The sequence below is a fragment of the Pinus tabuliformis genome, chromosome 7 (genome assembly GCF_031772625.1).
Source record: "Pinus tabuliformis cultivar Carrire ecotype Pingquan chromosome 7, CPIR1, whole genome shotgun sequence".
Classification (NCBI taxonomy): Eukaryota; Viridiplantae; Streptophyta; class Pinopsida; order Pinales; family Pinaceae; genus Pinus; species Pinus tabuliformis.
Genome location: NC_142293.1, coordinates 370,839,151 through 370,911,239, shown reverse-complemented (window position 1 = coordinate 370,911,239; position 72,089 = coordinate 370,839,151). Strand labels below are relative to the sequence as shown.

The 72,089-nt window shown below is 37.3% G+C and overlaps 2 protein-coding genes and 1 pseudogene across 2 annotated transcripts; 2 read left to right on the top strand and 1 right to left on the bottom strand.

Annotated features, from left to right (window-relative positions):
• Positions 1-12,615: 12,615 nt before the first annotated feature.
• On the top strand, positions 12,616-15,386 carry LOC149247515 (putative arabinosyltransferase ARAD1). The gene is made up of 2 exons (XM_089455891.1): positions 12,616-13,952; positions 14,157-15,386. The coding sequence occupies exons 1-2, from the start codon at positions 13,017-13,019 to the stop codon at positions 14,709-14,711; spliced, it is 1,491 nt and encodes a 496-aa protein (XP_089312017.1). The 5' UTR covers positions 12,616-13,016; the 3' UTR covers positions 14,712-15,386.
• A 9,049-nt stretch (positions 15,387-24,435) lies between these two features.
• On the bottom strand, positions 24,436-41,085 carry LOC149247514 (putative arabinosyltransferase ARAD1; annotated as a pseudogene).
• An 878-nt stretch (positions 41,086-41,963) lies between these two features.
• On the top strand, positions 41,964-45,711 carry LOC149247513 (protein NRT1/ PTR FAMILY 5.6-like). The gene is made up of 4 exons (XM_089455890.1): positions 41,964-42,201; positions 42,557-42,774; positions 42,882-43,438; positions 44,472-45,711. The coding sequence occupies exons 1-4, from the start codon at positions 42,021-42,023 to the stop codon at positions 45,337-45,339; spliced, it is 1,824 nt and encodes a 607-aa protein (XP_089312016.1). The 5' UTR covers positions 41,964-42,020; the 3' UTR covers positions 45,340-45,711.
• Positions 45,712-72,089: the final 26,378 nt, after the last annotated feature.

The following is a 72,089-nucleotide window of genomic DNA, read 5'->3' as shown; positions in this document are numbered from 1 at the left end:
ATGGTGGTAGTTGACAGACTTACCAAGTATGCACACTTTTGTGCATTATTACATCGATTTAAAGCCAGTATAGTTTCTACTGCATTTATGGAAACAATTCAAAAGCTACATGGAAACCCAAATATTATTGTAAGTGACAGAGATCCCATTTTCACTGGAAATTTTTAGATAGAATTATTTTCTTGTCTTGGTACTCAGTTAGATCATAGCTCATCTTATCATCCTTAATTTGATGGGCAAACTGAGATAGTAAACAAATCTTTGGAAGGATATATTCGTTGCTTTGTATCTCATAAACAGACACAATGGGTCAAATGGTTTCCTCTAGCTGAATGGTGGTATAACACTTCCTTCCATACAGCAACAAAAATGACCCCATTTATGGCACTTTATGGGTATCAGCCACCATCCATCACATCATATTTAAGAGAAAATTCTAAGGTTCAGGTAGTGGAACATCACATCGAACATCAACAACAAGTCCTCCAACTCTTAAAGGATGACCTCGTGTTGGCACAGAATAGAATGAAACAACAGGCAGATCAACATTGCAGCGAAAGAACTTTTGATGTAGGTGATTGGGTATTCCTACGGCTACAACCATATAAGAAAATTTCCCTCAAGCAAGCTAAGAAGGATAATAAATTATCACCAAAGTATTATGGTCCATACAAGGTGTTGCAAAATATCGGTACTATGGCATACAAATTGGAGCTTCCTGCAGCTTCTTGATTCCACGCAGTTTTCCATGTTTCATGTTTAAAGAAGGTTATAGGCGATAAGCTCCCAGTTCAAACCATATTGCCAGAACTTGATGAGGAAGGAAAAATTATATTGGAACCAGAAGCAGTCACAGAAACAAGAACTCGACACCTACAAAATCGATCAATTTCAGAGTATCATATCAAGTGGAAGAACTTATCTGTTGAAGATTCCACATGGGAGGATGAGAATTTTATACATAAGCATCCAGAACTACTCAAGTGTTGAGGACAACACTTTTGCTATGATTGGAAATCCTGTATTTTACATATCTATACGATCAAATCCTTAGGTTTACAAAATAGTGTATAAAAAAGTGTTTCAAATCATTGCTATTTGACTTGAACACGTTCTAATAAGGTCAATGTATTTTTGAATTTTCTGTTGAAACAATAAGGGAAAACCCTATAATACTAGTGATTACCCCATTGCTATTGTAGTTGTACCCCTTATTAATATTGTTGTGCCCCTATTGTCCCCATATTGTTATTACTGTGCCCCATAGAATCCCTCTATTGTTATTTTTGTGGCTTTATATTATCATTGTTAGGTCAGCTGGGTTATATGGTGACTCCTTAGACTCCTATATATAGAAAGGAGGTTTTTCCATTTGAATCATCCAAGAATTGTTCATTTATGTAATGTAAAGGAGGTTGCCCCCTCGAAGAGGATGAATTTTAAGGCGTTTATCTATCTTTTCTATCTTTTCTTGAGCTGGTTTCATAACAGATGTGTTACTCAAATGAAGGCAAAATTGTCATCATTGACTAGCTTTCATTTCCCAGTTCAAGCATAGCTCCAAGTCAATCATCATCCCTAAATGGTCCTTTTACATCAGCTGTATCTCTTGAATCTTCGTTCCAACGACCTGATTTCCATGAGTAGTCTCATGAATGTAACGAAGCTTAGGGGGCATGGACCCTTGTTTATTCTACGGACGAACCCAACTGAAAAAAATAAGTTTTCTTGTAGGTTATGTGATTGGTCTAACACACCATTCACCTTTGTCTATTTTGTGGACAAAGCCAAGGAACTATTTTGTCTTCTGGACAAAACTGTCCTACCTAACCTCAGTAGTTTCCATATGGTTAGAGGAGACTCTCCTTTTCATCATGCTGGGGGCATGCAAACTTTTCATTTCCTTTTTCAATTTCATTTTCATTTTTAGTTTTGTCATTTCTAGCTTGTGTAAAAATGAAACTAAAATCGAGCATAGTTCCCCCATGGTTCAAGGTCGTTAAAAAAAGAACCCACCTTCGGCTAATTAACCTTTGTGATTGCCATGTTATCAGCCTTTTGAGCATTGGTTGTGTACCTCTCATCACCTCCATTATTTTGGCCGATCATATGCTTCTAGTTGGTTGTTTACCCTTTTTTGAGGAACAATTGCGACAAGTGGTCTTATTAGCCAGCCTTTTCACAGAAATCACCATGTTTTGAGAAGTTCCAAGCTTACCCGGAACCAGTTGCTACCCTAGACACCACTTGTTCCTCAAAATTGAGTCTCCTTTAAACCCTTTTCAGACTCGTTAAATATGAAAAGATTGTCGAGCAATTGACCTTTCCAGCTCGTTAAAGTGATCGAAAGTGTCATCCCTTTTGTATATTTTAATCTTTTTCATACCTGAGGGATTATCTCATGAAAAAGTTCGAGCACTTGTCTTTTTCAGCTCTTCAAAGTGATAGGAAAAGTCATCCCTTTTGTATTATTTTAATCTTTTTCGGACCTAAGGGATTATTTTATGAAAAAGAACTTCTGGAGTTTCCTTTTCATCCCTTTTCAAACTCTCTAAACATGAAAAGGACTGAGTTATCCTTGTCGTTAAACTCGTTAAAACAATAGCGAAAAACTTGTCCATTCTAGATGAGACCGAGTTTCATTGTTGCTAGAATCATTAAAACATAGCGATAGGTTTACCTGAAGGGAAAATTATAGAACAAGCATATGTTATCCTCCTCAAGATTGACAAAAATAAAGAGGTACTGGTTAGAAATGACTAGGGAAAAAGGGAAGAAAACTTGAAAACACTATGGTAGCAGGTCGATCTTGAACATGACACTTTTACTCCATCACCATTATTGAGTCAAGTTGGGTTATTCCGTTCACTGGTCATCTCACCATTGGTCTTTCACACCATCCATCTTCTGGGGTTAACACTACCAATCCATCTTAGTGTCGCTGACATGTTCAAGAAAAGTCATTCAGTTGAGAAGCCACAATCTAGTTAATGCCTCATCCACTACAATACCTTCAACCTTCATTTTTCATGACCGCCATTCCTGAACCTTGTGTTGTCAGATCCTTTTCACCTCCAGAAAATCATTTGCTTCGTTTCCTATCGTAGATGTGGGATGCATCAAGGCCCTCCTATGATGAGTCACTTCTTGTCGACATCAGTTCATTATCCAAGAAGTTGACTTAGAAACAACCCTTTCAGTGCTTTGAAGCTTGCATGCCTCAATGGCAAGTTTCTCACTTCTGGCGAGAGGTTGACATCAATGGCCTTTCAGTGAAAGATTTTGCGTGGTGTTCAACATCGGATCATATATTCACACCACATGAATTGTACTGTAGTACCTTGAGGGTCATTAAAATTATCGGTGATTCCTCTCGTGTCTATTAACAGCTTACATTATTGGCTGGTAATCAGGCGATGTCTCTCCATGTTCAACTTTAGAACATCTCTTCACACGGATTGACTTGCACATCGGGTGAAGATTGAATGAGTTTGAAGACCTCGGATCTAGTTTCATCCATCTGGGCTGCGATATATTCAGGGATATAAAAACATCAAATGTATAAAGACACTGCAAAGATGGTCATCCACACCAAGAATGATGACTCTACATCTGAAGAATCACCAGTCTGCATCTGCAAACGACTATCTAATCTATGTACATGAAATGAATTTATAAAGCTGAGCATGGGAACGCCTGCTTCAGCTAGATCATGAAAATTATACTATGATGATGTACTGTATTGTATCTTATATAGGTCACCTTCCAGTTCGAAACCTCATATCCTCATGATAAAGCATTTCACCTGACATCAAGATTTACGACTTCATGCTTTAGGGGGCAAATATTATAGACATATTTGGGAACTTCAACCCTAAAATTATATGTCAATAAACTAGGGCTTATCAACCCCTGAAAGAGTTGGTTCATACCCTAAAAGAGCTTAGTCATCTAATTACATCATTCCCCAAAAGTTCCACCTAAGAAACCATCTAAAATTGGCCTAAACTTTACCATACTAAGTGATACACTGCTGAAGTGCGATGCATACTGATTAAGCCTTCTATAGGTTGTGATGGGCGAGTATGGACAAATGTCTGAGACAGTTTGCTAAGTGGATGCTCATGGACTCTTCTAGAAACTTCTCCTATGACACTTGCCTCTCTAAATTCACCCAGGGATGAGTAAGAGATTCAAGAAATCTCCAAGTAGAACCAATTGTAACAAGTGGAATGACACTAATCAAAGCCCAGAGATGACTCACACCCTTGCACACATCTATAAATGGATCACTCATGTAAGAGATCCAAAGGCTAGAATGTTGTGAATTGCAAGGAAGTGTTGATAGTTTGTAATTGAGAAAAGAGCATTGTATTGTTGGTGTGATCTTTCTATTTCATGAGGTGAAGAGGGCTTGATGCTGGGACGATGATGCTGGATCAGACAACTGGGTTGTAATTCTCCCTTCTATTTAATAAAGTTCTTCAAGTTTTTTTCCATATGATTGTGCAATTGTGAATGTTATCATTTGTGAATGCTATTATATGTTCATTATATATTTGATTCCATAATGCATACGTTGTAATAGATCGAGATGCTTTGACAGTTCTTTGTTACTGTGTTTCTATAGGTACTCTCCAAGGGGGATAAGTATGGGGAGGAGTTGCAAGCTCTGTCAAGGGAGAGAGAGATCAAGCAAAGGATTAGGCGAGAGTTCTAGGTTGGTCCCATTATCTTTCTCTTATCTATTAAACACATAGAAGAAATCATTGAATTACTTCAAAATGTTGTTTCTAGGGTAGCTGCCAATCCTAGAGCGCTAGTCGCTCGAAAAGACACTAGTTTTCCCAGAAACAACATAGGATCTTGCAAGAGAATTTGAGATGAAAGACCCAAGGTCAATGCATTACTTTCTTGATATGTTATTATGGAAAGGAGATGTGAAAATTTTTGTCTCTCATGGCAAGTATGCCAACGAGATACCGTAGAAGTTCCACATGGAGAGAAGCAAACCTATGGAGACTCCTATAGAAAGTAATTAGAGGAAGGAATATGCTACTTCAGGTGAAGTAGTGGAGGATTCTATTTATAGACAAATTGTGGGTTCACTTATGTATTTGGTGAAAACATGATCGGACATGTGTTTTGGAGTTAACCATCCTACTCAAGTTATGGTTAAGCCAACAAAAATCATTTGGAAGGAAGCTAAACATGTATTGGGATACCTCAAACGTACCACTCAATTTGGTCTTTAGTAGAAAGGGAAAGAGGGAGTGAAGCTTCAATGATTCACAAATGCAGATTGGGAAGGGAGTCCATCCGAAAGGAAGAGCACATCAGGGGGAATCTTTAGTATTGGGTCAGTAAAATATTCTTAGTATAGTAGGAAGTAGAGATCATTTGCACTCAGTTCAGCAGAAGAAAAGTACATGGTTGCTAGTCAAGGATCTTGTGAGGTTATCTGGATGAGAAAAATCTTTGTTGGGTTATTTGGTCAACAGATGGATCCTACTATGATTTACTATCGCAATCAGAGTTGTATCAAACTCTCTAAGAATCCTTTATTTCATGATCAGTCCAATCATATTGACATTTGGTATCACCATCTACGAGCTTGTGTGTAGAGAAGAATCAAGTTACTGGAGTACATTCTTAAAAGGAGCAGGATGCAGATATTTTGACAAAGGCATTCTCAAGATGAAAATTCGAGTTTCACAGAGGCAGGATCGGGGTAGCAGATAATCCCTTTATTTTTGAGAGGGAATGTTGAAGATGGAACAAGAAAATCCTAATTTAATTTGTCCTTGAATTAAATTGGGAATTAAATTGTAATTCCACATCTCATGACAACTTGTAATATTTCACTAAGTTAATTTGACTTAGTTAGCTCAGTTAATTTGAGTTGAGGGTCTAACTACAGTCATGTAGAGTGTCTTCTACAATTAGGAGCAGTAGTTGAGTTTATTTTGAGTTGTAATTATTTAATTCAATCCAACTAATTTAAAGTTAGTTAAATTAGTTCCAAATGATGGAGGAATTAGTGGGAGATCCATTAATGAGGTGTAACTTACTATAGTGGGGTGTAAGTTACTGTAGTGGGGTCTAACCTGCAACAGTCACATGTAACTTACTATAGTGCAGTGTAACTTACTAGAGTGGGGTGTAACCTATGATAATGGGGTTTAACCTATGGTAGTGGTGTGTAACTTGCAATAGTGGGATGTAACATGTAGTGATCAATCAATAAACTAAAGATTCATTCATAATTAACTCGCGCATGTCAGACCAGAGAAAGATGAAGTTGACATTGGAGCTTAGGCACAATGTACTATCAATTGTAAAATCATATAAATTAAATCTATGGTGCATGCAATCATAGGAAGGCCTATGATGATTGCACAATTCATAATTGTGGAATTTCCCAATTAAATATGCGCTAATTCCCAAGGGAATTGTTAGCACTCCAGGAAGCTCTCCTAGGTTGTAGCTCGGAGATTCTTGGAAACATATAAATCTTCAATATCATTCTCTGAACTATTGGAGTGGATTGGGGTTTGGATCAAGTCAGATGATTGTTTCAACTCTATTTTCACTCAAAACATGCATGAACACCGTCAGATTGACAAGGCTTTCAACCACTAATGCTCAATAGTTTATAGATTCAATGAATAGATGGAGAATCCTGACTGTACCAGCAGATACATACATAAACACATATGAATGGCTAGCTATAGAAAGTAAATGAAGCTTACAAATCTAATTTATCAATGCAAAGATAAGATGACAGTTATCTGGAATTCAACAGAGAAGAAAACTTGAATAACCCATTCAAGTGCAAGCTTAAAACAGAGGGAAAGATGGTGATTGAACATATAACAACAAAAGAAGCTTGTATTACTGGAATGAAGATGAGACACTAAGAGGAGCAGAGTCTCCACAGTCTCCAAAAGTTGAACCCCTATTACTTCGAACTTTCAACCATTTATAGGCATTTTACAATGCTCTCGAACCCTATGAGGCTCGAGATGTCTTAATCTATCCCCTTTGTCCTTTTTAACTACTTGATGCCATAACTTGTCATACATGAACTCATAGATCTCTTTTTCTAATAACATAGTAACCAAATTTTGGTAAATTCGACGTGCTGTCAGGTGGCTCGCTCGTGCCAGTGATGCTCCATGATCACTTCTGTTGATTCGGTTGCATCGTGCTGTGGCTTTTTCCCTTCCATCCATCTGTCTCCCAACCTCTGTCTGCTTGAATCCCTCTTCTAGCATTAAATAATCATTGCATAATGCCTTAAGGGGAGGTGGCCACCTATTCTGCCACAAATCAGTGCATTGGGCCTTTGAAATCCCTGAAACAGGCGCTTTCTGTTAACACAGAGAAATGCATTCAAACTGTGAAAATCTGCCACAAACACTATTCTTCCGGACTTCAAAAGTCCTTAAACATGGTCTATTCTCCTATCGAGTCTGTCCTCAATCACTGTCGCCAGTCGCTTCGACCTTGTTCCAAGGCTTCCCTTTGTATTTTGGAAATATGTTTAAAACATTGAAAATAACGTAAAAATGGCTTCCTCCGGACTTGAAAAAATATACATTTTCATTCCCAGACATCTTCGGGTCTGGTTAATCGCATCATATTTCATATATATATATATATATATATATATATATATATATATATATATATATATATATATATAAATTATATATATCTGTATGTATGTATGTATGTATGTATGTATGTATGTATGTATGTATGTATGTATATATGTATGTATGTATATCCTGCTCCTCTGTGAAGCTCCGATGCGATATCACGATGCAATTAATTGCAATCGCATATCGCGATAACCCCGGGCCGTTTGGTGAGCGCTCTGTTGTGTTGGCCAATTGTAATTTTGTCAATCAAATATAGACCGTTGATCGGCTAGATTTGATGGCTGCTGTGCATTCATTGTTCAAGCCTTTGCTGCTCTGTTTTTTACTGTTTTCTCTATGTTTTCATTTCCTGATAGTTTTTTCCCACCGTTTGGAGGGTTTTTCTTAGGCGACAGTTTTGAATGTTTAGAAATTTTTTAAGACTTAGAGTGTTTTTTAGGATCCGTTTGGATCAACACCTCAAGGCTAACAAGACCATCGGAGCTAAAATAGGGGACATTTCTACTAAAAATAGTAGCACTGCACCTCAAGGGCTAACATGAACAACAAGAGTAAATAGGGACTTGGGTAAGCAATAATTTGGTTAAGTATTGGCTTGATCTTGTCTGGGAAGCAGTGAGATAGATAGAGATAGTGCAGAGGTTTCTTAGGCTTGAGAAAAGCATTGTAATCTTCTCATAGTTTCTGATTAATGCAATAAACATATAGCAGGGGTTTTTAGGTGTGTATTTCCCTAGAAAATCATTGTGTTATGTGTGATTTAATTCTTTCTCCTATATGCTTCATGATTTCATCGATTGTTTAGTGTTTCTGTTGATGAGTAGAGTAGATTCAAGTCAATTGTTTTAGCAAATTATAATCTGCAATTTGAATCTACAAAAAATTTCTACACTAGGTGTGAAAGTTATGGGTTATTAATGAATGGTTTGATTTGAAATATGTGTGCACCAAGGAGAATGAAGAAGGTTCAGATTTGATAGACCCGAAAGCATTGTAGTGACTAATAAACATGCTTGCTCGATCCTTTATGATTATGACTAACAATGATAAATTTGTGATGGTAATGATATGAACATGTGATATTAAGGGTTACGAAATATGTTTTGTGGTTGCAGCTAAGGAATGATTTAATAATTGCATATATGTATGCAAGTTTTATTTAGAAAGGTTGCGTACATACACAGATCTACTTCAGGGGAGTCACGTATATATTCTAAAAAATGTCAGAATTTGTATGCAGGTGTGAAAAATTAAAAGCGCGTACATATGCAGGTGTTCTTTATAAAAGTCACGTACAACTTCTATGGTTTTGAAGTATGAACTGATAATGATGGTTGATCAGTTCAAATTTGTTTGCTTCTATATGTCAATGATGTCTCTCACATAATGATATGTGTTTGACAATACTGTTTGGGTTGAACTGATTGTGGAATGAAATGCTAACTTAGTGATGATGTTGTTGTATATTGATATGTATTTGGTTCTATGATTTTTTATGTGTTTAGTATGTGATGTCGTGATTATTTCAATGTGACAATGATTCAGATTTATGTATAAGTGTTTTTGAGATCCATATGCAGGTATGATTAAGAATAGTAGCATATACATCTAATGTATTCTTGATCAGGGTTTGCAGTGGCATCAATTGGTATTTTTGAGGGGTATTAGTGTTTGGATTGGTATATTGTTGAGTTTCTATGCATTGTCATAATCTGTTATGATCTAGTTGCATTAGTTACATTATTTGACTTGATGATTCAATCGGTTCAATATTTGAGTAATTGATTTCAGATAGTTGAAAGTGGAACTAGTTTGAAACATTCTAGAAAGTGATCCATAAAGAGCTAGGGATATCAGTCTTTAGAAACGGGGTTGTAGCTTCATTCCAGCAAGAGATGGGAAGCGAGAGAAGGTGGTAGCTTTCTATAAGTAGGAGCATGCGTACTAATTAAATTTTGCACCAACACAAGATTGTAAGAAGATTATTTTATTTTTAAAATAAGACAAAGACAACAACGACCGCAGTTTTGTCTCACATTAGGTTTCCACCTAAAAAATCTTAGTGTTCATGTGCGTTGATGTGTTTCTTATGTATTAATGATCTATCTGCTCTCTACTCCTCATATTTTTTTGTTAATACACATTTTAATGAAGTGATGATGCATTGGTTAAAGCTTAACAAATCATGAATTTTATGTAATGTTAGTTGACTAGATATACATAATTTTCTTTCATCACAGCCACGTATGTACATGGGTTCACTCAATACCAGTCATGTATAGAATTGGAATAAGAAAAGTAAACTTGAAGAAAGTTTTAAAAATATTGATTCAACCCCCCACACCCCCCCCCCCCCCACCAAAGTATTTTTCCTAACAAAACAGTCACTGGACTTTATCTTAGGAATTCTGAAACTCGGTCTAAACAAATAGTGCCTTCATTAGAAAAGACGGACACCATCCATTCCCTCCCACACAATAGTGACGTTGTTTATAATGTACCATCCTTGAGTGAAAATAATATATTTGGCTAAAGATCTTGGAGTGATATATGTCACCCATGGAAGTCTATGAGTGGAATATGTACCTCATCCCACAATACTATCAAACACCAAGGGAGGACAAGAATTGTAGCCCTTCCACCCTATGTCCTAGCTTTACCTTCATTGTGATCAAAATAAAAACCTTGTTTCTAAGACAAATTATACAAAGGGCGGTGTGAAGCATGAAATCCATCATGAATCCTTTCGAATGTACAATATTTACCCCACTTAATAAAACCAATAGTTGGTAGAGTGTTCTTTCTCAGTATCATTGTGACCTTGGGCATTCTAAGAGGTCACTTTCACTGGAAACCTACACGGTCATACATTTTCACTCGTGCCAAAGGAATTACAAACTAAAATACTCTTATCAAAGTAGATCACCAACGAGGCTTAGTTTGGTCATATATAATGATTATTAATATCATTAGCTTTTGTCATTGTCCTATGAATGTAGGAAAGGATGTGGTGAGTGAACATGCCTACCCGTCACATTTATTTTCTCATATGAGTTTCCTTCAATTCCATGGGAGCAACATCCCCACTATAGCCAACCATGTATGATGCATTAGTAGGGTTATGTTTATTTGTTGCACGTAGGTCTAAAATTTGGTTATGTTGGTCCCTTTTCCGTTATGCAAAGCTTCAATGCCAACACCTTAATCTATTTTGGGAGTCTATGAAGCTTGACAGGTAGGGCTAGTTTGAGTATTTATGGTTGCTTTAGCAATAATATGTGTCATAAGTAAACACACTCGAGTGTGACGCTCTAGCCTTGCAAACAAAAACAAGAATTAAGAAAATTAATGTAGTAGAGTAGCTTCTAACAGACATAGCTAGCAATATGAATGTGTATGAATTCCTTGAAGCCCATTGACAAGTGACTCACACATAGATATGAAATTGAGTAATAGGGATGAAAATAGTTTTGGTTCTTCATAGATGAATTCCCTTAATGGGGGATAATCCATCAAATGCCTTTTTAAAATATTGTGGAAAACTCATGGAAGTTATCCAAACTAGGCATAGTAACTAGACATCTTAGATAGCCAAAAGGTTAGGAACCATTAGATTGTGACTACTATGGTATTCTAGCATACATGGGGACTACACAAAAAGCTCAAGTATGGTATTCCATCATATTCCAGCATGATTACTATGGTATTACATCATATTCAATATTAGGTTCAAGAATAAAGTTTTCATTACCTTATGGTATAGCTCTTAGATAAGCTTCTAAAGAGTGTTGGGTAGCAATAATTCTAGAGAGCCTTAGGGGATATTAGTAATTGTGGGTAGAAACACATTATTGGGAAAAAGTACAAATAAGTTAGGAGAGTCCATTAAAACACAACAAAGGCCATTTATTTGAGAAATAAACTAAACTATAACCAATATTATAAAGATAATATAACTAGTTTCCAAATTTTAGAGTATATCTATCTTAGAGTATTGGAGTAGTCTACCTAGGCAGTAGAATGGCCCGTTTTCCGGCACCGGCCGGAAAATCATCCGGCTCCGGCCACTGGGAATGTCTCCGCCCTCTGCCACCCTCCCGGAGCTCCGCCACCCTCCTTCTCCGCTTCTCCGCCACCCTCCCTAGGCAATTCTAACATTCCTGCCACAGCCTAACAAAAAAATCAGATTCAGATCGCAGGGAATGGGGCCTGACATCCCCTGACAGGCTACTCCGATCGGGACGAGCTATTGCAGCCGCAGTGTATTGTTCCGGGGAGCTCCTTGTTTCGACTGAGTTCAGACAGTCTCAGAATCCTCTGGTTCTTTGTGTTGAAATCCTCTGGTTCTTTGTGTTGAAATGGAAGGAAAAGAAGAAAACGTTAAGCTCGGGGCGAACAAGTATTCCGAGAGGCAGCCGCTGGGGACTGTGGCACAGACGAGGGAAAAGGATTACAAGGAGTCGGATCCCGCGCCACTGTTCGAACCCGGGGAGTTGGCGTCATGGTCCTTCTGGAGGGCGGGTATTGCAGAGTTCATGGGCCAAAAATAAAACTCCAAAATCAGGGATCTGCGATTCCAAAATAATTATTTTCAACTTCTTGATCTCTGTGAAAAATACCAGTAATAAAGAATGACGGAAGAGAAAGGCAAATGAGTTCGGTGGAATGAGGACCAGGGTCCCATAGGGGACGATATCCAGCTATCTGATTGAGGAATTCTACGATGGGCTGTTGAAGATTTAACCCTGTTTCTCAGCTGCTGTAAGACAAATTCTCCTCCTTCACCGTTAATTATTGGGCCAGTCTGCTTATGAATTAAATATAAATAAGCATGCTTAGTGATTTCTGCAAGGGATTTTCAGAAGTCAACCCAAATGGAAAAGAGGAGTTATTACTGATGTTTTATGGAGGCCCATCTTGCCTCCATAAACCTGGGGATTAGGTTTTTTAATATTTTGTCAATACCCATCTTTGTTTTCTGTGATAGGTTTATGATAAATTGCCCATTTCTCTATTACCTTATCTCAGGGAAATTGGTTTCATTGCATGAAAGTTGAGCTCTATATGATTTGTTTTTGAGAAGCATACAGATCTGAATGTGATGCAAATTGTATTTTTCTTACTGGGCCTGCGATGAACCATCCCAATTCTTGTGCAAGTTAGTAAGAAAATTTATATATTTTCTGACCTGTGTGTCATTCCATGTAAACATTGCTGAAGCCCAAGGGAACTGCTGTTTTTTAGGTGTTTCTGTCCACACCCATCTTGCTTTTTCCTGCAACTGGAGTTCAAGGGGAATCCTATTGATTCATATTGAGTCGATATAGTTTAACCACGACTGAGCAAAATATGCATTCCAAATGTTGTCAACCTAAGAAATTGACACTGTGCCTGCTTTTTCTGATCTCGGCATTGGCTCTGCTCAGTTCTCTGGCTTTTCTTCAAATTTCAAGTCAGCCTCTTGGCAAAGATCAGTATTCTCCATTCTCAGATCCTAAGGTAAAAGTTATCTTAGAGGATGAGAAGCTGTTGTATGAAATTTCAGATGAATTTCAGCCATCTTTAATCTCCTCTTCTGGAATCCGGACAGATGAATTTACAGATAAGAACGGAACTCCCACCGGTTCAGAGCCAAATAACAAACAGGGCAACCCGAAAGACGCGGTGTTGAAGGTTTTTATGTATAATATGCCACCTGAATTCCATTTTGGTATGTTAGATTGGAAGCCAGAAAAGAGTGTATGGCCGACAAATCTCACTGAAATCCCTCGATATCCGGGCGGACTCAATTTGCAGCACAGTCCAGAATACTGGCTTACCTTGGATCTACTGTCTTCGAACATACCAGGCAGAAACTCTCCTTGCAGTGCCCGGAGAGTTGAAAATTCCAAAGAGGCTGATGTTTTCTTTGTGCCCTTTTTTTCTTCATTGAGTTATAACAGGCATTCAAAAGTTGAGACCCGTGGGCATAAGAGTAAAAATGAACTTTTGCAGGAGAAATTGGTGCATTTTTTGATGGGTCAGGAGGCCTGGAGGAGATCAGGGGGGAAGAATCATGTAATAGTTATGCATCATCCAAATAGCATGGTAATAGCAAGGGAGCAGCTTCGGTCGGCAATGTTCATTGTAGCTGACTTTGGACGATATTCACCATTGGTAGGCAACGTAGAGAAGGATGTTGTGGCTCCTTACAAGCATGTTGTTCCTTCCCTTGCAAAGGATTCTTCATCATTTGAAAGCCGAAGCATTCTCCTTTTCTTTCAAGGTGCTATTTACAGGAAGCATGTGAGTTCTTGAATCCAAATGCAATTATTTCCACCATTATTTTGGCCTCTTTAAAGTGTGCTTGCATGCAGCCTGTTGTTGGTAGGAATCCCTTCTTGAGGCACCACAAGCCCATGAATTTGATTCCATATTTATTTTGTTTCAAAAGCGAACACGTTGAATTTACCTTCAATGTCCATTGCTGACTTGGTTTATAATTATCAGGGTGGATATATTAGACAAAAGCTCTATGCTCTTCTGAAGGATGAAAAGGAAGTACATTTTACTTCTGGGAATACACAGAGGGATGGAATAAGAAAAGCAACTGAAGGCATGCGGTCTTCAAAGTTTTGCCTAAACATTGCAGGCGATACACCCTCTTCAAATCGGCTCTTTGATGCTATTGCTAGCCATTGCGTTCCTGTTATCATTAGCGATGAGATTGAGCTTCCTTATGAGGATGTCCTTGATTATACAGAATTTTGCATTTTTGTACAATCTGCTGATGTTGTCAAAAAAGGGTTTTTGATAAGATTGCTTAATAGTGTTAAAATGGAAGAATGGACCCGCATGTGGCAAAAGTTGAAGGAAGTCAGCCACCATTTTGAGTATCAGTATCCATCTCAGCCTGATGATGCTGTGCACATGATTTGGAAAGCAGTTGCGAGAAAGCTACCTTCTGTCAGGCTCTCCCTTCATAAAGGAAAGCGCTACTCCAGATCTTGGCTTGCAAAGCACAGAGATTCCTTTTTCAGTCTACAAAAATTGGCTAGAGGCTAGCCTAGATTCGGGCATGATTTCTGCAATTCAGATTCACATTTGAAATTACCAAACAGAAGGTAGTGTAGTCACAACTCACATCGTTTCCATGGTACTTAGACATGCATGGCTTAATCTCTTTGACGAGCATATGACTACTGATAGAATCAACGAGTAACCATCAAAGTAACTATAACTGATTTAATGAGAGCCATGTGCAGTTTCATAGTCTGAATTAGTCCGATGTTCAAGATGGAAATTGCATTGTTTCCAAAAGTCCGATGTTCAAGATGGAAATTGCATTGTTTCCAAACATGAAATGGATTGAAAATGTTATTTTTTCTTGTATTTGTAGTTCCTGGATTTCATGTGCATTGCCAACAGAAGAAATGCACAAAAAATATCAGTATCAGAGAAAATAAATCGGCCTAGTTGATTATAGGTGTACTCTTCTACATTTGCAAATGAAGTCAGGACTTGATCGCTGTATATTGAAAAAATGCAGCCAGGTCATTCTCATGTATCTTATTGATTATAGGTGTACTCTTCTACATTTGCAAATGTAGTCAGGACTTGATCGCTGTATATTGAAAAAATGCAGCCAGGTCATTCTCATGTATCTTATTTTTGAGATGAACATTATCACTTATAACTCAAAATTCATTCATATTCATGTTAAAAAGGTGAGTTTCACAATGGAGGGAAAATAGAATGAATTTCTGAAACAAATAAGCTTTTAAGCTACAAACCTGATTTTTAAAAATTTGGATATATATATATCTATATATATATATACATACATATATAATATATATATATATATATATATATATTATATAATATATATATATATATATATATATATATATATATTATATATATATTATATATATATATAATATATATATAAATTTGAAATGAGAATATTCCACTTAATGGATTCCTTAAACAAGAAAATATATATATATATATGAAGGGAATATCAATACTCAAAAAACTCAAAACTCATTTATAAATGAGGCTATATATCTAAAATCAACTTTTAAGTTGGAGGTTGCAATGTTATATCTATCTAACCTAGAAATAAAACATAAATTAAAATAATAAAGTGTAATAATTACCATTCTCATCTTCATCTTTAAGATAATAAAGTGTAATAATTACCATTCTCATCTTCATCTTCCTCATGAAAATAAGAACACGATACATCTTCAATGGTGGAATGTGGAGTAAATAACTATTTCCAATTGCATTGCTAGATTCCTCAAGATTTAGTGCAGCAAGAGAGACGCCTAAGTCAGGATTTAAGATCCACATCGCAACCTTTTAAAGGTTGATTCTTATATTCTTGACCCCTATGAGATACAAGGAAAATGTTGGGATTCACATAAACAAGATCTCTAGCCTTCTACAAACACTACAAGTTGAGTTTCATTGAATTATAAAATTATAGAAGTTTCAATTCCTTTCCATTGATGGAGAGCTTACTATTTGTGAGAGAATACAAGTGACAAAGGGTGAACCATTCGCTCCATGGCAAATTTACCATTGGTTACTCTCATCCAAAGTTGATTCGTCTAAATAATCATCCAAATTAACAATAAAATTAGCAAATTCTTAATTCACCTCCTTATGTAGATGTGCTAGAAATATTCTCATAACCCCCCATTTCACTCCATTCACCACCTCCCTATTCTTATGTGTTGTCTTCATCTTACCATTTTTTTGAATAATGAATTCTTTGTCATAAAATCTTAGGTTCAAGGCAAATGCTAAAGTGCATTATGAAGTGTTGAACTATTCCAACTCTCAAGAATGATTTTCTTCATTGAATCAACAAAATAAGCATGAAGAAATAAAAGCTAAGGAGACTCTTGTAAAATTATTTCCATAGTTTTTTCAATTAAAATATTCATTCTATTGTAAACCTCTCCCAAGAAGTGTTTGCATGTGGTTGCATTTCAAAGAAGCTCAAACACTGGTGATGTGAATTTGAGTAAGAAATCTATTTTGCTCCACCACTCCTCATCAAGAGACAATTTGTGCACCATAGTTCCCTTCTCTAAATCCATCTATCTCCAATCAGCCTAAAGTTGACTCACCGCCATGGAAGCTAATGGTTTCTTAACATCAATAAGGTAATGCAACATGATGAAGTTTAAGGTGTATATTGTCTCAACAACTTTTAACAACTGCAATCTAAAGTATTCTTGAAATATTGCTTGACATTGTTGGTGGTTGGCAATAAATTTGACTATATCCCTAGCTTTCCCTATGAATTCCTTAATCCATGAAACTTTATTGTCAATCTCTTCTTGAACCATATTTAAATTATGGATAACGCGGTGAGTCCAAAAAATGTAATCATACTAGCTCTCCAAAATCAAACCTGTAGCTTTGCAAACCACTATTTTATCCATGATAACTTGCACCACTTTAGTAGGCCCTATTTTCTTAATAGCTTTGATTAAAATATCTATGATAAATTATCATTGATCTTGAAAGTCCTTGGGCTTCAAAATAATTGTTCCTTTTGGTGAATTGATAATGATATTGATCAATGGCCTATGCCTAGAATCTATCCATCCAAGACAATGGTAACCTCAAAGCTACTCCATGAAGCATGAATACGTTCTAAAATGCCCTCAATTGTATCCTCCTTTTTTAGTAGATGGGTTTGGAGTTTTTCATGATGAAGCCCTTTGAACCCTTGAGGAGTTGCATTAATTGCCCTCTCTATATCTCTCCAATAAGAAGATTAAACCAAATACCACAAGTATAGATGGCCACTGCCACTCTTGTTTCAACTGCTTCTCTTGTGAACATTCACCATTTTAGCTATTTTTCTCTATTGAATTGCAGAGAAAGAACCTTTGAAATTTTTTATACTTGTGATCTAGAATGAATCATTATATAATTTTTCATCTATGTTGGTCCTTTTTGGGTGGAAAAATTGGAGTAATTGACTTGCAGGGCCCATTTAGTGGTAGGTCCTTGTTTGGGAATTTGAGGTTCTATACCTTCCAGAGTTGTTTTGAGGCATCAAATGACACTTGTTGGGGTCAAAACTTTAGGGGTGTAGCTCGCAACTCTTGATATGATTATACACACTGTGACTTTTCCAATGGTGTGAAAATCACCTCAATCGGAGCTTGTATGTGGAACTTATGCCTCCCACAAGTTGACCTACCTTGTTGACCACCATGGTATCGAGTGGATGCCATGTCAACCCCCATTACTCATAGATCTAGAGTAATTCATGTGTGGACTTTCAAAAATATTGTCATGTCCCCAATAAATAATTTTGCTAAGTAGACCTCCCTTTTTGCAATTTTGGCGTTAAGAAAATATTTTGGCATGTAAAACTTAGGAAAAGTGGGTTGAGGGAGTCATCACTTAGTTTTTGGAGAAAATTAGGCCACAAACATTAGAGAAAAGGAAAAATTAATTTGGTAGTGGGATGTGGGGCTACCCAAAGAGGCGAATTCGAACCCCTTTGGAAAATTGAGCTATGGAGAAGGAGGGAGAGAAAGGAGGTCGAAATGATGGAGCCCACAAGGAGAGAAGGGAGCAAAAACTATTAAAAAAAAAGAGGGCCTCATTTTGGGATCTTTTGATAATTTGACATTTGAACTTGAGTTATCTTGACTTGTTCAGCCAAGACAACCAGCACTACTTAACACCAGGGATTTCCGGGTGGAAATTCCACCTCTACCTTCGGTGAATTTCGAGTGTCACCCTAGGCGAGAATTTGAGAGTTAGTTTCGGGAATTTGAGGAGCCATTTCACAAGATTTCCTTCAACTGGTGTGTGTTTCTCTAAGGGCGTAGAAGGAAACTCGTGGGAATGAGAAAGACCAGCGAATAGTAGAATATGGGCTGGAGAATTTGCAGAGATTTATTCATAGGGAGGACAAGCTTCTCCTTGGTGATTTGCAGGGTGAAATTTGAGGTAATTCTTGGGGCCGAATTTATACATTTCCAGCAGCGCGCATGAACTCCCAGCCGAAGATTTCGCAAGGTTTGGATAAGTAGAGTTGTGGAGAGATAAGGGTCAAAGTTAGGGAGTATTTCTCAGAGGAGATTCACAAGAGTTTGGGAGGTTTTCCAGGAGGACTTGGCTCACATTCAATAATATATTTTCAGCCAGTGTGTTTGGCTTGATAGAGAGGGAAATTCACATTTCTTTGGGTCACCAGGTGAAGTTGGAATCAACCCGAAGGAATTTTGGGTTTTTGTGGGTTTATTAAGAGGAGGCTCCAACCAATTTTATAGAATTTTCCAGGCAATATTTGAGCTAGAATCATACATTTTTATAGTAGGACGTATTGCTAGTTCACTGGGCAATTTACATCACATCGTGGGTTCGATTTTTGCTTGGAGTTGAGCCAAACATTTTCTAGGTATTTTCTGGGTTTTAGGAGAGGAGTTTGTGGTTGTAATTTCAGATCGATCCGGGCATTATTGAGGGGGAAAAATTTAGTTTCCTTCTAGCAGCAATTAACAGAAATTTTAGGCAATGTGTATATTTTGTGGGGAGCCATTTCCAACATTTGGGTCATCAAATTTTCACATTGGTTTTGTGGAGCTTGCATAGCAAGCCGAGGTTCTATCATTTCAACTCATTTTATGTACATGTTCCTAGTTTATTAATAAAATGGCTCAGAATATTTGGCTGCTATCTCTTGTGTTTTAATTTGTGATTGTGTCCTTCACTTATTTTGTTGTTCCTTGTAAATTGCTTTGGTATTTGTTGATTATTTCCAATCAAGAACATTATTGTGGTATCAAAGCATGATCTTGGCCGGTTGTGGGGAAGCTAGTGATGCAGGAGCATGTGACTCAGAGGGAAAAAGTCTTCAAACATATTCCAAAAAAATCTACAGGCAAGGGAGTGGGGTCCTTTAGCCAGCAATTTCCATGCTTTCCTAGTTTAGGATAAAAATAGAATTAAGAATAAATCATGTAACATCATCGCTTATGGATAACTGTAACAAAGCTTTACGCTTTAAATCACTCTATGTAAAAAATAAAGGATAATGGTCGAGAAAGGCTTTATCTATTGATTATAAATAAAATGACGGGAGGCTCATCGTGGGAGGGGTGCCCGGAAGTATTATCCTTTGAAGAAACCTCTCTCTGTGTATTTATATTGGTAGTTCTATGTTAATTGATAATTATATGTGTGTATCAGTTCAAGTGCTTCTTCTGAGTTTGAATATGGATGAATTGGCCTTATTTTCCCATGAATGTTTAGGCTGGAGCCTTTAAGATTACTTTTCCTTCATATCGGCGAGCGCAGACTCTTAAATCGTTGCATAGAGTTATGCAGCAACCTCTATTTTACACAGAGAATTCGCAGAAAAACCTTAGTCTGAATGTAGCTCTGGACTAGAATATCGATTCTGGTTCATATCGTATCAGGCCCGAACCTTTATCGCATCGCCTAATCGCAAGTGGAGTGGAAAGGGTTGTGGAACTGCCGAGGTCCGAAACCCCGATAAGCTTGGACTCGAAATATTGTAGAGCGGTTTGGATAAATTTTCGGGTCCGCAAGGACTGTCGCATCGCACAATTGAAGTGGGAGGAGTCTATGGTATAGTCTTTCGAAATTGCCGATAGTGATTGCCGATAGCCACGTGTTATTGCATCGGAGAAGGAGCATTCGAAGTGGTCGATAGTGTATATTGCGTATAACGCAATACTTTGAATATTACCACGCCGATAGTGTAATTCCTTTGGAATTAACACAAAGACCGTGACTGTGGTTAAAAGCGTCGATAGTGTATTTTGTTCCTTTGGAACAAAATTCCCGCCGATAGTGTATTTTGCGTTGAAAATACAGGTCCCTCATTTTTAAAGTGTCGAGAGTGTTTTTGCGTAATTCTTTTGGAATTACAGTCCCAATAGAGTATAAGGCTCTGTGTAGCAACTTCCTATCGATAACAAGGATTGGGGTGATTAGAGGAGAACCCATGAGGCTGTCAATTAACAGTAAATGACTGATACACCAATTCAAGCAGAGGGAGAAATTTGGCCAGATATTGAAGAAATTGTAGCCAGATTTGAGAGATTGTCCATATTGCCTGCACCCAAGCCACCATTAGTGGTATCAGAGCAGCCAGCTGACATTGGATTGAATCTCAGAAGCAGGAGAAGGAAAGTTACTATGGCTTTCAGATTTGGAAGAGGACGAGGACAAGGACGTGGTGGAAGAGGACAGCCTGTTGCAAACGCTGAAGTGATGGAAGCTATGCAACAGATGCAAGCTAGATTGGATGCATTAACAACAGGCAGGAACATAGATGATGGAGATGTTAGTGAACTTGAGATTGAAGTTGCAGAGGAGGAAGCTATAGCAGTTACTCCTGAGATGAGGTTCTTTCAGTCAGTATTGAGATCCACAGCTAGGCCAAAGACTGAGGTATCAATATATGAAGGAGGACTGAATCCAGAAGAATTGATAGACTGGATTAATGGCATGGAGAAATTCTTCGACTATGAAGAAACAGAAGATGAAAAAAAGTAAAGTTTGTTGTCACCAAGCTAAAAGGCCATGCAGCGCTTTGGTGGGATGGTGTGCAGGCAGAAAGGAAGAGACTTGGAAAGCAACCAATCAAGAATTGGAGCAGGATGGTAGCAAAGCTAAGAGTTAAGTTTATGCCAAGTAATTATCAGCAAACCTTGTTCAGACAGATGCAAAATCTTAGACAGAGGTCTTTGACATTAAAATAATTCACAGAGGAATTCTACTGTAATTCTTTTGGAATTACAGTCCCAATAGAGTATAAGGCTCTGTGTAGCAACTTCCTGTCGATAACAAGGATTGGGGTGATCAGAGGAGAACCCATGAGGTTGTCAATTAACAGTAAATGACTGATACGCCAATTCAAGCATAGGGAGAAATTTGGCCAGATATTGAAGAAATTGTAGCCAGATTTGAGGTGATTTTCACACCATTGGAAAAGTCACAGTGTGTATAATCATATCAAGAGTTGCGAGCTACACCCCTAAAGTTTTGACCCCAACAAGTGTCATTTGATGCCTCAAAACAACTCTGGAAGGTATAGAACCTCAAATTCCCAAACAAGGACCTACCACTAAATGGGCCCTGCAAGTCAATTACTCCAATTTTTCCACCCAAAAAGGACCAACATAGATGAAAAATTATATAATGATTCATTCTAGATCACAAGTATAAAAAATTTCAAAGGTTCTTTTCTGCAATTCAATAGAGAAAAATAGCTAAAATGGTGAATGTTCACAAGAGAAGCAGTTGAAACAAGAGTGGCAATGGCCATCTATACTTGTGGTATTTGGTTTAATCTTCTTATTGGAGAGATATAGAGAGGGCAATTAATGCAACTCCTCAAGGGTTCAAAGGGCTTCATCATGAAAAACTCCAAACCCATCTACTAAAAAAGGAGGATACAATTGAGGGCATTTTAGAACGTATTCATGCTTCATGGAGTAGCTTTGAGGTTACCATTGTCTTGGATGGATAGATTCTAGGCATAGGCCATTGATCAATATCATTATCAATTCACCAAAAGGAACAATGATTTTGAAGCCCAAGGACTTTCAAGATAAATGATAATTTATCATAGATATTTTAATCAAAGCTATTAAGAAAATAGGGCCTACTAAAGTGGTGCAAGTTATCATGGATAAAATAGTGGTTTGCAAAGCTACAGGTTTGATTTTGGAGAGCCAGTATGATTACATTTTTTGGACTCACCGCGTTATCCATAATTTAAATATGGTTCAAGAAGAGATTGACAATAAAGTTTCATGGATTAAGGAATTCATAGGGAAAGCTAGGGATATAGTCAAATTTATTGCCAACCACCAACAATGTCAAGCAATATTTCAAGAATACTTTAGATTGCAGTTGTTAAAAGTTTTTGAGACAATATACACCTTAAACTTCATCATGTTGCATTACCTTATTGATGTTAAGAAACCATTAGCTTCCATGGCGGTGAGTCAACTTTAGGCTGATTGGAGATAGATGGATTTAGAGAAGGGAACTATGGTGCACAAATTGTCTCTTGATGAGGAGTGGTGGAGCAAAATAGATTTCTTACTCAAATTCACATCACCAGTGTTTGAGCTTCTTTGAAATGCAACCACATGCAAACACTTCTTGGGAGAGGTTTACAATAGAATGAATATTTTAATTGAAAAAACTATGGAAATAATTTTACAAGAGTCTCCTTAGCTTTTATTTCTTCATGCTTATTTTGTTGATTCAATGAAGAAAATCATTCTTGAGAGTTGGAATAGTTCAACACTTCATAACGCGCTTTAGAATTTGCCTTGAACCTAAGATTTTATGACAAAGACTTCATTATTCAAAAACAATGGTAAGATGAAGACAACACATAAGAATAGGGAGGTGGTGAATGGAGTGAAACGGGGGGTTATGAGAATATTTCTAGCACATCTACATAAGGAGGTGAATTAAGAATTTGCTAATTTTATTGTTAATTTGGATGATTATTTAGACGAATCAACTTTGGATGAGAGTAACCAATGGTAAATTTTCCATGGAGCGAATGGTTCACCCTTTGTCACTTGTATTCTCTCACAAATAGTAAGCTCTCCGTCAATGGAAAGGAATTGAAACTTCTATAATTTTATAATTCAGTGAAACTCAACTTGTAGTGTTTGTAGAAGGCTAGAGATCTTGTTTATGTGAATCCCAACATTTTCCTTGTATCTCATAGGGGTCAAGAATATAAGAATCAACCTTTAAAAGGTTGTGATGTGGATCTTAAACCCTGACTTAGGCATCTCTCTTGCTGCACTAAATCTTGAGGAATCTAGCAATGCAACTGGAAATAGTTATTTACTCCACATTCCACCATTGAAGATGTATCGTGTTCTTATTTTCATGAGGAAGATGAAGATGAGAATGGTAATTATTATACTTTATTATCTTAAAGATGAAGATGAGAATGGTAATTATTACACTTTATTATTTTAATTTATGTTTTATTTCTAGGTTAGATAGATATAACATTGCAACCTCCAACTTAAAAGTTGATTTTAGATATATAGCCTCATTTATAAATGAGTTTTGAGTTTTTTGAGTATTGATATTCCCTTCATATATATATATATATATATATATATATATATATATATATATATATATATATTTATATATATTATATATATGTTTATATATATATATATATATATGTATATATATATATGTATATGTATATATATATATATATATATGTATATATATTATATATATTATATATGTATATATATATATATATATATATATATATATATATATATATATATATATATATATATATATTATATATATATTATATATATATATATATATATATATATATATATATTCTTGTTTAAGGAATCCATTAAGTGGAATATTCTCATTTCAAATATATATATATATATATATATATATAGATATATATATCTATAGATTTATATATATATATATATCCAAATTTTTAAAAATCAGGTTTGTAGCTTAAAAGCTTATTTGTTTCAGAAATTCATTCTATTTTCCCTCCATTGTGAAACTCACCTTTTTAACATGAATATGAATGAATTTTGAGTTATAAGTGATAATGTTCATCTCAAAAATAAGATACATGAGAATGACCTGGCTGCATTTTTTCAATATACAGCGATCAAGTCCTGACTACATTTGCAAATGTAGAAGAGTACACCTATAATGCAAATGTAGAAGAGTACACCTATAATCAATAAGATACATGAGAATGACCTGGCTGCATTTTTTCAATATACAGCGATCAAGTCCTGACTTCATTTGCAAATGTAGAAGAGTACACCTATAATCAACTAGGCCGATTTATTTTCTCTGATACTGATATTTTTTGTGCATTTCTTCTGTTGGCAATGCACATGAAATCCAGGAACTACAAATACAAGAAAAAATAACATTTTCAATCCATTTCATGTTTGGAAACAATGCAATTTCCATCTTGAACATCGGACTAATTCAGACTATGAAACTGCACATGGCTCTCATTAAATCAGTTATAGTTACTTTGATGGTTACTCATTGATTCTATCAGTAATCATATGCTCGTCAAAGAGATTAAGCCATGCATGTCTAAGTACCATGGAAACGATGTGAGTTGTGACTACACTACCTTCTGTTTGGTAATTTCAAATGTGAATCTGAATTGCAGAAATCATGCCCGAATCTAGGCTAGCCTCTAGCCAATTTTTGTAGACTGAAAAAGGAATCTCTGTGCTTTGCAAGCCAAGATCTGGAGTAGCGCTTTCCTTTATGAAGGGAGAGCCTGACAGAAGGTAGCTTTCTCGCAACTGCTTTCCAAATCATGTGCACAGCATCATCAGGCTGAGCTGGATACTGATACTCAAAATGGTGGCTGACTTCCTTCAACTTTTGCCACATGCGGGTCCATTCTTCCATTTTAACACTATTAAGCAATCTTATCAAAAACCCTTTTTTGACAACATCAGCAGATTGTACAAAAATGCAAAATTCTGTATAATCAAGGACATCCTCATAAGGAAGCTCAATCTCATCGCTAATGATAACAGGAACGCAATGGCTAGCAATAGCATCAAAGAGCCGATTTGAAGAGGGTGTATCGCCTGCAATGTTTAGGCAAAACTTTGAAGACCGCATGCCTTCAGTTGCTTTTCTTATTCCATCCCTCTGTGTATTCCCAGAAGTAAAATGTACTTCCTTTTCATCCTTCAGAAGAGCATAGAGCTTTTGTCTAATATATCCACCCTGATAATTATAAACCAAGTCAGCAATGGACATTGAAGGTAAATTCAACTTGTTCGCTTTTGAAACAAAATAAATATGGAATCAAATTCATGGGCTTGTGGTGCCTCAAGAAGGGATTCCTACCAACAACAGGCTGCATGCAAGCACACTTTAAAGATGCCAAAATAATGGTGGAAATAATTGCATTTGGATTCAAGAACTCACATGCTTCCTGTAAATAACACCTTGAAAGAAAAGGAGAATGCTTCGGTTTTCAAATGATGAAGAATCCTTTGCAAGAGAAGGAACAACATGCTTGTAAGGAGCCACAACATCCTTCTCTATGTTGCCTACCAAAGGTGAATATCGTCCAAAGTCAGCTACAATGAACATTGCCGACCGAAGCTGCTCCCTTGCTATTACCATGCTATTTGGATGATGCATAACTATTACATGATTCTTCCCCCCTGATCTCCTCCAGGCCTCCTGACCCATCAAAAAATGCACCAATTTCTCCTGCAAAAGTTCATTTTTACTCTTATGCCCACGGGTCTCAACTTTTGAATGCCTGTTATAACTCAATGAAGAAAAAAAGGCACAAAGAAAACATCAGCCTCTTTGGAATTTTCAACTCTCCGGGCACTGCAAGGAGAGTTTCTACCTGTATGTTCGAAGACAGTAGATCCAAGGTAAGCCAGTATTCTGGACTGTGCTGCAAATTGAGTCTGCCGGATATCGAGGGATTTCAGTGAGATTTATCGGCCATACAATCTTTTCTGGCTTCCAATCTAACATACCAAAATGGAATTCAGGTGGCATATTATACATAAAAACCTTCAACACGCGTCTTTGGGTTGCCCTGTTTGTTATTTGGCTCTGAACCGGTGGGAGTTCCGTTCTTATCTATAAATTCATCTGTCCGGATTCCAGAAGATGAGATTAAAGATGGCTGAAATTCATCTGAATTTCATACAACAGCTTGCATCCTCTAAGATAATTTTACCTTAGGATCTGAGAATGGTGAATACTGATCTTGGCCAAGAGGTTGACTTGAAATTTGAAAGAATAGCCAGAGAACTGAGCAGAGCCAATGCCGAGATCAGAAAAAGCAGGCACAGTGTCAATTTCTTAGTTGACAAACATTTGGAATGCATATTTTGCTCAGTCGTGGTTAAACTATATCGACTCAATATGAATCAATAGGATTCCCCTTGAATTCTAGTTGCAGGAAAAAGGAAGATGGGTGTGGATAGAAACACCTAAAAAACAGCAGTTCCCTTTCATGAGCCCTAATTTTTGGTAACAATTTGGGCTCATTTGGCCTACTTACCTCGCTCAACCCTTCATCTTTTATCACTTATGCATCATTTCTTAGTATATTCGTGTTATTTGTAGGAAGAAGGGAAGGCATTATATCTATGTGGCTAATACATGATGATTTCAGGTTTTTTTGACATTAAATGGAGCAAAGACCACGCAGATGGAGACAAGGAGACAGCAAAGGTGGCATTGCGGGTTTATAGGGAGGTTGTCCACAGTCTTGAATGACCTTCCTCGTGATCTCCACCCTAACTCCGAGCTCCAACAGCTATCCCCACCGAGCTAGAAGGCAGCCAACAGATTCTACAGGAACAGTAGTTTACTTTTAGTTGGACAGCCAAGCTCCACTAATTGAGGAAGCCAGCTTGATCCTCATCATGTATAAATATTGAGGCCGTAGCCTTTGATAGGAGCTTTTTGAACTTTTGAACTACTGTTGCAATTTCTGAGTACGAGCTACAGCTCGGTTTTTGCTTTTTGTAAGCCAGTTTTGGCATGATGTTAGACTCATGATTATGATCTTTTAATAAAGGCAGGCAGATTTGGATTCAATCCTGAGTTCTTAAGAGGAGCTATAGCTCTCAGGTTAGGGCCCAACCTGAGAGCAATAGACCTCCTTTTCTTTGTATTGTTACTTGTCTTTCCTTTCAGCACTTCATTTCTTTGTTTTGACATGCATTTGGAAAACACAGTCTGCTGATTTAATTCTTTAATGTGATTGAGTAGGATTAGTTTATGGTTAAAGTGCTTTCAGCAGTTAGATTAGAGTAGGAGGATTAGAATTCATTAGAGCTCCAAGAAAAGGTTGATAGTGCACTCACTGCCATCTCTGTTTAGAGATTGGGGGTGTAGACCGTACCAACCACCAAAAACGCAGTCTTATACGTTCATGCAAGCTGCAACACAATCATTTCAGTCATAAAACCGTCCATGCATTCTGATCTTGAGCAATACTTCTTCGTTCCAACACCATGCACGATTCTCTCCAAATTTACATTGTTGTTCGTTGGTTTAAATAACACAGTTAGATAGGTTGATGAATTCTTGGTTTTGTGCAAGACATAGGTGATTTGTTTCTTTTACACTGCATAGCATCACTTTATTGTGTTCTTCTTCTTCTCAACCGCGCCTAAAGTCACCTACTCATCCTTTGTTCAGCTCGTTTGCCTTCCAACCCTTCTACTTCTCACGTAGCTCCATCTTTTTTGCTTCCACACTTCTATCCACCAACCAACTTTACCCACTCTTTCTCCATCTATCTCTCTGTCCTGAGCCATCACAAGCTCCTTTTCATCCTACCTATCCACCCATACAGCTCCTCACTCCTCCATCACCCAAACTCCAACTGTAGAACATCCTGTAGAAGTTAGCAGACTTCCTGTAGAAATCCCGAGCTTCCTGTAGGATCCCCTGCAAACATCCTATAGATGCCTGGCAAAAACCCCAGTTTGCCAAGCACCTGAAGTTGTGGACTTCTTTGGAATGATGTTAGGGCATCCTATGGAAAACCTCTCCTAGCCCCTCCTGACCTTTTCCAAGCCTTCCTTCCCTTCGAACCACCCCTGCACAGTCAAATACCCAGTCAGAACGCAATCATAATACTCCAACCTACTTAAGCAAAAATATAAAAACATGTTCTCTTCAATGGACAAGTAGTTTAATTCATGCATCTCATATCACTAGAAGTAATGGCATCTGGTTAGAAGTTGCCATTCCCATCGTTGCATTGTAAGGATTAAGCTAGTCAGATTAGGGTTTTCTAGATTTCACATGTTTGGTTGGGCTTTCAATTCATTCTTGCAAAGTAGGTTAATTTCCTTTGAGATAGTCTTCGTTCATCATTTAGAAAGCTTCTTTTGAGAAAATATAGAAGTTGGCTTGAGCCCTAGCGGGACTTGTGCCAGCTGACCAAGTGACAGCTGCGACAAGAGCTAGTACTTGTGCATACAGCACCGTCGCTTCAAGTTTGTTACGAACTACCGGGTTGATAAAATTAGAGAAGGAAGCTCCAGGAGTGTAGCATTATTGCTACAATACTGGAGCCCACCATCTTTTGGCGCCATTGCCAGGGAAGCGTCAGAGTATTAGTAATTGTTGCTTTTCTTCTAATTTTCTTACTCTTGCCTTCTGCCAAGTAGTTTATTTCATTTCCATTCTGCAAAAGTAGCATAGACATTTCCTGCTTTCATAGATTAGCATTTCAATCTGGCAATTTCAATTTTGCAAGCATAGATTAGTATTTCAATTCTGCAAGCGATAGACTAGCATTTCCATTCCTGCAATTTCATTTGAGCAAAGTAGATTTGTTCTTTCCTGCTTTCAATTCAATTCTGCATCTTTATTTCAACAAGATAGTTAGTTGTAGATCAATCTGTTTCAGTTTTGCAGGTACCAAAGAAAAAAAACACAAAAGCAATCAAAAAGTCTTTCCATTTCATGCCTCGTAGGAATCGAGATAAAACAGGCAAATTCTTACCCAACACCCCCACCACATCACTGAGTCACCCTTCTCTCTTCTTCGGTGACAGTGATCCAGAAGAACCTATAGGTGAACCTCCTGAGATATACGAAGATCCTATAGCAAAAGAAGAATTAGGGACCATCCCATCTGAAGCTATGGCTGACAATAGAGGAGAAGATGAGAGAATAGAAGGTGCCTTCCCATCCGAGAGACCAATGGAGAGATGAAAATGAAGAACATTAGCCCCTCCGCTCTGCCTCACTTCCATGGACTGACTACTGAAGATCCTGATACCTTCCTGTTTGAGTTTGTTGTCCTTTGTAGGACCTATGACTATACTGAATATGAGTAGAAGCTGAAACTCTTCCCTTCCACTCTTAAGGATGCAGCATTACGCTGGTTCATGGGCTTACCTGGGAATAGTATCACCACTTGGGCTCAGATGCAGCAAGCTTTCAATACCAAGTACCGGGATTACTGTAGGTCCAAGGAAACCAAGGGAGAAATCTTTCGGATGACTATGGGAAATGATGAGTCCTTAGAGGATTATGAGGAGAGGTTCCAACTTAGCTATAAGCGGGCTAGGTGCACACTTGACCCTGAATCCCTCAAGTTGGTTCTGCTCCGAGGAGTCCCTGAAGACCTCTTAGATACCCTTCACATGTTAGCTGGGGGGGATATTTACCAACTGCCTTATGAGGACATCAAGACTGTGTTTAGAAACCACTCCAGGGCAGCTCGGAAACGAGGTAGAGGAAACCTCCTCTCAGTTGGTGTCCCTTTCTCCAAACATGAGTTTGCAAATCAATTAGAAGATCTTAAGAGTGAGGTGAGACAGACCATTGCCATGCAACTGGACACATTCAGGATCCAGCAGAAGAAGGAAGAAGCTGAGAGAGCCTTGGCTATCTTCTGCCCTAGATGTACAAGGAGACACCCTAAGAACGAATGTCCATTGCATTCGGTTGAAGTGTGTTTCGTTTGTGAGGAGGACCATCCCACAAACCAATGTCCAACCTTACCTGGATTTAAAGCCATGTACCAAGGGACAGAAGCTCCCACTAAACCTCTCTATTTCATCAACCAAAGGAGGCCACAAGGACCTAGACCTTACCAGCAGGGGATGCAAGGGGCACCTCAAGCTTATTACAGCCCCAACCAATCGACTCCTATGCCTTCCTGGGTCCCCTGCTCATCCTTCCTGGTCCACGCCTCCTCCATGGTCTTATCCACCTCAGTACCCTACTCAACCCACTACTCATTCATATCACTCACATGCCCAGCCACAGCCTCAGTGGAATGCACCTCAGTCGGGGTGGAGGCCCCAGTACAACACTCCTCCCGCCATTTTGCCTCCACCACCAGTTCAACCTTAGCCATTACCTCCTGCTCCTCCAAGGCAACCTCAAATACCTGCTCAACCGAACCCGAACCCCAACAAATGACAGGCCCAGCAGGTATACACTAGGGAAACATCATGCCCTACCTATGCTGTGGAGATCCAGGAGATCAATCTTCGATCTGGAAAGACTCTTCCGGATCGCCAACCTCCTCCCCCAGAGGATGAGGAAGATAAACAGGAGAGTGAACCAAAGGCTATTCCACCCTTTCCTGAGAGACTAACAGCCACCACACAACCCACCCTAGAGGAGGATGAGCTTATGGGTGAGCTCAAGCAGTTGTGTGTGAAAATACCACTTCTCCAAGCCATCAAGGATGTGCCAATATACAACAAACTGGTTAAGGAAAAGTGTTTCAAACACCCAGGTAGGCGAAAGAGAGATGCTTCAACCATCAATGTCTTAGGACAACTGTCTGACCTTATGTTAGGACAAGTCATCTGCCCAAAGTATCTAGATCCTGGGAGTCCTGTAGTAGATGTCCACATCAATGGCACCATCATACCTCACACCTTGATTGATCTGGGGGCTGCCATTAATGTGATGACCAGGGATACCATGCTCAAACTCAATCTTCAGGGTTCCTTGAGGAAGACCTCGACAGTACTGCAACTAGCAGATCGCTCCACTGTGACTCCCGAAGGGATTGTGGAGGATGTCTTGGTCTCTGTCAACTCTTGGGAATACCCTGCAGATTTCTTGGTTCTGCAACCCAAGGCCAAGCTTACTGGATATCCTCTTATTTTGGGAAGGCCTTGGTTAGCCACTGCAGATGCTTACATAAGTTGTCGTGCAGGAAACATGACCATCAAAAATGGTCCTATGTCCAAGCAGCTAGTCCTATACCCTCCTGCCCAACCCTCCTTAGAGCATGACTTACCACTTTGGTTGGAGGAAGGAGAAGAGGATGAGGTGTACTCAGCACCTCTGTGCACCCTAGATACCACTAGAAGAGACCCCCCAACCGAGGATGACTTGATTGAGACCTTGATCCAGAATCCACCTTCCAGTGCACTATCCTTAGAGAAATTGGTGGAGGATGCCAAAGCCATCACCTTAGTGGACCTTTGTGCCACCAACCCTGTCACTCCCAGAGTCAAGAATGTGGAGTTCGGCCCTGAGAGAACGTTAAAGATCAGCTCCTCCCTATCTCCTTCCCAGGAAAAGGAGCTGTGTAGCCTGTTGGCCAGTCACCTAGATGCTTTTGCTTGGAGCTATAAGGAGATGAAAGGAGTCCATCCTTCAGTCTGTACCCATCACATATACATCAAAGAGGATTGTAAGCCGGTTAGGCAACCTCAAAGGAGAATGAATCCAGCCCTTAAGGACATTGTCAAGGAAGAATTGCAAAAACTGTTGGATGCCGGATTCATTTACCCCATCTCAGATAGTGAATGGGTGTCCCCTCTGGTGTTGGTTCCCAAGAAAAATGGGAAATGGAGAATCTGTGTGGACTACCGAGAACTGAACAAAGCTACCAAGAAAGACCATTTCCCTCTACCCTTCATAGATCAAGTGTTGGATGGACTGGCAGGAAAGAAGTTCTTCTCTTTCCTGGACGGGTTTAGCGGGTACAACCAAATTCAAATCAGCCCGGAAGACCAAGATAAGACCACCTTCACTTGTCCTTGGGGTACCTTTGCCTACCGAGTTCTTCCCTTTGGGCTATGCAATGCTCCTGCTACCTTCCAGAGAGCTGTCTTAAGCATCTTCTCGGAGATGGTCCATGATGCAGTGGAAATCTATATGGATGACTTCACTCCTTATGGGGCCAACTTCCAGGAAGCATTGTCCAATCTGGGAAAAGTCCTAACCAAATGCATTGAGATGAACTTGTCCCTTAGTCCTGAAAAATGAGAATTCCTGATGACTGAAGGGACCGTGCTAGGCCATACCATTTCTTGCCAAGGGTTACAGGTGGATCCTAACAAAATTGCTCTCATCAAGAAGGTTCCACCTCCTCAAAAGGTAAGGGATGTTCGGAGTTTCTTAGGATTAGCAGGGTATTACAGGAGATTCATTAAAGACTTCAGCAAGCTAGCCTCGCCATTGTTTGGCCTGTTGGCAAAAGATGTGGAGTTTAAATGGACTGACGATTGTCAGAGGGCTTTGAATGAATTGAAGGACAAGTTGGTGTCAGCCCCAATCTTGAGAGGTCCAAACTGGGCCCTACCTTTCCACATCCACACTGATGCCTCGAACAAAGCCATAGGTGCAGCTTTAGGACAAGTTGAAAAAAAACTTCCATATGCCATTTACTTTGTTAGCAAAAACTTGTCCAAAGCTGAACTAAATTACACTGTAACTGAGAAAGAGTTTTTGGCTGTGGTCCATGCACTGAACAAGTTCCGACATTATATCACTGGCTATCAAACATTTGTATATACAGACCATGCTGCAATTAGATATTTAATGAATAAACCAGATGTGAATGCTCGTACTATTAGATGGTTACTTTTGTTGCAGCAATTTGATTTGACCATTGTTGACAAACCAGGTAGAGAAAATGTTGTTGCTGATTTTTTATCTAGATTGGATTTGTCTACAGATGAGGATGGAACAGTGGATGACCAGATGCCCGATGAACATCTGTTTGCTATCTCAGTACTCTCTCCATGGTTTGCTGATATAGCAAACTACCTTGTTTCAGCACAGTTCCCTCCGCACCTATCTTCAAGAGAGAAGAGCAGAATCATCAGAAAAAGTGCCTCATTTACTTGGATCGGGGGCAATCTATTCAAGCTTGGCCCTGATCAGATCTTAAGGCGTTGTGTAAGGGAGGAGGAAGTCTTTGATATCCTCCTCACCTATCATGATGGGCCTTGTGGAGGACATTTTGCAGCAAAGAGGACTGCCTTCAAAATCCTGCAGGCAGGCTACTATTGGCCCACACTTCATCAAGATGTCAGAAGATATATCAGCCAATGTGACCAATGCCAAAGAATGGGGAAACCGACTCAAAGGGATGAGATGCCTCTCCAACCTCAAGTGACTCTTGAGCCATTTGAGAAGTGGGGTATGGACTTTGTGGGTCCAATCAACCCTCCTTTGAGGCAAAGGTCTTACATCATTGTGTGCACTGACTACCTGACAAAGTGGGCAGAGACCAAAGCAATCAAAGCAGCAACAGAAGAAAAGGTGGCCGAGTTCTTAAGATAAAACATCTTCTACAAGTTTGGCTACCCAAGAGAGCTGGTCACCGATCAAGGGAGCCAGTTCACATCCAACTTGATTGAAGACCTACTAGCTCATCACAAGATCAAACATAGGACTTCCACCCCCTATCACCCTCAAGCAAATGGGCAGGTGGAAGTCACCAATAGAGCATTAGAAGGGATCTTGACTAAGGCGGTGAGCAGCAGCAGAAAGGACTAGGCAGATCGCCTGGTTGAAGCCACATGGGCTTACAACACCACCTGGAAGACCACCATCGGCTTCACACCTTATGAGCTGGTCTATGGGAAGAAAGCTTTGCTGTCCATTGAATTTGAATACAACACTTTGAGGATGGCAGCTCAGCTAGACCTAGATCTCAGCCATGCACAACAAGAAAGGTTATTGCAGCTGAATGGACTGGATGAGCACCGAATGCAGGCCCTCCTTCACTTGGAAGTGGTTCAACTTCAGAGAAAGGTGTGGCATGACCAACACCTCCATGACAAGCAATTCCAGCCGGGAGATTGGGCCTTGTTGTATGACTCCAGATACAAAGATTTCAAGGGGAAGCTGAGAACCAGATGGCTAGGACCATATGCAGTGGAAGAATGTCATGACAATGGATCTGTTCTTATTCGGACCATTGATGAGGAAGCCATCCCCATGCTTGTCAATGGGCATCGATTGAAGATCTACAGGAAACCTCTCTCAAGACAAGAGTTCGTCAAAACTATGGAGAAATCTGTATTGGTCATAGAGAAGGGTTCTGCCTCTGCTTTGGGCATACCCTGAAAGATTTTTAAAAAAAAAAAAAATAATAATAATAAAGATCCTTGGGTGAAAACCTTTCTGAGGCGCCCAAGGCAGGTGGTAGGGGTGAAAACCTCATTGAGGCGCCCCTATTGTCTTTCAAAAAAAAAAAGAAGAAAAAAGATTTGAAAAAGATCCTTGAGTGAAAACCTCTCTAAGGCGCTCAGGGCAGATGGCAAGGGTGAAAACCTCATTGAGGCGCCCCTGTTATCTTTCAAAAAAAAAAAGAGAAAAAGGAAAAAAAAAAAAAAAAAAAAACAAGGACAGCAAGTTCATAATGTAAAATTGCATGCAGGTTGCAGGTGTTCTATGGAGGAGAGGAGGCCTCTCAACTCAGAGCCAAGGATCCTTATCATGCTGCCAGGAGACCTCACCAGCACCTCCTCCAAGAATACTCCTTTTCTCCAAGGTATGTGCACAATTTCATCATGGCTTGAGCCTTCTACAAGAAGATGCAGATTTTCTACAGGAAGATGCAGACTTTCTACAAGAAACACAAACTTTCTACAGGAAGCTCTGTATTTCTACAGGAAACTTCCTGTAGAAGCTCGGGACGGCCCAAAATTCATTTTATGAGGAGATCTAACGACTAAGGATCAGTTTGGACGCATGCAAGCTACTGTTATCACCCTTGCACACTGTTGTCACCTCGTTCTACCATCCTTGTCGACATGCAATGAAGTTACCTGCACCAGCAAAGCAGATCGTTGAGTTATCAAAGAGAAAGCAATTTTTAAGATAAAAAAATGCTGAGATGTCATACCATATCCATCCCAGCCATCCATGAGCTCTGGGAGCGTGATCGTGAGGCCAAATCCTTCGTCGTGCAGCATGCACCCGAGGAGGAAAAACTGTTACAAGACATCCTGCGGGAGTCCTGTAACAGTTAAGCCCGCTAGAGTGTACACCATTCACAGCGCTGGCCATATGCAATGAAAACGCGGGCGCATGCAGCCAAAGCATCAAATCCATCGTCGGCAGCCTGTAAACATGAACCTCCGGGCCTGTGCAAATTCATCAGCGGCAAACGAATCCACTCATTATCGTCCGAAAGCCAAAAAATCGTGTTGCAGCTGCACAGGTAAGTGTCTCGACCCTTTCTTCCGTCAGATTGCATGAATTTTACTTTGAAATTGTTTGCAAAGTGTGAGGTGAATGGGTTGAGCGGCTGTATGGCCATTTGACTGGCCACGTCGACCAGTTAATGGTCCAGTCGGATGTTCGGGTGGCGGCCATGACAAAAGGAATGGGCAGCACACACATGAGAGAAATCCCGTAGGGAAAAACGAGTTTAACAGAAGAGACGGCGGCAGATCTGCGGGGGGATGATGCGGCAGTAAGGGAACTCGCAGGCAAATGATGGGATGACGTCGTCCAACGGTCTGGCAGGGATAGCTTACCCCCGCACCACGGATTCCGCCGATTCAAATCTAATCGGCTAGATTGCCACCCCATGCATTTATCATTCATTGTTTGAAACTCGAGTGATCATCCGGATCCCTCTGCAATTCGATACTCCGAGCCTTTGGCCATCAGAACGCCTGTGAAGCAACACCAAGAGCACAGACCAACTGCAGTCTTTCCCAGAAATCGCGCGTTGCTCCTACAGGAACGCTGTTTCTACATGAAGGCGGGTTCCTCACGTCAAAAGGTGGCGGATTAAAAAGGTAAACCTGAACTCTCCATGCAATTGGCTTTTGAAGGCGGCAGAATCGTCGTCTACAGTCTGGTCGTAGAAAATTGTTGCAATTGTTGTCTGCTGTGCATAAACTGTTATTCTACAGGATGTCAGTGTAATTAAGCTGTGTTAAGGTCCTCGGAGATAAGCTTCGTGGATTTTGTGCATGACAGAAGCGTAATTCTACGCTCTGTCTCAGTAGACCAAACTTCTTCCGCGTTCGCCACCTCTAGTTAAAGCAACAGTTTTTATCATGCCGGGTGGGTTCATTAGAAGGGAACCCACTGATTCAACAAAGTTAAGGGAAAATCTTGAGGTGGTGGAGCTCTTCACATGGGTGCAATGGATATCCTTCTGTGACAAATTGCAGGGTTATGACGATGAAGTGGCAGAAGAGTTTTTGCAGGCTCTGAGGCCGAAATCCAAAACATTGGCCACCGTGAACTTCAGGGGCCTAAGCCTCAAGCTCACCCCGCAATATATCAATCGAATTACTGAACTTTCAATGGGTTTGCCATGGGATAAGGAAGAAAGGAAGTTGAGCCAACAGGCCAAGAAAGAATTCTTTCCCCTAGAGGAGGAATTCTCGGAGGACAAAAATGGGGTGCGTAGAACCAGTTTGCTGCCACCATGGAATGAAGTTAGCCTGCAGATCATGAAGTATATAACTTGCGAAGGCTGTTTTAGCATTGTGTACGGGTATCACTTTCGGTTGCTCACTGAATTGAGGCACCAGATTGATCTTCCTGTAGAAAATAAACTGAGCATCCCGTATTTCCTGCTACAGTCTCTAATTGAGTGTGCCACAAAGTTAAAAGAAGGCATACCAGACCAGGTAGCCCACCATGGATTGATCAAACTTCTCGTGGAGGATGCACTTCATTCATACAAGGTTCCTCTCTCATGGGAAGCATTCAGAAATTTGACAAGAGATGGAGACATAAGGATGTTGACCGAAGAAAGTGGTTCCTCCAGCAGTGAGGAGAAGGAATCAATGGCCGTGGGAAAGAAAGAAACAGGCCAGAAGACCCCGACCACAGTGCAAAAGAAAGAGCAAAAGAAGAAGCATGAGAAAAAGGATGACAAAGAAAAAGATGACAAACCCATCTTGACAGCAAGAGAGAAAAGGTTGCAAGGCTGAATGAACAAGGCTGAGAAGGTCCACATCAGCAAAAGTGCCTTGACAGTGACCGCAAGCAAGTCAAAAAGCAAAACTCATGCAGCAAAGCAAACCAAGGCGGTGACACCTGTGTCTACAGGAAAACCGAAACTGGCTTCTACAGGAAGCCCGAAAATTATTGAAAAAGGGTCTTCTACAGGAAGCCCGAAATTGACTAAAACAGGGTCTTCTACAGGAAGCCCTGAAAAAGTGAAGCCCAAGGAGAAGAAGGCTGACATTCTAGCAAGGGAGGCAGCAGCTGTGCTGGCCGCCCTCAGCACACCACCTAAGCCAAAGGAGAAGAGAAAGAGGGAGACCCCTCTATACTTTAAAGCTCGAAGAAGTGTCAGAATAAAGACGGGCACGCCACAGCCTCCATCCAGCAACCAAATCACTACAGGGGATGCCCCTACTTCACCCAGTGAGAGGTCCCCCTCGAAAATATCGGTCACCTACGAGAGAGGGAGCCCAAAAACAACTACTTGGAAAGGAAGGTTAGACCAATTGGCTTCAAAAGCCCGGCTCAAGGTCAAGGAAACAGAGAAGAGGGGAGGAGCGGCACCCTCATCACCACCAAGGGCAGAACAGGCAGAGCCACCAAGAGTAGGAAAGAAAGAGCGTATTCCGGAGCCTAGTTCTCTGCCAAGGACAAGGAGCTGGAGCAGAGTTGCTCAAGGATGAGCAAATATTTTAGCTGGGGGGTGATGATGAGCCCCAATTTTTGGTAACAATTTGGGCTCATTTGGCCTACTTACCTCGCTCAACCCTTCATCTTTTATCACTTATGCATCATTTCTTAGTATATTCGTGTTATTTGTAGGAAAAAGGGCAGGCATTATATCTATGTGGCTAATACATGATGATTTCAGGTTTTTTTGACATTAAATGGAGCAAAGACCACGCAGATGGAGACAAGGAGACAACAAAGGTGGCATTGCGGGTTTATAGGGAGGTTGTCCACAGTCTTGAATGACCTTCCTCATGATCTCCACCCTAACTCCGAGCTCCAACAGCTATCCCCACCGAGCTAGAAGGCAGCCAACGGATTCTACAGGAACAGCAGTTTACTTTTAGTTGGACAGCCAAGCTCCACTAATTGAGGAAGCCAGCTTGATCCTCATCATGTATAAATATTGAGGCCGTAGCCTTTGATAGGAGCTTTTTGAACTTTTGAACTACTGTTGCAATTTCTGAGTACGAGCTACAGCTCGTTTTTTGCTTTTTGTAAGCCAGTTTTGGCATGATGTTAGACTCATGATTATGATCTTTTAATAAAGGCAAGCAGATTTGGATTCAATCCTGAGTTCTTAAGAGGAGCTATAGCTCTCAGGTTAGGGCCCAACCTGAGAGCAATAGACCTCCTTTTCTTTGTATTGTTACTTGTCTTTCCTTTCAGCACTTCATTTCTCTGTTTTGACATGCATTTGGAAAACATAGTCTGCTGATTTAATTTCTTTAATGTGATTGAGTAGGATTAGTTTATGGTTAAAGTGCTGTCAGCAGTTTAGATTAGAGTAGGAGGATTAGAATTCATTAGAGCTCCAAGAAAAGGTTGATAGTGCACTCACTGCCATCTCTATTTAGAGATTGGGGGTGTAGACCGTACCAACCACCAAAAAACGCAGTCTTATACGTTCATGCAAGCTGCAACACAATCATTTCAGTCATAAAACCATCCATGCATTCTGATCTTGAGCAATACTTCTTCGTTCCAACACCATGCACGATTCCTCTCCACAATTTACATTGATGTTCGTTGGTTAAATAAAGCAGTTAGAATAGGTTGATGAATTTTGGTTTTGTGCAAGACATAGGTGATTTGTTTCTTTTACACTGCATAGCATCACTTTATTGTGTTCTTCTTCTTCTCAACCGCGCCTAAAGTCACCTACTCATCCTCTGTTCAGCTCGTTTGCCTTCCAACCCTTCTACTTCTCACGTAGCTCCATCTTTTTTGCTTCCACACTTCTATCCACCAACCAACTTTACCCACTCTTTCTCCATCTTATCTCTCTGTCCCTGAGCCATCACAAGCTCCCTTTTCATCCCACCTATCCACCCATACAGCTCCTCGACTCCTCCATCACCCAAAACTCCAACAATAGAACATCCTGTAGAAGTTAGCAGACTTCTTGTAGAAATCCCGAGCTTCCTGTAGGATCCCCTGCAGACATCCTGTAGAAGCCTGCAAACCCGGTTGCCAAGCACCTGAACGTTGTGGACTTCTGTGGAATGATGTTAGGGATCCCCTGGAACCTCTCCTAGCCCTCCTGACCTTTTCCAAGCCTTCCTTCCCTTCGAACCACCCCTGCACAGTCAAAACCCAGTCAGAAATGCAATCATAATAACTCCAACCACTTAAGCAAAAATATAAAAACATGTTCTCTTCAATGGAAGTAGTTTAAATTCATGCATCTCATATCACTAGAAGTAATGGCATCATGGTTAGAAGTTGCATTCCCATCGTTGCATTGTAAGGATTAAGCTAGTCAGATTAGGGTTTACTAGGGTTTCCATGTTTGGTTGGCTTTCAGTTCATTCTTGCAAAGTAGGTTAATTTCCTTTGAGATAGTCTTCGTTCATTATTTAGAAAGCTTCTTCTGAGAACATATAGAAGTTGGCTTGAGCCCTAGCGGACTTGTGCCAGCTGACCAAGTGACAGCTGCGACAAGAGCTACTACTTGTGCATACAGCACCGTCGCTTCCAAGTTTGTTACGAACTACCGGGTTGATAAAATTAGAGAAGGAAGCTCCAGGAGTTGTAGCATTATTGCTACAATACTGGAGCCCACCACCCTTGGGCTTCAGCAATGTTTACATGGAATGACACACAGGTCAGAAAATATATAAATTTTCTTACTAACTTGCACAAGAATTGGGATGGTTCATCGCAGGCCCAGTAAGAAAAATACAATTTGCATCACATTCAGATCTGTATGCTTCTCAAAAACAAATCATATAGAGCTCAACTTTCATGCAATGAAACCAATTTCCCTGAGATAAGGTAATAGAGAAATGGGCAATTTATCATAAACCTATCACAGAAAACAAAGATGGGTATTGACAAAATATTAAAAAACCTAATCCCCAGGTTTATGGAGGCAAGATGGGCCTCCATAAAACATCAGTAATAACTCCTCTTTTCCATTTGGGTTGACTTCTGAAAATCCCTTGCAGAAATCACTAAGCATGCTTATTCATAAGCAGACTGGCCCAATAATTAACGGTGAAGGAGGAGAATTTGTCTTACAGCAGCTGAGAAACAGGGTTAAATCTTCAACAGCCCATCGTAGAATTCCTCAATCAGATAGCTGGATATCGTCCCCTATGGGACCCTGGTCCTCATTCCACTGAATTCATTTGCCTTTCTCTTCCGTCATTCTTTATTACTGGTATTTTTAACAGAGATCAAGAAGTTGAAAATAATTATTTTGGAATCGCAAATCCCTGATTTTGGAGTTTTATTTTTAGCCCATGAACTCTGCAATACCCGCCCTCCAGAAGGACCATGACGCCAACTCTCCGGGTTCAAACAGTGGCGCGGGATCCGGCTCCTTGTAATCCTTTTCCCTCGTCTGTGCCGCAGTCCCCAACGGCTGCCTCTCGGAATACTTGTTCGCCCCGAGCTTAACGTTTTCTTCTTTTCCTTCCATTTCAACACAAAGAACCAGAGGATTCTGAGACTGTCTGAACTCAGTCGAAACAAGCAGCTCCCCGGAACAATACACCGCGGGCTCGTCCCGATCGGAGTAGCCTGTCAGGGGATGTCAGGCCCCAATCCGATTTTTTGTCAGGCCGTGGCAGGAATGTCAGAATTGCCTGGGAGGGTGGCGGAGAAGCGGAGAAGGAGGGTGGCGGAGCTCGGGAGGGTGGCGGAGCTCGGGAGACATTCCCGGTGGCCGGAGCCGGACGATTTTCCGGCCGGTGCCGGAAAACGGGCCATTCTACCGCCTAGGTAGACTACTCCCAACAAATATCCATCCTCTTTCTCCCAAAAAAATCTCCGAAGTCTTTCTTTAAATTTCGTTAAATCTAATTAATGTCATATTTATTTTCTAATATATAAACTAAATAATAAAATTTTATGACTTCTTATATTAACATCTTCATGAATATACAAGTTTCTATATAAATCTCCACCATGTCAAATGATGTGACTGGCCTTGAGGTAGTCTCCACAATGTGAAATGATGTGAATGACATTGAGGTGAGAAGAATGTAAGGTGATACTGAAAAGCAAATTTAGGAATATTTAGACTAGTATTATTGGTTTAGCTGTGCCGTACCGCTCGTACCATATCTGCTCGATTTCCTGAACCTTACATTATTAAAATTTGTTCAATATTAAAATGTGTTGGTCTGCGTTGTCAACTTTTAGATCTGAGGTTTCTTGCATATATCATATCGGCTGTACATGACTATTAGGTTGGACTTAGTCATGTGCTTGGAGTAACATAAATATGATAATTCGCAGTCTATACACTCACACTATTCCGGTTATTAGGATGTAACAATAAAGCAGAAGGTCCAGAGAACGACTTTCATTAAAATACCACGACAGAGAGATAAGCTGGTGTGGGGATTGGATATGGTTATGGCAATCCAGCACTGTAAGAAATGGGTGGAATTCTGGAGGAAATCAGAGCAGCCAGATAACAGAAGCGACCACGAACAACAAGAGTTCGTCAGTAATGGATCCGTGGATTTGAAAGGAAGGCCTGTTCTGAGAGCACAATCTGGTGTATGGAAAGCTTCACTTTTCATCATGGGTGAGTCTTTACCTTATACTGATATCTTCTGTATCCTCATGATCGAGGTTAAAGATTTCAGGTCTATTTGTCAGTAAATAGAGTTAAAGACTATGTGATGTGAATAACTTTAATTAAATTCTTAGAATTCATAGTAATGAATATTTTAAGTCTATAGATAGACTTAGCAAGTGTGATTCATTACTATGAATATTTTAAGTTTATAGATAGAGTCAGCAAGTGTGATTCATTATTAAGTCTATTCTGATGAAAAACTGGTTGGAAACTTCCACTAAAAAAGCTCATTATAATAGATCTAGAAAATTCTAATCAAAATTCCATATCTAATTATATGCATGCCAATGTAATTTTGCAGTAGCTGAATTCTGCGACGGACTGACATTCTTCGCGCTTACATCAAACTTGGTCATCTATTTAACAACCGTCTTGCACGAAGGGGTAGCAAATTCTGTTAAAAATATCAACTACTGGATAGGTGTCATGGCCGCTGTCTCCCTTACAGGGGCCTTTATAGCAGATGGTTACTGTGGGCGGTACTGGATGGTGCTTGTGTCCTTATTCGTTTATCTCTTGGTGAGTCTAAAACCCTCAAGACTCGATATAATCTTGATTATAGTTTTTCTGATCATGCAAATGCATCTATTGGGCGCTTATTTTTATGTTATAAATCAATGTTTCAGGGATTGGTTTTGATGACACTTTCAGCCTCTCTGTCAGCTTTGAAGCCACCTGATCAATGTGATGCAATATGCAGCAAAGCAACCAAGACACAAATTGGTGCTTTCTTCTTGGCTCTGTATTTGGTGTCGTTCGGGGCTGGTGGCCTGAAGCCCTCTCTGGAAGCACTTGGTGCAGACCAATTTGATGAGGAAGATGAGACTGAAATGATTAAGAAGAATTCCTTCTTTAATGTCTGGTATTTCTTTTTCTGCGGTAGCTTTATCTTTGCAGTCACTGTTATCCCTTACGTCCAGCAGAACCTCAGCTGGGGATTAGGGTTCGGTATTCAAACAGTTGCCATGGGTATCGGCATTGTTGTGTTTTTGTTTGGAACGCCATTCTACCGACAGAGGCTTCCGGGAGGCAACCACATGTCTAGTTTCGCTCAGGTTGTAGTTTCCGCTATAAGAAAAAGAAATATTGACATGCCTTCAGATATTAACTTGCTTTACAAGAATCAGGATGTGGAGTCCATAAAATCAGGCCAGAGGCTTCTGTCGCACACAGATAATTTTCAGTAAGTAATTTTTTTAAAATTTTTATCATAGGATTTGTTAATTATGTTTATGCTTTTTGCTGGATCGAGAGTAAACATTTAAAAGTATATATTTTAATATTTTAGAATATTTTAAAAATATATATAAATCAGGATGAGGAGTCCATAAAATCAGGCCAGAGGCTTTTCAGTTAGTAATTTTTTTTAAATTTTTATCATAGGATTTGTTAATTGTGTTGATGCTTTTTGCTGGATGGAGGGTAAAGATTTAAAAGTATATATTTTAATATTTTATATTATTTTTAAAAATATATATAAATTTAAGGTGAATATTTATTTTCATAGTGGTTATGCTTTTTTGAGTAGTATTAACAAGTTTTATATGAAATGTGTTATGGTTTTTTGGTCATATGGTATTTATGTGTCATGGTATTGGCTTTTGTGTTATGGTACTGGTTTTTGGTATTGTAACAAAGCCTATTTACATATTAAGAATCTCCATAATAAAATGAAGATTAACCTCATGATAATAATTCTTGTTACATGGTTTTTAAAATGTGTATATATTTTTGGTTATATATTAATTTTTTTAAATAAAAAAGTATTTTTAATAAATTTGTGATATAATTTATTTTTATGTGTTTATTTTTTTTTTTAATTTTAACAATTTTATGATAAAAAATATTTTAATAATTATTATGGATTGATGTTTATAGGCATTTATGAGTAATTTTAATTTCTATGGCTTTATTGGTCTACTTATTTTTTAATTTATATGACCCCTCTGGTCTACTTGTTTTTTAAGTTGTTTTGAAGTCCATATACATTAAGCCAATAATTGGTTTATTTACTTTCTATCTTGTGTGTTGAATAAGAATAAAGTGATATTCAATAGCTAAAGTCAATCAACAACTTACTGCATAATGCTTAATACTTACCTGTCGCCCTAAATACTTTCCAGACAAACAGTTTTCCTCGAACTCTGTATCTAGATTTGAATCTGATGAGCCAATAATAGTATTCCGATAACTTCTTTTGCTTGAGAATGGATTAGGTTTCTGGACAAAGCTGCCATAGTGTTGCAGGACTCTTCGGTGTGGAAGATTGATGCAGAGGGAAACAGGAAACCAAATCCATGGAAAGTCTGCACGGTAACTCAAGTAGAGGAAGCCAAATTAATATTGAGGGTAATCTCCATCTGGTCATCTTGCCTAGTGTTTGGAATGACAGCAACACAGAGCCAATCGTTGTTCATAAAACAAGCCAGCACCATGGATAGAAGCCTCGGTTCCCATTTCCTAGTCCCGCCAGCTTCTCTTGTGGTCCTTTCCCCTATCAGCGGACTTGTTTTCGTAACTATTTATGACCGGTGCTTGGTACCACTGACCAGAAGAATAACCGGGAATGAACGGGGAATAACTGTTTTTCAAAGGATTGGAACTGGCATGTTCATTTCTGTTGTGTACATGGCAACCGCAGCTCTAGTAGAGAGGAACAGGATCCATGTGGCAAAAACTCATGGCTTGCTTGACAGCCCAGGAACTGTGATCCCTCTCAGTGTTTTCTGGTTAACTCCACAGTTTGTTTTGATGGGAATAGCAAATGTGTTTACTATAGTGGGAATGCAAGAATATTTCTATGATCAAATCCCTGACAGCATGAGAAGCTTGGGAATCGCCGTTTCTGAGAGTGTTCTTGGACTCGCTGGTTTTCTGGGCAGTCTTGTGATCACCATAGTTGAAAGAGCAAGTAAGGGAACATGGTTAGTGAACAATTTAAATAGAGCGAAATTGGATTATTTTTATTGGCTTTTGGCCATATTAAGTGCTACAAATCTATGTTGTTATGTTTGTATTACACGCATGCTTACTTACAAGAAAGTGGTGAAACAAATCATATCTGATACAACTAGCTCATCGTAAGCTACTCGCAGGCGACAAGGGGGATGACAGTAACTATGTTTCATCTCCTTGGTTACAAGGTAGATGGAGCTACAGAACCGAACAGGCCCTCTTCTTTTGGTGGTTTTGCACAAGTTTCTTATGATTTGTGATATTTGAATTAGATTGGCTTATTCTATCACAGTAGACCAGTGGAGGTTGACAGGCATTACTGACGCTTGAATTTCAACCCATTTCAAGGGAAGAACGGAAGCTGGGTGTGCAAAAAAGGCTTTAAGTCCTGCTGGTCTTATCCATTATTGCTCATAGGTTGTATTCCTACCTGTCCTCCTTCCTTGTAAGGAAAGAAAAATAAGAACGTTGTAGTTGATTCTACAGCTGCAATAAAGGATATTCAACTTTATCGGATATCCTGTTTTATTATATTCGTGTGTTCATTCGGTGGTGTCATGAAATTGAATAATGTCTACATTTCCACTCTGCAATGTCATGAAAGAACCCAATACAACAGTTGTGTTTATGATATTCACAATCCTTTGTAACCTGAAATTATTTCCATTGCAGGCTTAGGTATTTAATAGTACAGAGGAGAAAAGGTGTTGACACCTTGACTGAGTTTGATTTATATTTGAATATACTGAATTTACAATCGATATAAATATATTCTTTTAAATAACTGAAAATGACTTTCATATTAAATTTAGATTTTAACTCCCATTTCACATTAAAATCAACACATATTATGATAGGTGTAATTTCAATAATTAATTGGTAGATCTGAAATATGAAATTTGAGCTTCCAGTTTTTAAAGGAAATTTTGATTTTATTTTCATTAAAAAAATATAATTCAATAAATGCCATTGATCTTGAATGCTCATGCTATATCATTATATAAATGTTGATTGGATTTAACTTTATGCTGTTGAAACCATGTCAATTTTATATAATAACAATAGTTTCTAATGCTAATTAAGTTTATATATGTAAATTTTATATAATAATAATTGTTTTTAATGTTAATTAAGTTTATACATTTCAGGTGGTTGAGTGGAAGAGATGTATTTTTTTAATTAAGGTTTAAGTGTTGTAAGTTAATATTTTGATATTTTTGAATAAAGTATTTTTGTTTCTTTTTAAATAAGTTTATTTTCATTTTAGTAAAGTACTACTTCTGGAAAATGAAAGTAAGCACAAAATCATTTGGAAGAATTATACCTCATCATGTCATTAATGGTGATCTCAACATAAGTAGAAAAGATAACAACCATTTCTCTCTCACACACACACATTGAATTACATTTTTAGAATATTATATTCTAAACTCCATATTAAAAATTACATGAATTAAAAATCTCCTTCATATAGTGAATAGTGAAATATATATATATATATATAGATACTTGAATTATGAACAATAATTTTTTGTTGTTGTTATTAATATTTTTTAAATATTATATATGAACTCCATATTAAAAATAGAATAAATTACACATTTCCCTCACAATGAAAAGTGTAAATATAACAATTTTTTTAATTTAAATTATTTTATTTTTCTCTATACAAACTTGATATAAAATTATGTTATTTAATATGAACATTGAAATGTTTTATTTATAGTTAACATTAATGTTTTGTTATTAATATATTTTTGTTTTAAATATTACATATTAACGATGAATTAGAATTAGACACGATATAATACAATGATATTATTTTTAGGTGTCATTTGTCATGTCACTTGTGAGGAATTACATATCTCTCACATATTAAGAAGTATAATAATTTTTTTTAGTTTCAATTTATTAAATTTTTATATAAAGTTGATTTAAAATTGAGATAGTAATTAAAATATTTTATTTATGTCAAACATTAATAAATTTTATTATTACTATATTTAATTTATTATATACTATTATTTTATTATTTTTAAATGTAATGTACAATATCTAACTCATACTAAGTGTTAAAATATCTCTCCCCTTAATTAATATTATATATATATATTTTTTCAAAATTTAATAAACTATTATTCTTCTTCATTATTACATCTGCAGAATTATTATATGTATAAAACAACTTCAATTTATAAACTTAATTTTTCCTAAAACCATTTTTTGTTATAATTTTATAAATCTTTTGATATTAAAATTAAATATCTAAAAAATATAGATATATATATATATATATATGGTATAACAACACATCAAAACAGGTTAATGCTTTACCCAACAAATGTTTCTAGTTAAGATGTTATTGTAAAGCATTGATCTCCTACATAAAAAGTTTTGTTTGCATGCTGCAATTTCAAGTATTTCACTTTTTTAATTTCTGAATTTTATTGAAGGCATTTGGTTTATATATTTCTTCTTTTCTGAATTTTACTAAAGGCATTTGGTTTATATGCTTCTTATTTTCCGAATTTTATTAAAGGCATTTCGTTTATATGTTTCCTATTTTCTAAACTTTATTAAAGGCATTTGGTTTATATGTTTCTTGTTTCTAGTTAAGATGTTATTGTAAAGCATTGATCTCCTACATAAAAAGTTTTGTTTGCATGCTGCAATTTCAAGTATTTCACTTTTTTAATTTCTGAATTTTATTGAAGGCATTTGGTTTATATATTTCTTATTTTCTGAATTTTACTAAAAGCATTTGGTTTATATGCTTCTTATTTTCCAAATTTTATTAAAGGCATTTCGTTTATATGTTTCCTATTTTCTAAACTTTATTAAAGGCATTTGGTTTATATGTTTCTTATTTTCTGAACTTTATTAGAGGCATTTGGTTTATATGTTTCTCCTTAAAGTGTTATTGTCACGTTGTTGTCAAACATTGGTCTTCTACATAAAAATCAAAGGTTAAATAGTAGGGAAGCCATACAGTGATATGAGGTTCAATAGTAAGTTCCCTGGGTGTAACTCGCGAGATGAGGGTTTTCAAATCTCATTGAGTATATATATGACGTGTTGTGTTTTGGCTAGAAGAGTAGCGAGATGAGGTTCAAATCTCATTGAGTATATATATGACCTGTTGTGTTTTGGCTAGAAGAGTAGGCGACCCCATAGCGCTAGAAGAGTAGGCGACCCCATAGCGGACGTCTCGGCTCTTGTTGAGGGATAAGTTTCCTGTTATTGTACGGCTTGCAGGCGGTTGCACGTAGCCTAGGTTTATAGTAGCACCCAATTAGATTTGATCCTGGGTCTGTTTAAAGTAACTCTCAACAGTTACCGATTATCTTAGATTAAAAAAAAAAATAACAAGAAAGCCAAAGACACCAATTGAAGATGTAAGAAATCTTCGAATAAAGAATCTCTTCTTGCCCCTTCAATGTTCTCTTATTGAAGCCCATCGAGTTAAGAGGATTTTACGGAGCAAGCGCAGTTCCTTCCCTACTAGAAGCACGTGTAATGATTGGAAGCGATTGGTAGAAAGGCAAGGGATTGGAAAGCAATTGTTACCAGTTTCTGGTGGACTCTTTTCCATGGTGGGCCTCATCCTACATAAAAGGTATTGTTTGCAATGTTAAAGTTCAAAATATTTCACTTTTTAATTTTTCAAATTTTATCAAAATAAGTCATTGCTTTAACTACTACATTGTTTCTATTAAGGTGTTGTTGTTAAGTATTCATCTTATACATAAATGATTGTGTTTGCATCGCTAAAGTTTCAAATATTTTGATTTTCAATTTTCCGAATTAATATTTGGTTTAAATGTTTCTTGTTAAGGTGTTACTATCACATTATTCTCGAACGTTGATCTCTCACATTAAAAAGTTTTGTCTGCATTGCTAAAGTTCCGAACATTTCACTTTTTTATGTTCTAAATTTTATTAAAGTCATTTGATGTAAACGTTTTTTGTGAAGGTGTTATTGTCAAACATTGCTGTCCTACCTAAAAAGTTTCGTTTTCATGTTAAAATTCCAAATATTTCATTCTTTTATTTCTAAAATTTTATTAAAAGTATTTTTATTTAATTTAAATTGTATTTATTTAAAATTAGTATAGATTTATGTTAAATTTGGATTTACCAAATAGTTAAAAATAATAAAATCCATAAATTTATTATTTTTTTAATCAAATGATATATATATGTGTGTATGTGTATGTGAGAGAAATTAAAAATCACTGATACAAAAAATTGAAGCATTAAAATTAATTTGGACACATTACCTTCACTATATTAACATAAATGTATCTTAACTCTCGAATTATTAAATGCCAAAAGAATCAAATATTTTAAGATGCAAAGCTCATCATAAGTGCAAAGCTTGAGGAATGGTATACAAATGTCTATCATACCTTAAATTAATGAACCTATTAATGGAATAAGAACTCTCTCACTATATATATATATATATATATATATATATATATATATATATATATATATATCCTCCACAGACGACTTAATCTATCAGGGTATCTAAGCTGTCAAAATCTCTCACGAATTGCCCTATGTGTGTGTGTGTGTGATGTTAATTTTTTTACCTAACCCACAATAAACATTTTTTGTTATTATTTTTTTTGAAAATAGTATATGTCAAATCTATAATAAGAATGGAATAAATTATACATCTCCCTCACAATGAAAAACTAAAAAAATAAAATTTTAAACTTATATTACTTTATTTTTCTCTATATAAAGATCATAGAAAATTATTTTCCTAAGAATATTTTGACTCCATCAATTTCCATAACAATAAAAGTAAAATTAAAATACAATTAAAAATAAAAAAATAAAATACAAAAAACTAAAATTAATAAAATAAAATGAATAATTATTAATTACGTCGTAAGGCGTTTCTCTTTGAGACCAACTCCCCAAATTGTGTGCAGTTTTCTGCTGTCCGTCTCTATGTTAGACGATAGAATTAATTTCTACCATTTGATCGATAGCTCCATCACTCGACATATGTGGGTGGTTACTGAAGTGAGGTGAGACTTTATTTATTTCGTTCCCTGTGAATATCGTTGTACCTCCATCATGCACCTCCATCACCCATTAGGCAGTTACACTAAGCAGTTACTAGATCTAGGTGAGACTTTAGTTATTTTGTTTTATGCGATTATCTCTATTACAATAATTGTTCCAACTTCCCTAATCAAGCTTATGTTACTCAACGCAGAGTGGTCAAAATAGAGGAGTACATTGCAGTGGATTAATGGTCCATCACCACCCTAGCCATGGTCGGTTGGTTTCTTATGGGGATCTTGCCACTAAGTGACTTTGGCATCAGCTGTTTGGTAAGAGACTCGCTCCCTATGTACAAATTTGAAAGAAGGATTAGAATGTCCATTCTATCTGATTAGATTTGAAGGTCAGAGGTAATAGTTCTCCAGGTCTGAATTGATCGAGCAGGTGTAAAGATCTCGATCAGGGAGTGGGTGGTAACTGTGGGCTTCTTTCTCTTCACTATGGACTTTCTCTTCACATTACCTTACCTTTGGAAGGTAAATGCATGTAGGTCAAGAATCGCTCATTTGAGCGGTACAGATAAGAAAATTAGGATACTCGACCTTGCTCTGGGATGGCCTGCAAGGTAAATTTCTTTCGATGATGTGGTTTTAGATAGGATAGTTCTAGACAATGGAGTGAGTTGATGTGGTTTCAGATGGGATAGTTCTGGACAATGGAGTGAATTGATCTGGTTTTAGATGGGATAGTTCTGGACAATGGAGCGAGTTAATCAGTTTACACCCCAAACTACCACTATGTGGAGTTTTCCGCCGTCCATCTCTATGTTAGACAATAGAATTATCTTCTACCGTCCGATCGATACCTCCATCACTCGACATATGTGGGTGGTTACTAAGGACGGGTGGGACTTTAGTTATTCCGTTCCCTACAAATATCGTTGTACCTCCATCATGCACTTCCATCACACATTAGGCGATTACTCTAAGTGCTTACCAGATTCAGGTGAGACTTTAGTTATTAAGTTGTGTGATGATCTCTGTTACAATCATTGTTCCAACTTCCCTAATCAGGCTTACGTTCCTTAGCACAGAGTGGGCCAGAATAGAGGAGTACAATGGAGAGGATTAATGGTCCATCACCACCCCAGACATGGTTGGTTGGTTTCCTATGGGGATCTTGCTACTAAGTGACTTGGGCATCAACTGTTTGGTAAGAGACTCGCTCCATGTATACAAATTTGAAAGAGGGATTAGAATGTGTGTTTTATCTTATCAAATTTGAAGGTGAGAGATAGTAGTTCTCCAGGTCTCAATCGACTAGGTAGGTATACAGATCTCAATCAGGAAGTAGGTGGTAATTGTGGACTTCTTTCTGTTTTTTGTGGACTTTCTCTTCACTTTAGCTTACCTTCGGAAGGTAATGCAAGCCGAGAATGGTTCATTTGAGCGGCATAGATAACAAAATGAGGATACTCGACCTTGCTTTGGGATGGCGTGCGAGGTAATTTTTTGCCATGATGTGGTTTCAGATAAGATAGTTCTCGACAATAGAGTGAATTGATGTGGTTTCAGATAAGATAATTCTCGACAATAGAGTGAATTGATGTGGTTTCAGATGGGATAGTTTTAAACAATAGAGACAGTTGATGTAATTTTAGATGAAATAGTTTTGGACAATAAAACAAATTAATCACTTTACAAATTTCAGTTTTCTTGACTTTTACTATTTCAAATTATATTTATATATTTCAGGTTCTAAATTTCTATCTACCAAAATAACTTAACTTTCAACAAAGTTAAATTTAAAAAAATATATAATATAATAAGTTCGTAAAAATATAATTAATTAAATACAAAAATAAGTTTCAACGAGATTAGACTTGAAAGAGACTTGAAAGAATTACTGTATAGCAAGTGGCCAACAGCGTCATATCATCCAACTGCCCTCCTTCACAAATTATTTGCACAATACACACCAAACTCCAAACGTCTATAATATCACATGGCCCATTGATAAATAAAGTACGTGCCCGAATCCAATGATTATCTGAGATACCTTTTCCAATGTAGAAAATAATAGAATAACTATAATAAAAATATGTAATAAAATTAGTTAATAAAAAATTCTAAATGAAAGTTTAAAGAAATCAACTATATAATATAAATAATATATTAATACATTATAAAATTAGTGAACAGAAATTTAGATGCGTTATGCAGTAAAATTCGTTAATAAAAATTGAGATGTGAAAGATAGTTTGGGTGATCTAAATATATATTAATTTGGGTTTTATAAGAGAAATAAATTCAAATTATAGAAAAATCAATTCAAATATTAAAAACTCAATTTTATATATATAATAAAAAATTAAAATTATTAGTTATTAAATGATTTTAAAATAATGTTCAAGTTCCATCTATCTCAGACAACATCTCTAATCTGTTAGATGAGTTTCGGATAAACATGGCTCGTCATAGAGAAATTATTCATAAATATAAAAGTCAGAGGTTTATATTTTAGTTTTTGCTTCTGCTCTTTTTTAATTTGGAGGAATCGTGGCCGTTGGACATATAATTAAAAAAGATAAACCTATGAAAAATAACTCATAGCTTCATTTTCTTGAAGGGAAAGGTATAAAAATATTCGTTTAAATAATTAAATTTTTAGATTTCTCGATTATAAAAATGTTATAAAAAAAATTGATTCCTAAAAATTAAAACGTTTAATCACCATCAAAGAAAACCGCGAAGGTTATAAATGGATCAAGGCAGAGCGTTCTGGGGTTGCTCAAGCTGCCCAACTGAGGAAGGCAATGATGTTATTAAGTTACAAATAGATCTAGAGCCTTGACAATCATGTTGTTCAAATGTAATGCCTTTGGAACTTCCATCAATTTTTGTTTACTATTTTAATTGAAAAACAAAAAACTTGATAGTTCGGTGCATTCCAAATCTGTTTGGGGATTATGAACATCATTGTGAAAAACTGGTATCCTCTTTCAATCATTGGCCTCTCTTGCACGGGGGAACTTTGGATCCTCGATCCCTTTGATTGGTATAAGTACCTATCCTGAAATTCAAAGATTAGATTTCAAGTCTTAATTGGTGGCGGTTTCATCATTAGATTAAAGAAGATGACCATCACTAAATACTACTTTCTTGATGATTACAATTAAATAATTATTACTTAGACAAGTTCATATGTGTTGAGATTTTCGGTTTTAGTAAAATAGGCAAAAATCTTAGTAGGTGACAACAATCAGATTGTGTTGCTATATTAGCTCTATTTTGTTGGGAGAGAGTTAATGCAGCCTATATTTGTTGTAAGAGGATTTATGAGGCAGTTAGATTCTCTTAGCTATAAAACAGGTGTTCATATGGATTCGAAAGTGTGCATGAGAGTTTGTGAGGAACTTGATTATCTTGTAATCTCCTGTTTTTTGATAATAAAGCTTGTCGATGTCTATGTTTGGTGGACGTAGCCCAGATTGGTTGGGTGAACCACGTTAAAACTCCTATGTCTTTTGTGATGTGTTTATATGCTGTTGCTTGTCTTTTATGTAGCTGTGCACTGATTGCTCTAGCAAGTGGTATCAGAGCGCGCAGCGGAGGAGGGGTGGGTCCAAGTCTGTTGTGGATTAAACCAGCTGTTGACCTGCTGCATGGGAAATTGTGCTGTTGAACCAGGCAATATTCTGGTGACAGTGGTGCCGGCTGATCGGTGGTGCCGTGAACACGGAGGAGAGGCGCAAAGTCCTGGGCGAAGGCTTATCAACACGGAGGCGATTTGTGGCCCTTACCAGCGTTAGCGTGTATGCAGCACGCGCATAATTTCTTGAACCACGAGCAGCTGGTGTGCGTGGAGGTGCTGCTGGCGCATGGCTGAGTTATTGCACTGTTGAAAACAATGTGGAGTTATACCATAACGGCGCAGAGTTGACTTACACCATAACAGCGCAGCGTTGCAATAACTCGTGAAACTCCATGTGATATATGCTGGCTGCAGCTGCGTTTTTTTTTATTGCTGGTGCATATTGGGTGCTGATGCGTGTTATGTCAGAACCCAGAACACGCAGAAAAAAGCATGAGTGGCAGTAGCGTATTGTTGTTTTGAGTTTTTTTATGTGCGATTTGCGCGGAATATGTTAAAACAGGCGCGCCAATAACCAGAATGGCGCGGAACCGATTTGATTAAGAGTGCCAGTGCGCCAATTTTCAGATCAGCATGGATCCGAAATTAGAAAGCGCGCCATTTTTGTCACTCTAAGCATTTTTGCTGCCGGAGCGGTCTTTCTGGAGTTACGAGAGCGCCAACGCGCCAACGATTGCGTGGGTAAAAAATTGCAATTGTTTTTTGGGTTTTTTATTATAATTCGCACAACAATTTTTTTTTTTTAAAGCAAAGGCAGTGTAATATAAGGCATAGGCGGTTTGTATATATTAACAAAAGTTGGATTTGGAGATTGTTTGTTTTAAACAAGATGGCGAAAACTCAGAGTGCCCGGTTTGAAATCGAGAAATTTAATGGCAAAAACAATTTCGAGATCTGGAAGGTAAAGATGCATGATCTCCTGGTACAACAAAGCATGGCAAAGGCACTGTTGGGAAGATCCAAACTGCCTTACCCGGTGATAGATGATGAATGGAATGAATTGGATGGAAGAGCCTTGAGCGGTATTCAACTGTGTTTGGCTGATTATGTTTTATTTAACATCGTGTCAGAGAATACTGCTGCTGGTTTGTGGACGAAGTTGGAGAAGCTGTATATGACAAAATCCTTGACAAATCAGATTCTCCTGAAGCGGCAGCTATACAGTTTGCGAATGAAGGAAGGTACTTCTATTACTGATCATTTGAATGTTTTTAATACTCTAATGGTGCAATTAGAAAGCATAGAAGTAAAATTTGAATCCGAGGATAAAGCCATAACTTTATTGTGCTCGTGGCCTAAGTCGTGGGATCATTTTGTTACTTCTATAAGTCTTAGTTCATCCGAAACCATTGAATTTGATGATGTCGTCGGAGCTTTGTTGTTCGGGGAGACCAGGAAGCGATCGAATGCTGACACCTCTACATCAGAGGCAATGATGGCTAGAGGTCGTTCTATAGAAAGACGCTCTGGTAAGCACAGCGATTCGCGTTCAAAGTTGAAAGGAAAGAAAAGTAAAGTAAAAAATGTTGGTTTTGTGGGAAATTGGGGCACTTGAAGAAGGATTGCTAGAAGTGACAACAAACTTTTAAAGAAGCTTCATCGACAGAAAAGAAGGAAGTGAACACGACCGATACAGGTTCAGCATCTGGTTCAGGTATGAGCGACGAAGTCTTATCAATTAATTTGTCAAATCATGATCAACATTGGTTGTTTAATTCCGGTGCATCAAACCACATGTGTATTCATAGAGAATGGTTTAAGATGTATAGATCAGTTAATGATGGAGTCGTGTACATGGGTAATGATGTCGCATCTAATATTGTGCGAATAGGGAGTATACAGCTGCAAATGTTTGATGGGACAACTAAAATGTTAACTGATGTAAGACATGTACCAGATTTAAGGAAAAATCTAATTTCACTGGGAGCACTTGACACAAATGGATATAAAATTGTCATTCAAGGTGGAGTAATGAAAATTTACAAAGGTATTTTACTAGTAGTGAAAGCTAAGAAAGTAGGAAATTTGTTTCAGTTAGAAGGAAGAACATGGTCGGTTCATGTGTCTACGGTGTCTGCACATGACAGTAGTTCCATTCGTCTATGGCATCAAAGGTTGGGCCATATGAGCGAAAGAGGGTTAAAGATTTTGGCTGATCGCAAGTTACTTCCTAATCTAAGGTCTAGAAAGTTAGATTTCTGTAAACATTGTCTGTTTGGCAAACAAAGTAAGCAAAAGTTTAAAATAGGCAAACATACTAGTAAAGGAATACTTGATTATATCCATTCAGATGTTTGGGGTCCAGCACCTACAACCTCTTATGGTGGCTCGTCATATTTTGTATCATTTATTGATGACATTTCTAAGAAAGTGTGGGTCTACATGTTGAAAAGGAAGTCTGATGTTTTTACAGTTTTCAAGCAGTTTAGAGCATTGGTAGAAAACATCACTAGTAGAACTATAAAATGTTTAAGAATTGAAAATGGTGGTGAGTTTACCTCCAAGGAGTTTGAAAAATATTGCAAGGATGCAGGGATCGAGAGACATAAGACTACTGTTTATACTCCTCAGCAAAATGGAGTTGTTGAACGCATGAATAAGACTCTTTTGGAGAGAGCAAGGAGTATGTTGAGTAACGCTGGTTTGCAGATGGAGTTGTGGATAGAAGTGGTGGCTACAGCTTGTTATGTGATAAATCGGTCACCTTCGACAACGATAGGTTGCAAGATTCCTCAAGAGGTATGGAAAGGTCACCCTTGTGATTATTCTAAACTCAGAGTGTTTGGTTGTGATGCATATGCTCTAGTGCCTAAACATCAGCGAACTAAATTAGATCTAAAATCAAAAAGGTATATCTTTGTTGGGTATGGTGATGGAACAAAGGGATTTAGATTGTGGGACCCTACTACCCGCAAAATCATCATCAACAAAGATGTAAATTTTTATGAATCCTCTCTTGTACAGTTAGATGTAGATAATAAATTGAAACAAGATGATGTATCTGAGTTTCAGCACATTCAGTTTGACAACACTTCTAATGATAGTCATGATGACCATAGTTCAGATTCTAGTCATGAACAAGTTTCAGAATCAAATTATGAACAGGGTTCAGATGTAGGTCATGAACAGGTCTCAGATGGTGATCATGAAGAAATTCCTATAGATGGTAGTCAACCAATTGTGGAAGCACCAGAATCATCCTTAAGGAGGTCTACAAGCATAAAACGCCCTCCAAAAAGGTATGATGATTATGTTACTTGAGTTGCTTTGACCGCTAACGATGATGAATCTCTGTGTTATCAGGAAGCTATAGAAGGTTCAAAAAGTGACAAATGGAAAGCAGCTATGAAGGACGAAGTGATGGCCTTAGGTAAGAATGGCACATGGGATCTGGTTGAACTTCCCAAAGGCAGGAAAACTGTGGGATGTAAATGGGTTTTCAAGGTGAAACGGGGTGTGAATGATATGGAGGACAGATACAAAGCGAGGCTGGTTGCAAAAGGGTTTTCTCAGAAAGCAGGCATTGACTTTCATGAGATATTTTCACCAGTTGTTAAAATAGTTTCAATTCGCATTGTGTTAGCATTAGTCGCTTTGCTTGATTTAGAATTACAACAACTAGATGTTAAGACTGCATTTTTACATGGAGATTTAGATGAGGAAATTTATATGGAACAACTGGAAGGGTTTGTTCAGCATCGCAATAAGAAATTTGTCTGCAGGCTCAAGAAGTCATTGTATGGTCTGAAGCAGTCGCCTCGACAGTGGTACAAGAAATTTGATTCTTTCATGTTGAGTCAAAAATATATAAGAAGTGAATATGATCATTGTGTTTACTTTAAGTAGTTAGTAATGGCATGTTCATTATCTTAGTGTTGTATGTTGACGATATGCTTTTAGCAAGCAAAAGCATTGAAGAAATCAACAGGTTAAAGACTTAGATGGCAAGGACATTTGATATGAAAGATCTAGGAGCAGCAAGACAGATTCTGGGCATGGAGATTTTAAGAGACAGGAGCTATGGTAAGCTGTGGCTATCACAACAGAAGTATATTGAGAAAATACTTTTGAGGTTTGGTATGAACAATGTGAAGCCTGTGTCAGTCCCTTTAGCTTCCCATTTTAAGTTTTCTTCCAGTTTATGTCCTAATACACATGAAGAAAAGGAATATATGTCTCGAATTCCATATGCCAATGTAGTAGGATGTTTGATGTATGCGATGGTTTGCACTCGACCAGATATTTCACATGCAGTTGGGGTTGTCAGCAAGTATATGGAAAATCCGGGTAAAGAACACTGGTCAGCAGTGAAATGGGTGCTTTGGTATTTGAGAGGCACAAGTAGTTATTGTATTTCTTACAATAAGAGTAGTGAATTTGTTTGCGGGTATGTTGATTCTAATTTTGCAGGTGATTTGGATAAGAGAAGGTCAACTTCAAGGTATGTCTTTACTCTTGCAGGTGGAGCTATTAGCTAGATGTCAAAGCTACAAAACATTGTTGCTTTATCCACTACTGAAGCAGAATACATTGCTCCTTCGCATGCTTGCAAAGAGGCGGTTTGGCTGAAAGGTTTGCTTGGTGAGTTTGGTAGGTTACAAGACAACATCAAGTTACTTTGTGATAGTCAAAGTGCAATACATTTGGCTAAGAATCCGGCCTATCATAGTAAATCAAAGCATATTCCAGTAAAGTAACATTTTGTAAGACAGGTTATCACTGAAATGGGAGTCTCTCTTGAAAAGGTGCATACAAAGGAAAACTGTGCAGACATTTTCACGAAACCAGTTTTGTTAGAGAAGCTGTGTTGGTGTTTGGCTTCTCTTGGCTTGCAGAAAAAATAAGTAATAAAGAAATAGGGCATCAGGCTAATTGTTGTCAAGGTGGAGATTTTTGAGATTTTCGGTTTTAGTAAAATAGGCAAAAATCTTAGTAGGTGACAACAATCAGATTGTGTTGCTATATTAGCTCTATTTTGTTGGGAGAGAGTTAATGCAGCCTATATTTGTTGTAAGAGGATTTATGAGGCAGTTACATTCTCTTAGCTATAAATAAGGTGTCCATATGGATTGGAAGGTGTGCGTGAGAGTTTGTGAGGAACTTGATTATCTTGTAATCTCCTGTTTTTTGATAATAAAGCTTGCTGATGCCTATGTTTGGTGGACGTAGCCTAGATTGGTTGGGTGAACCACGTTAAAACTCCTGTGTCTTTTGTGATGTGTTTATACGTTGTTGCTTGTCTTTTATGTAGCTGCGCACTGATTGCTCTAGCAATATGCATTAAAAAATTAAAATTAAAATTAAATAATTATTACTCTGAGAAGTTCATATGCATTAAAAAAATAATTACGTTTAAAAAGTCCATGTGCTTTATTTTTTCTCTAACTCATACGCACGTTAGTGTACTGTATAGCATTTTTATGTATTGACTAGTGGGCAGGCCATAGTGAGCCATGTGGCTGACATGCTTTATCTGTGGCCATGGGGTTGTGATTCTTATTATCTAAGATGGGTTTAAATTGTGTAGTTCTATAAACAAACCAACCTCAATCATGTCACTCTCAATTGTAATGGGCAGATTAAAACACAAGAAGGTAGTTTAATGTCTTTATTAATCCAGTTTCAAGGAGATTAATGTCTTTATTAATCTAGTTTGACGGAGTTCAATGCATTCCCTGAACTTGCAGTTTGGACAGAGACTGGGAATATGGGACTGTGAGGGGGAAAGAGCAATTCTCTGAACTCCAAAACCAGAGATCTTCAGTTCCTACTTTAGGTTCAATAACCTAGTTTTCCCTAAAGAGAATTTTTGTCTTAATACCTTAAAAGGTGAGGCTCAAGTAATTCATTTTGGCTTAATACCTTAAAAGATGAGGCCCAAGAAATTCTTTTGTTGTTTATTATATAGAGTCTAGCTTTTAGTTAAGGAATCAACTTTTAGTTCAGGAATCACTAACTCATAGAGCATCATAATCACCATGTTGATGGCATCTTCAAATAGATAAAAACTTTACAACAAAGATATCGCAAGCAAGTTACATAGGTTACACATTTGGATTTGCATTTGTGTCTAATGGAAATGAGCAAAAGGAAGATAGACTTTATTTTTAAAATTAGATATTATATTTATTCTTTGAAGTCATGAATTTCCCAATGAATTTACTAGTGGGCGGGCCATTCTTGGCCACCTGGATTGCATGCTTTAATATGTGTCCATCACACTCTGCAACTAGAATTGTGTAGTTCCACAGAGAACAAGCCTAGTCAATCTGAATTTCAATAGGTAGATTAAAACATAGGTCATTTAATGCGTACATTAATATGATTTCAAGTATTTTCATGCCCTTTCTGAACATGTACAAAATTTTCTGTAAGTTATGCAAGTAAATTTTCCTTTATTCCAATAACATTCACAAAATAATTTACAATGAAAGGGTTTGTGGGGAGGATTTGCAGGCCGTAGAGTGTATGCCAACAAACCAAATTAAATGTCTTTGTACAGGAGCTAACAAACCAAACTAATTGTAATTGTACAGGATCTAACCTAGGAAAAGAGGTCAGAGGAAGAATCATTTGCTTAGATTTTCTTTCATGACCAAAGTGATGTTAGGCCCCTATACTAGTAGTGTAACCCCTTATTATTATTAGTACAACCCCCTTATTATATTGTTGTGCCCATGTAGTCCTCATATTGTTAATATTGTGCCCCATAGAAGCCCACTATTGTTATTATTGTGCCTTTATATTGCTATTATTGTGCCCTTACATTATTATTGTTATGTCGGCTTTAATTATATTATGACCCCTTAGACTCGTATATATAGAAAGGAGGTCTTCTTATTTGTATCATCCAAGAATTGTTCATTTCTGTAATGTAAACGAGGTTACCCCCTCGAACATGCTTATTTCTAAGGTGTTGATATTTCTTTTCTATCTTTTTGTGAGCTAGTTCCATAACATTTGGTATCAAAGCTTTGGATTCTATGGTTTCGCTGCACCAAACAGATCGTCGTGGCATTTTCTCTATAACATTTTTCTGCGACGTTTTAGAAGCTAATAAAAACACCCATTTGAGATGAAATCGCATTGAATCTTGGATATAAATTTTAGATCTTGTCTCGCTATATTTTAGGAGATATGATCTGAGGAAGTTAGCGTTTTTGCAAGCTCCAGAATTTCATCTAAAATAGGTCCTCATGGAAGTTTCACTATAACTCTTTTGCTACAAAGTTTCAAAAGCTAACAAAAAAACCCATTTGAGAAGAAATCAGTTTGAACCTCGGCTCCAAATTTCAAATCTTGTATCGCTATATTTTTGGAGATATAATCTGAGGAAGTTAGGGATTGTGTAGACCCCTGAATTACATTCCAAACAAGTCACCTTGGGAAAATCATCATAACTTTCGCTCTAAGCATTATACTGAATTTTCGTAAGAAGTTACAGAAAGAGGACGAACTGTAGTTTTTCGGGTATCATTTTGAGAACCTAAGGTTGAAACAGAGATCCGCGACACGTCATACAAGTTCACTATACTGAACGAGTCTATACTCAGGGCATCGTGGGAGATTTGGAATAACTCTTCATTGGAGAATCCAATCTTGATCAAACTTGTGGGGTTAGAAATATTACTCAGAGGGTTACTGCAGGACGATATTTCATAACTTAAAGATTTGAAAGTGCAGAGTTACAGTTGTTTCAAGATCGAGCTCCTAAAATCATGAAAAAACAAGACGAGGAAGTTTGATGGCAAGGATCTGGTAAATTGGATACTACAAATGGAGAAATATTTCTATCTACATGGTGCACCACTATTACAAAAGGTACGTATTGCATTCTCCTTGGTATTCTTATCTCTAAGAATGGTGATAGTTCCCTCTCCCACCGAGCGTTTCGTAAGAAAACTCACACGGAGCAATATTTTCATGCTAGTTCCCACCATTTCTTGGCTCAGAAGTTGGGGGTTCTCAACACCCTTGCTACTCGTGCCTTAAGCATCTCTGATGATAAGAGTTTTGAGAAGGAGAAATCCCATCTCCTTAATGTCTTTGTTGAGAACAGTTATAGTAGGAACTTGGGTCAGAAAACTTTCCTCAAAGCAGCTAAGAATTTGTTAGCTAAAAGAGATAAGAAGGAGAGGTTTCCCGATGTCCATCTTCCGTTTTTTCAGGGGACTATGGACAGGATTGTGAGGATTCTTAAGAGGCATAATGTCCCATCAACCTTTAGACCTCTCAATACTATTCGTAAGTCCCTCAGATCTGTAAAGGATCCTATTGACCCTAAGGACATGAAAGGGGTTTATATTATTCCTTGTTCATGTGGGATTCCCTATATTGGTGAGACTGGTTACTCGATTAATCAAAGAATTAGTGAGGACGCAGCTGACCTTAAGCATAGAAGAGCCAAGTCTTCTGCTTTAGCAGAGCATGTGGAGAAATCCCATCATCATGTCTGCATTGGGGAGGCTAGTGTGATTGCTAGAGTGTCTCATTTCCATCATCGGAAATTTAGGGAAGTGCTTGAGATTGAAAAAAGGCGAAACAATCTCAAGAGGGAGGATGGTTGGAAGATCAGTAGCTGCTGGGTCCCAACCCTCTCCTCCTAGTCATGGTCTTCCTGCATTCCCTTCGCTTTCCTTGGTTTTTTCCTGTGGTCTTTTTTGTTTTTTTCCCCTGGTTTTCATGTTTCTTGGGGCCTTCCTTCCTTCAGATTCTTATAGTCTGAGGGTTTGTAGTAGTTTCTTTCTTTTTTTTTTTAACAAATAACTTAGAGATAATAAGCTTGAAATTAATTTGATTATTTTAACCTTTAAATTTATATTTATTTATTTATTTACCCTTGCATTACTCTAGTATTTATATATTGAACTAACCTTTATTCATAACCATTGAATTAAAGTTAATTTATTTTTATTTATTTTATTATTAATATTATAAATGTAAATAATATTACAACTTACTATTTATGTATTACCGCAGTTTTTATAACTCTTATAACTGACTACTCCATTATTTAGATTTAATAACTTTATTTACTTATTTTAATTTAGTTATTAATTTTTTTTAATTAATTAATTATTTATTTATTTATTTTTTATCATAATTAAATTACTCTATTACTCGATTTTTTACTGATTTGTTAAACTTCTATTTATAACTATTATTACTAATCAATTAATTTATTATTTAGTACTGTATGGAACCCCTTTGTCTTATACATCCTGATATTTATGTATTTTTACATATTTAATAATTGTTATATTTAACTATTAATTACTCTAACTTTTTAGATACAAAATCTTTGATAACTAATTACTAATGTAAATTAATTTGGGTTTATTTTAATTGATAAGTGTCTGTTCACTTTTAAGAATCTAACTAACCAAGTCAATTTTTAAATATTGGTTATTCCCCTAATCCAGTCAAATCTAGTCATTGTCATTATAGTTGTTACCTGGTCTTTGAATACAACCATTGGAGTTTCTGCTCTATCTATTTAATCATTCTAAGCCTGATCTTATCATTCAACTTTTCCTGACGATGAACCACACTTTTTGGTCAGAAACTCTTCGACAAATGTAATTTCTTGTGATTTACACTGAAGAAACTCTCTTATACTTGATATGGATCACAGAAGCCCCAATTCAACAATTGAATCAATTTTTATCGTATAAAGGGCTTTGCTCTTGTAAACCACTTGTCATGTGGTCAATTTTCACAGAGGAAACGATAGCACATGATGAGGATACAGAGAGAAACACCTTCTTTAGCCAATTGACAAATCTCAAACAAAATTGTTCAATGGCAGAGCACATTGAGGACTTCCAAAAATTGAATATAAGGGTAAATGATATTCCATAGAAGAAAATGATTGATGTCTTCATAGGGACATTAAAGGATAAAATTCAACACGAGGTTCATCTTTGGGAACTTGATTCATTGGAGAAGGCATTCAAGTTGGCAAGAAAAAATGAAAGCGGAATTATGGAAACAAGGAATCCTACCACTCACAACTATAAATATGGAAGTGTTTTTTCTTCTAGCCTTCTAAAACCTACAAGGTTTACATGACAACAATTGGAAGAAAGAAGAGAAAAAGGACTTTGTTACATTTGTGATAGAAAATACACTAAAGGTCATAAGTGTGCTGAGAAGAAATTATTTTACATAGATTATGAAGAGGAGGAAGAAAATGATCAAGAAACATCAAAAGAAGAGGATATACACCAGGAACCCACCCCAGAGAAAGAAGAAATGAATCCGACCATATCTTGTAAAGCATTGGAAAGAATTACCACTCTTCAAACTCTCAAGATAGAAGGACATACCAAGAAGAAAAAGGTTCAAGAAGTGAAAGATCACATTGAGAAAGAAGAAATGAAACCGACCATATCTTGTAATCCATTGGCTAGAATTACCACTCCTCAAATTATCAAGATAGAAGGACATATGAAGACTAAAAATGTTCAAGAAGTGAAAGATCACATCGAGCATCAAGAAATGAATCCGGACATATCTTATAATGCATTGGAAGAAATTACCACTCCTCAAACTCTCAAGATAGAAGGCCATATCAAGAAGAAAAAGATTCAAGCAGTGAAAGATCACATCGAGCATCAACAACAAGTTCTCCAACTTTTAAAGGATAACGCCATTTTGCTGCAGAATCGAATGAAACAACAGGTAGATCAACGTCGCAGTGAAAGACGTTTTGATGTAGGCGATTGGGTATTTTTACAACTACATCTCGAGCAAGCGATTTATGAGAAGGAAATGTTTGCAATACTACATGCACTTAAGAAATGGTGACCTTACCTAAGGGGAAGGCACTTCAAGGTGAAAATGGATCATCGTAGTCTTAAATTCTTTTTAGAACAAAGATTATCTTTAGAAGAATAGAAAAAATGGGTCACAAATATGTTGGGTGATGACTTTGAAATCATCTACGAAAAAGGGTAGCAAAATTTTGTTGTAGATGCACTCTCAAGAAAGGATGAGGATGTGGAAGCATTGTTTTGTGTTATTTATATTATCCAACCAGATTGGACAAACGAAGCAAGGGATGAATGGAAGAAGGATTAAGAAGTGTGGCCACTCATTCAAAAGTTGCAGAAGATCCTAGTTCAAACAATATTGCTAGAACTTGACGAGGAAGGAAAAATCATATTGGAACCTGGAGTAGCCACAAAAACAAGAACTCGACAGCTACGAAATCAATCAGTTTCAGAGTATCTCATCAGGTCGAAGAACTTACTTGCTGAAGATTCCACATGGTAGGACAAGAATTTTATACAGAAGCATCAAGAACTACTCAAGCGTTGAGGACAACACTTGTTGAAGAAGAGGGGCATGTTAGGTCCCTATGCTAGTAGTGTGACCCCTTATTATTATTAGTACAACCCCCTTATTATATTGTTTTTCCCATGTAGTCCCCATATTGTTAATATTATGCCCTTACATTATATTGTTATGTCGGCTTTAATTATATTATGACCCCTTAGACTCCTATATATAGAAAGGAGGACTTGTCATTTGTATCATCCAAGAATTGTTCATTTGTGTAATGTAAAGGAGGTTCCCCCTTGAATAGGCTTATTTCTAAGGCATTGATATTTCTTTTCTATCTTTTTATGAGCTGGTTCCATAACAAGTGATGTCCATGATTTGGAAGATCGTTATTGCTGGAGAAAATATTGCGAGAAAGCAGTCAAGAATAGCCCAGAAAGTAGTTAAAAATAACCCATTTCCCATGTTGAGTATCCCTCTCGAATTTCTACAAGTTTCAAGCTTATAATAAATCTCTGTTAATAAATTTATATTGTAATAATTAAATGTCAATAAATATGTAAATTTAGATCACTGTTACTTTCCTTGACCGAAACTAGCCGATGCTTGAAGAACCAAAAGCAAGTCTATTAAGCTACAACCATATATGTCCTCATATTCCTTTAATACACTAACTTTTCTTCCTCTGCTTCGTTCATGGTTGCATGGTTAGCTTTTTCCTACCATGTATTTATTAAGATGACTCATTGTTTCTATAAGTATTTGCAAAAGATTGGCTTTGTCTCTGGCCTCAGACAAAAAATTCCCTCTTTATTTAGTTTCTCGCACCCTGACCAACTCCACTTTGGAAATGGCTTATTGCAAGGCCTTGCCAACTCCCAACTCCATTCTAAAAATCGCTTGCTTGATGGCCCTGAAATCCACCTCCAACTCGAACCAAAGGAAACCCCACAACAAAGCGAAGGGAATTCATTATTAGCATGATTCCCCTCAACTTCACAGTGAGAACACCATACTACAAAAACTTCCTTCCTCTATTTATTTTCTTGCACCGTGAGCAACTCCACTTTGGAAAGGGCTTATTAGAGGGCCTTGTTAACTCCCAACTCCACTCTGAAAATCCCTTGCTTGATGGCACTAAACTCCATCACAACCACGAACCAAAGGAAACCCAACCTCAAAGAAAAGAGAATTCATTATTAGCATGATGCCCCTCAACTTCACAGTGAGAACACCATATTTCTTTATAGTGAGGGCACCATAACCATGCTTGTTCTAAGCTCCCAGATCTGTATTGTAAGCATTGCAATTTAGTTCACCTTAAATTATGTTCTAGTGAAAGGTCTAATAATGTAAATTGTTTTGCAGGTTTGGTTACAGTTGGCAACAAGTGTCTAATGTTGGGGAAGTCGAATAGTGAAGCAGTGGCGAAAGGTGGCAGGAGGTTTCTGAAGATGAGGAAGTCAATCGATGTATAGTCTCATGGTCTTTCGATACAAAACATTAGATTTAGGAAAACTTTTCCTCAACCAATAAAGTTTGGATAAAATGATATTGCCTCAACCAACAAACTTTGGACAAAAGGATATTGCCACATTCTTCCTGCATCGGGTCATGTGAAGGCTATAATAAGAGGCCAGACCAAAAATTTTTCTTAAAATTTAGGAAAATGAAATTGCTAGAATTAAACTTTGGTTAAAATGCCAAAAAGTGAAAAAAATTGGTCAAAGAGTGAATTAATGCTTAGTCACGATTGATAGATTGCTATAGTCCAGTTGAAGGCAGGGACTAATAAATAAATGACTATGCCATAACCTATAGACAATAATTTTAGAGAAATGAATTACCTAAATATGTAATCTTGATTATCAAATTTCAAAATAATATCATTGCTTTTGAAATATGAGTTTTATAATATAATCAGAGAGATGTGTAAATATTTAGAAGATACTTAAAAAAATTAATAGGGTTTCCCCTTGAGAACAACTCCCCCAAATGTGCGGTTTTCTGCCATCCAATCTTACCTCCATCACGCATATAGGTGATGGTGATTATTGATTGAGTGTTAATATTCGACCTCTGTTATGTCAAAATATGTTATGCATCCAAATTGGTACTAAATGCATAAAATAAAAGGTAGAAAGCATAAAATAACACACATCTTCATTCATGAGAAAGAAAGAAAATGAAAATTAATAGAGTAGTTGTTGTCACAATTCAATCCATCCTTTTTGGTATCCTAGGAAAAGAATTGGAGGTGTAGTTGGGCCTTTGATGGATGGATATCTTTGCTTGGAAACTCTCCTATGAATTTCAATATTCTTTTGAGATCCATAATTACATAAGCATCCCACCTATATATCACAGTAGTAATTCTCTTTGCATTTTCAGCCATTAGTACCCAACAAGACCTGTAGAAAGCATAAAGTGACACACATATGTGCCAGAAGCCGTGGTTTCACATAATTGAATTCATTCATAGGAAAGAAAAAAACTGAAAGCTTATAAAGTAGTTGTTGTCACAATTCAATCCATAAGAGCATATGTACATAAGAATACATGTTCCTTTTTTGTACTTATTCATGAATCCATTCCATCATGATCTTCAAAGAGATATCTGAAATGCATTCAACATATCTATTGCCATGTTTAATCTTTCTCCTTCTTGGAAATAGCAACCCCTATGAAACTCTCTTTGTGAGTCCATATGGAAAATTTGAGATGCAAATTCTAACAAGGAAAGAAGCTTTTCAATTTTAATAAAGCATATGAGGAAGGAGGCCTTACTTTGTCCAACTTTTCACAGGAAAACAAAGGGGAATTGTAGCTATACATTGACATATTTATCTTTCTCGTGGGGTTGTAAAGGTGCATATTTGTCCTTTCCACAACCACCATGTAGATCAATGGGAGTGGCAATTGAGTCTTTCAATTGAGTGTCTCTTCCTCTTTTTTGGTATCATGCTTAATTTTGATTTGTGAAACCTTTGATAAAATAATATTACTATTATCTATAGATTCATATAATATTGTATGCTTAAGCTTCTTTACCCACAATATTCTTATTAAGAATTATGGTACTCGCTATCATCAAATGCTCATATTTGTGGGATTGTAAGCATTTGAATAGGATACCCAAATTATCCAACATTTTCATGTGGGTGATAGTGCCTTGTATGATCATCTCTTTTGTGAATAATTATCATTATAAATTTTACTATATAATTTTGTAAATAGATATCTTTGTAACCACAAACATTCACATATTCCAAATCCATTCGCTTATTGGTGCCAAAAGAACTTAGAAAGTCTATATCATTTTGTCTAGTCTTTTGCGTGAGAAACCAAATACAGCTACAAGAGTGCACCAAACCATTGTTTTTACATTGAGAAAATTAGGATAATAATGTTCTAGTTGTTAGTGTTGTTGCTCTTTTCATTATTACCATAGGAAATCTCAATGATTCCTTCACGATGATCATTTCAAAAATGATAAACCATATTCCAATCCTAGGACAAGTCCTCTAGCCCAATATTGCTCCAAACTAACAGAAAAGTCAATGTCGCTAACTATGTAAGTCATCATATCCACGTTTTCTACCTAGACAAATTCCATTATCTTAGTGTATCTGAAGTTGGTTGTTTTTCAAGGACTGTGAATCGATATTTACTTCGGCGCTATTTCTTGGTGATGAATTGAAGTGGTTGAGGCTATGAAAACCCTAGATCTCTGCAATAAGTAACACTACAGTTAAAGTTGGAGGAAGGTATATTATCAAATGAGATTACTATTACACCATAACTATTGAGTTTCCTTGGATAGACAAAGTATTAATGATAGCTCGGAATTTGTTTCAATTATATATTGTTGCAACACTGAAGTGGTTCATAATTTTGACTTGTACAAATTGGAAGTGTAAGTCCACCTTTACAAATATCATCAAAATTTTCTAAGAAGTGTTTATCCTTAAATTCATTCAACAGTTTTGAAGGTATCTCTAATTTTACATGAAGTGCTTTGAAAAGAAAATTATAACCAAGGAGCATGAGCTAACTAATTAGTATCTCTTTTGAAGGATGCTTTGTGTTAAATATTTATTAGATAAAAGTGAACTCATGAATATTTGTATTTGGACACTCATTTGAAATTCCAAAGAAACTTTAATCACTTGTTGGTGGGTTGTTTATATCATCAATTAAAAGGGCTTTCGTGTCTTAGTCTAGGCTCATAGTCCCTTCTAGGATTCAAAGACCAAATGTGTTGACTTCATTATTCAAATTTACCATATGTCGTATCTTAGTCTAGGCTCATAGTCCCTACTAGGATTCAAAGACCGAATGTGTTGACTTCATTATTCAAATTTACCATACTTGTGGTATAGTATGGTAATCATTTAAGATTTTGAACATCCTTGAGTTCAAAATCTTTATATTTTGGTTTCAACATAAGCTTCTTATAATTTATCCAAAAGCATTTGATGCAGGTCACTATGATCCGGTCCACAGAACGTTAAAAAGGAGAATGATACAAATGTTTCCTAGAGTGTGAATTGAGGGAAAAATGTAGATGGATCTAAATGAAGCGCAAGAGTTATATCAATTACAAGAAATATTGAATCCAAAATAAAGTTGGCATATACAAATAGGGTTTGGATAAATTCCAACCATTCAAGTAGGAAAATACTTCAAGCAAGTGTTCTGAGTGAAAATACATATTGATGTTTAACCAAAAGACAAAATAAAGGTCTTCTACTCAATAATTTCTAAGGATAGAGATCTTTGTTACCTCTAGAGTGCATTCTTTGGAAACTACACTAAATAACCAAAAAGAGAGAACCTAATTCTATGGATATTCTTGTCATGTCAATGATGCAATTCTTGAGACACCCCTCTTTAACTAAGATCCAAAATTCTACTTACACTCAAATATGGTGACACTTTCACTTTCATCATGGAAGAATAACAACTTAATGCTACTCTTTCATATGCTACTCCCTTAGGGTGTTTCCTTTGAAAATTGATGGTTGTTATCTTAGCAAACCACAATGTTGTTACAGGATGAAAAAAAATCTTTTCTCTCACGGCAAACTACAGTATTGTTACAAGCTCTCTCAGGCGACTACAGTTGTGTTACAAAATATCACACCAAACTACAGTGTTGTTACAGACTCTCACAGCAAACTACAGTGTTGTTACAGGCTCTCTCAGTAGACTTTAGTGCTGTTACAGATTCTCAACAAAATACAGTGTTGTTACAGACTCTCACAAGAAACTACAGTGTTATTACAGACTCTCACAGAAAACTACAACGATGTTATAGGAGGAACAACAAATTGCTTTTTTTTTCAACCAAGCAGTATATAAAAACATAGTTTAGAGATTGTTTGGTAACTCCATAACAAAGGATATTTTTGGGAAATCGCTCACGAGTTACCAAATAGACCCTGCTTTGCGCAAAATCTAGATGCCAAAATTTCAAATTTCATCTTTCTTTGATAAAAAATTGACCCGCAAAAATGATGATAGATTTCCTTCATGAATTTTCTTTCTTCTGTTTGTTAGACACTGATTGTTGTGTATTCTCAAATCTGAAATGTAAAATAACTCTTTCAAATACACAATCTTGGATGTAAAAGTACTAGATTAAAATATAAACTGAAATATGATTCTCCAGGTTCTCATTTAAATGTAAATAAGGGAGAAAATACAGTGGAAGAATTCCTCATTTAACACATCAATTTAAAGACCAAATCAATTTCAATCTCTAGATATTAATATTATGGTTCATAAACCTCACAAACACATATGAAAATAATTGTCACGCACACACTTACAGATTCAATTTTCTGATAAAAAACTACTGGTCTAAGAAATGTTGTTCAATTAACTTCAACCTTACACCAAAACTTCCAGCACCCAAAATGTTCCTCCTCTCTCCCTCCAAACTAAAAGAAACTGTCCAAGAAATGAGCTCATTGATGTGAATCAATTTCCCTGAGCCCTAACTACCTACTAACTATAAAATCATTTCTTTTAACTAGATATTCCTAAGTAATATTAACTAAAGATCAAGAGCTTTTTCAAAAATAAACTTTAAAATGTTCTAGCCTTGACATGTGATCAATCCATCACATTGCTAGGATCTTGGTCAGACTTTAATAACTTATCATTCTTATGTGCTCGGCCTAATGCACCTGCATCAAAATCCCCAAGAAAGAAAATTTTATGAGCTCCTACTCATAAGATCTTCTATAGAATGACCTACTTTCTATAATGATTTTGTTAGACCACTATACTACTAGTTAACCCCTTATTGTTATTACTACAACCCCCTTATTATATTGATGTACCCATGTAGTGCCCATATTGTTACTATTGTGCCCCATAGAAGCCCACTATTGTTATTATTGTGCCCTTACATTATTATTGTTATGTCGGCTCTGATTATGTTATGACCCCTTAGACTCCTATATATAGAAAGGAGGTCTTTTCATTTCTATCACCCAAGAATTGTTCATTTATGTAATGTAAAGGAGGTTGCCCCCTCGAAGAGGCTAAATTCTAAGGCGTTGATCTATCTTTTCTTGAGCTAGTTTCATAACAGATTTTTCATCCATCCAAGTAAAATCCCCCATCAGACGGTCTTTCCACTTCACAAGATATTCCAAGTATTATTTCCTTCTGGTCTTCTTGGAAAAACGTGTATCCAAAATCTGTTAAGCCTTTAAACTCTTTGCCACAGGCATGTGCTTCAGCCACTATTGTTCCTTTCCTTCATCCTAGTCAAGATTCACAGAAGCTTGATCTGTATCACCAACTGTGTTAGGATACAAATCTGCTACAATAAAAATGGGTGAAATGCCAATTCCTGAAGGTAACTCCAGCTCATAAGAATTTGTTGAAAATTTGCGGAG

Excerpts from the sequence above, each read along its gene's own strand:
- LOC149247515 (XM_089455891.1), top strand. The coding sequence starts at position 13,017 with ATGCATTCCAAATGTTGTCAACCTAAGAAATTGACACTGTGCCTGCTT. Across the intron at positions 13,953-14,156 it reads GTGCTATTTACAGGAAGCAT|GGTGGATATATTAGACAAAA; the intron begins GTGAGTTCTTGA and ends TATAATTATCAG.
- LOC149247513 (XM_089455890.1), top strand. The coding sequence starts at position 42,021 with ATGGTTATGGCAATCCAGCACTGTAAGAAATGGGTGGAATTCTGGAGG. Across the intron at positions 42,775-42,881 it reads CCTTATTCGTTTATCTCTTG|GGATTGGTTTTGATGACACT; the intron begins GTGAGTCTAAAA and ends TCAATGTTTCAG. Across the intron at positions 43,439-44,471 it reads TCGCACACAGATAATTTTCA|GTTTCTGGACAAAGCTGCCA; the intron begins GTAAGTAATTTT and ends AGAATGGATTAG.